This window comes from Coffea eugenioides, chromosome 8 (assembly GCF_003713205.1).
Source record: "Coffea eugenioides isolate CCC68of chromosome 8, Ceug_1.0, whole genome shotgun sequence".
Classification (NCBI taxonomy): Eukaryota; Viridiplantae; Streptophyta; class Magnoliopsida; order Gentianales; family Rubiaceae; genus Coffea; species Coffea eugenioides.
Window position 1 is genome coordinate 20,951,099 of NC_040042.1, and position 72,089 is coordinate 21,023,187.

At 37.4% G+C, this 72,089-nt stretch overlaps 4 protein-coding genes and 1 long non-coding RNA gene across 8 annotated transcripts; 3 read left to right on the top strand and 2 right to left on the bottom strand.

Annotated features, from left to right (window-relative positions):
* Nucleotides 1-16,075: 16,075 nt before the first annotated feature.
* LOC113780396 (protein FAR1-RELATED SEQUENCE 5-like) lies at nt 16,076-17,575 on the bottom strand. The gene has a single exon (XM_027326201.1). It carries the CDS (start codon nt 17,573-17,575, stop codon nt 16,076-16,078), a length of 1,500 nt encoding a protein of 499 aa, XP_027182002.1.
* A 71-nt stretch (nt 17,576-17,646) lies between these two features.
* On the bottom strand, nt 17,647-18,822 carry LOC113780397 (protein FAR1-RELATED SEQUENCE 5-like). Its single transcript, XM_027326202.1, has one exon. The coding sequence runs from the start codon at nt 18,820-18,822 to the stop codon at nt 17,647-17,649; it is 1,176 nt and encodes a 391-aa protein (XP_027182003.1).
* Nucleotides 18,823-26,665: 7,843 nt separating this feature from the next.
* Nucleotides 26,666-32,204, top strand: LOC113781432. The gene is made up of 2 exons (XM_027327368.1): nt 26,666-28,078; nt 31,953-32,204. Exon 1 carries the CDS (start codon nt 26,755-26,757, stop codon nt 28,048-28,050), a length of 1,296 nt encoding a protein of 431 aa, XP_027183169.1. The 5' UTR covers nt 26,666-26,754; the 3' UTR covers nt 28,051-28,078; nt 31,953-32,204.
* Nucleotides 32,205-34,003: 1,799 nt separating this feature from the next.
* LOC113781208 (60S ribosomal protein L4-like) lies at nt 34,004-36,986 on the top strand. 3 transcript variants are annotated; one of them, XR_003469558.1, is made up of 2 exons: nt 34,004-34,766; nt 36,691-36,986. XR_003469558.1 is itself a non-coding variant. In XM_027327087.1 (2 exons), the coding sequence occupies exons 1-2, from the start codon at nt 34,022-34,024 to the stop codon at nt 36,702-36,704; spliced, it is 606 nt and encodes a 201-aa protein (XP_027182888.1). In that variant the 5' UTR covers nt 34,004-34,021; the 3' UTR covers nt 36,705-36,986. The 3 variants fall into 3 exon arrangements, 1 of the variants encoding a protein (XP_027182888.1); XM_027327087.1 differs by having other exon boundaries at nt 34,004-34,613; XR_003469559.1 differs by lacking the exon at nt 34,004-34,766 and adding an exon at nt 36,561-36,592.
* A 28,236-nt stretch (nt 36,987-65,222) lies between these two features.
* On the top strand, nt 65,223-67,970 carry LOC113781489. Of its 2 annotated transcripts, XR_003469622.1 has the most exons (4): nt 65,223-65,435; nt 65,658-65,704; nt 66,927-67,004; nt 67,735-67,970. It is a non-coding gene; the product is annotated as an uncharacterized LOC113781489 (long non-coding RNA). The 2 variants fall into 2 exon arrangements; XR_003469621.1 differs by lacking the exon at nt 65,658-65,704.
* Nucleotides 67,971-72,089: the final 4,119 nt, after the last annotated feature.

A 72,089-nucleotide genomic window follows, 5' to 3' on the forward strand; every position in this document is an offset into this window, starting at 1 on the left:
CATAATGCCCTTTAAAATGTGAATACGGGGCAGGAGCGGTCCTTCTGAGGACCGCTCCTGAACGGTCCCCTCACAGAAAGAAAGGTAAGGCCAGAAATAAACCACGTCAAAAGGCTTCAGTTTGGCCCAAAACGACGTCGTTTTATTAAGTGAGACAGTAAAAAAAATGGTTATGCTCTGCTGACCGTAACGGCAAGAAACGGAACGTTATGACCACTAGTAAGCAAAGTCCCGCCCAAACCGAAAGGTTGAAAATGAAAAGCCGCACTTAGACTCCCACCCAAACCAGACGAAGCAGTTGCATGCGAAAAGCCACGAAGGGAGAAATAAGAGGGGAAAATACGAGATTGGCAACACTCTCCGGCGTGACATTGCGAAAAGCTGTGGAAGTGCAACATTGGATACTGAAAAAATAGCAAGGAGAAGCAAGAAGTGGTGGAGTGGTGGATAAATTTCTGGTGATTCGGCTTTATTATAAGAAGAAGAAAGGTGAACCCAAGGTTGAAGAGCGGAAGATCGTAGGCCCCGGGGTAGTGAACGACCGAAAATCAGTCAGGTATTCAAATTTTTTTGAGGCCTACGATGATGCAGTAACATGTGTGATTTGACATGCTTGTTGAAGGACCTTACTTGTGGATGTTGTTGGCGTACAGTAGGATGATCGCTTAGAGGGATATCACGTGAGCACAATTTTGTGTATAGTAATGAGTAAGTGCAGCATGATAGGAGTATTATGAGTTAGTTTTTGAGCATGACAGAGTGAGAGTGGGAAAGAAGGGGGAAATCGTGCGGCACAACTGCTTGAGAAAATGTGTGCATGGGTTCGATAGTTAGTATTGAAAAAATGGATGCAGATTATAATTGAAAAAATGTTATCATGAAATTGGGATGGCGTTTTTGGGTCTTGAATGGTGTAAGTTTATTGTATTAGTTCGTGTGCACGAACACAGTGTTGGATAATTGTTACATGTTGTGGTTGAACAGGTACATAGAAATAATAGAGTTCAAATGTTTTGTACTGAGTTGTGCGTCTCATACTTGCTAATGAAAATGTTATTTTGAAATTGAGATGTCGTATTTGGGTCTTGAATGGTGTAAGTTTATTGTATTAGTTCGTGTGCAGGAACACAGTGTTGGATAATTGTTACATGTTGTGGTTGGATAGGTACATAGAAATAATAGAGTTCAAATGTTTTGTACTGAGTTGTGCGTCTCATACTTGCTAATGAAAATGTTATTTTGAAATTGAGATGTCGTATTTGTGTCTTGATTGGTGTAAGTTTATTGTATTAGGGCGTGTGCATTAACACACTGTTGGATAATTGTTACATGTTGTGGTTTAACAGGTACAGAGAAATAACAGAGTTTTAATGTTTTGTACTCAGTTGTGCTTCTCATATTTTCTTTTACATTGATGTTACAGGTTATTGGTTTACTTGCATAAAGAGAGACAAGTTTCTAGGTTGGAAGTGAATGAGTACGAGAGTAGGTTATAAGTTGGCAATGTGAGACAGACGGAATAACAAATCATGAGGTTTAGCATAGTTAGTGTGGAATAACGGTTAAGAATCTTACTAGTTATTGTAGGTGCACATCATGTTGGATAGTCATTACACGCAGTCATTTAATAGTGACACTAGGAGAAGTGCACTGTAAAATTGGATGAACAATGACGTAAAATTGTTTAACGGGTTTGTTGCTTCATTCATATTGTTGAAGAGGGTGATAAATAAAGGAGAATGTGATTGAATTGAACTTGATAGGCAGGGGAATAGATTATGAAATGACTAAATGAGGGATAATTAACCAGAAAATTTGGTATTGAGACAAACAAATTGTGAAAAGGAAGATTACTTGTACAATAATTGTTGTGGTTGGACATCATCTTTGATAGTTGTTACACGTAATAGATCAGAAGTTACAATAATAGAACTGGTCTATAGAATTTCATGAAGATACTATAAATTTGGATGGCCCCTTATTCTACTGCATTGGTATTGTACAGTAGCATAATAAATAGAAGAAGAAATTGATGGATGAAGTACAATCTGATAGGTAGAACAACAGATTATGTAGATTAGTGGCAGTTGGAATAAATAACAAACTGTGAAGAATGAGTTACTGAGTGTGAGAAAAAATGTTACAGGTTGTACTATAACTAGCGTGACTAATATTTGATGCTCATATATTATGTTTAGCAGTACTTCATGATATGTTATGACTGTGGTTGGAAAAAAAATTTTGGAACTGAAGTGCAATATGTTTGTTAAAAACATTAGTTTACAATGGCAAGAACGCGAGCAGGAAGCACACTTCAGGAAGCAGACAGAGAAGAACTCGCCGAAACAAGTGGTGGTACAGAACACGGTGCAGCACCCACTTCATCGAATAGGTAAGTGGCCAGTGCTTGCGTAAGGTCTTGGCAGGTTAGACTTGGCATCATTATTCAGCATTACAATGTTGACTGTTCAGGGGAAGGATGGGAAGGAAAAGAAGAAGTAAAAGGAATGATCGTTTAGGTGGGGAGGAAGAACTGATTACAGCGGGAACAAGCGAGGTCGCAGAACCAGTCCCACCATTGAATCCATGGATGAAGTTCAGGTAAGATTATTGAATGCGAGGGAAAAATAATGGTACTAAATAGCACATATAACTTTGGAGTTTTGAATGTGGACAGGAAAGAGTATCAACACACGGTTTCGGCGAAGGGTGTTAAGCTGACCGAGGTATGCTGTCCTAGCAAAATAAACTGAAGAATCATTGAACCGATGGGGTGCCTAAGGGAAAAATAGTGAAACGAGCAATTATTTTGTGTTTAGTCTAACGTGTTTTTTGATTTTATTTATTCAATGCAGTACAATGACATTGTCCGGGCAGCATATAATAAGTTGAGTGAGGAAGAAATGAGGAAGCGAAAGGAGGAATATTTGAAAGAGAAAGAAGAGTATGAGAAAGAAATGGAACGTCTAGGAAAGCCGATATTGCGAAAAACACGGGTTCAAATCAAGGTAAATACACGGCATGATTCATCAAACATTTAATGAAACTTATATTAGTCTAATGCATATATCTAAAAAATGGTGTAGAATCAGAAGTACACTATCCGATGCTCGCCAAAGCAGATGTCAAGTTTAGTTTCACGAATCGATGAAACTAAGAAGCAGCAGATTAGAGACATAGGATTTGGAGGACTGCTAGACATACAGTGTCACTAGTTTCCTAGTGGCATAGTTACCTGGCTTGTTGACAACTTTAATCCGACATTGAGCAGTTTAAATGTTGGTGGAGATGGTGTGCTACCTTTAACGTCAAAGGATATCAGTTTAATCCTGGGGATCCCGAACGAAGGTCCCGTTCCAGTTGAAGACACCGATACAACCGAGGTTGGGGGAAGTGGACCAAGTCGTAGGACATACAAATGGAATGAGCTCCCAAATGAGTTGGTAGCCATGAATGCAGGGGAAGAATTCTTAAGACTATTCGTGGCATTTTCTTGTGGATGTCTACTGGCTCCAACCACTAGAGCCGAGCACAAAATAAAGGTTTGGAACTGTACGCAATTGGTTGATAGGGTAGCCAGATTGAACTGGGCTGAGTATGTGAGGATCGTACTATGCAATAAGGTGCTAGAGGTGCAAAAGAAAAGTGAAAAGCAGCACCAATACGTTGGCGGTTGTATCTTTGTTCTGCTGGTAAGATTAGATAGTTGTAGTCATTATGAAAATATGCTCTAATTGTTACACAGTGCACCAGAGAGTCAATTAGTTTTGCGTGCCTTCATAACTACTGTCTGTATTTCCACATTTTATCAAATTCAGTGCGATGGATTGATTAGATTATGCTCAAATGAATGCGTCTACGATGATGTTTTAACAGTGTGGTCAAGTTTATCTACAGTTGAATTAATTACTGTATTGTATTGCAGATTCATTATCTTGATCGGGTACAAATACTGAAGCATAAAGTGTCGAGGACTACTCCGCGAGCTAAGGCATGGACAGATGCTCTGATCTCTGAAAGGGATGCACTTGAGATTAAAAATCTTGGAGCTTATGGAAAAGGAAAACTGGTAAAATGTTATATATTATTGATCTCATTTCATATAAAAGGTAGTGGTCTATGTATTGCGTGGCTTTTCTATTGAAATGGTTGGTTTAATTTGTTGTTAAAGATTGGACAACATGATCCGGAAGATAATGAATATGATGGGCAGAGTACTGAACTACCCCCTGATTTGGTAGGAATGCTGATGAACAGCGGGCACGCCGATATCGGTGTAAGTGGGTCTGTTCCATGATTTAATGAAATTTGTTGTTTGATTAGACGTAATTACTGCATATTGTAAGCAACGTTATTGGTTATTGATAGGCCTATCAACTTCATTCATGTTGTAGTATCATGTTAATATGTGATACCAATCCCAATATTACATCCCTGTCTAGAGAGTTATTAAAAATTAAGTCACATGAATGGAAATACAGAAATATAGTGATCTCTTGGCCAATCATGTTATAAATGTATGAAGTTTCAATGATCCCGGGTGACCATTTTATTTTTTAGTATATAAGTTACAGTTATAGAACCTATGGCCGCAATTCAAATGTTAAATTAAGAACCTTTGCGTAAATGTACTATTGTATATGCCTGTATTGTATGAAATTGTTGAGAGCATGTGGCTCATTTATGGATTGATAATTTCATCATCTAACTGCAGGCTGAGCTAAATGAGCTGTATAATATTGCTGTTAGTAGCCAACGAAGGATATTGAAGATTGCAGAAATCCTCTCCTCTCAGCCGAGAGCAAAAGCTTCCACTTCTGGGACTGAAGCATTGGACAAAGGAAAAAAACCTGTACAGGAGGACTATACAATGCACAAGAGTCCTGATACCGAAGAAGAGCCGGAATTTCAATCTGCCGAAGAAGGGGCAGACGACGAGGATGATGATGCTGAAGAAATTGATGCAGAAGGGTCTGATGAAGACGAGCATAATGCAGCGCAGGCCGAGAAAGACGATGCCAATACGAGGACAAATATTGAAGGTATCCAAGATCCAGAGCTGAATGAAGATGTAATGGACGTGGAGAATCCAATTCCTACCTCATCAGTCGTACCCGATAACAGCAGTCGCGGATCGGAACAAGGGACCACCATGACAACAACTGCGCAAGGAAGCATTATACAGCTTCAAGAGCAAGAGCAGGAGCAATACAGGTCAAACGTCATAGAACCTGCCGAAGAGGGTCAATGTACGGTGCAACCACCTTTGCACGCCAGTGCATCGACGTCACACATGCTTGAGCAAGAAATGCCACGAAAGTTGCGATCATATGGTCGAAAGCGGAAAGGTTGGTATACTGTTATTATTCATAAGGTTGTAATTCATGTACTATGACTGTAACATCTATTATCATATACGGTAACTGTGTTTATACCATCATGATGCTACGTACACGGGTCTGAACTCTGGCTTGTCATCATCGAAAACTTGTTAAGCATACTGTCATACCCTGTCCGATATGAAACACATATGAAGTTGATGTAACAAACGTAATTAGGCATATTATGAAAGTATGACTTTATTGATGTTAAGAAGTTAGTGTGTTTCGAAAAATGTTAGTTACATTGCAGTGTAAAAATGTTACAAAATTGTTATTGAAAAGTTACAGTGTGTTTAAAAATTGTTACTAAAAAATGTGGAAACTTATAGATTTAAAATTAGTATGTTTGAAGAATGTTTACAGTGTGCTTGAAGTTTGTCACGAAATAGTAACCTGAAAGTTACAGTTTGCTCTATTGAATACACAACTCCATATTCGCGGATCGTTAGCCACGGAATTTATTTTGAAAATTTATCACAACTGTTTGAAAAGTGTTAGTTACAGTGTGTTTGAAGAGTTGTACAAATAGTTCTTAGGACAGTTACATTGCATTTGAAAAATAATCGATTGGTGTTTGATGACTGCTAATTGCATTGTGTCTGAAGAATGAAGCAAAATACCTTATAATTTGTTAGACGACAACAAATGAATATCATATGAAATGCATGTTATTTGTCTTTTGTAGGAGGCCTTGACGTTGAGGTGAAGCACAAGTCTACACGTGCAACAAAGAAGAGCACTGTTCTGCGGTCAGCAGAGTTCATTCTACCAGCACCTGTGACAGTTAGCCTATACGAAAAAAATGTGGCTGCATATGCATGGGATCCGGACCAAAATCCCAAGTAAGATTCTTGACAAAACTATTAATTCGATCTTGTGATCCATTCACTACAATAAGTACGCGTGTGGTTCATAATAAGATGGCATAGAAAAACAGATTGAATATGGATGAGATTCGAGTTCATATACATTAGTCAGATTTTCGTGTTTTGGAGTAGGAGTAATAATTATTAGTAAATCGTTTAATTGTGTCCTGGATGTGATAGGGACATACTTGTTCAAATGTATCAATTTTCGCTGACTCGGCTTGACTTGAAGACAATGGAAAATGGCATGCATGTGTCTAATCGGGTCAGTAATTCATTACTTTTAGTCAAAAAGTTTGATTATGTATCTATTGATAGGAATAGTCATACGTAAACTCACCCCAGCAACACTCAATTATATGTTTTGATCACCATTTGCCATTGATTAGGTGATTGATATGTTTGCCCGTCTCATGAATTGGGGTGGAAGAACTGCCAAAATTAGGAAACTTGAACGCTACATCGTAGAACCTGTTGCAGTTGTGAGTTTGAAATTTGGACTGCATCCTACAGTTGTGTTAAAGATGCTCATCATCATATCTGAATTGGTATTACGATCCAACGCACCATTATTAATGTCTTCTATGCACCTTTCACTCGGCTATGTTATTGGTTGCAGGAAGGAATTTTAAAAATGGGAAAATTCGACAAGCTCTCTGATGCCAGCTTATCTGCTAAGCTTCTAAAGCTCTTCAAGGTTCGCAATAACAATACGGGGGTTGATCCTGCAAATTGTGATTGGGTATGCAATTATCAGTTTTAATCCAAAACTTCTTATGTGACTGTTAAACATTCAAAACATAGTCATACTCGGTTATGTAGAATGACCTGTCTGACCTTTTTCATACCTCATTTGGCGCAGATACTTGTGCCAGTATGCATAGAGGGGTCTTGGTTTGTCTACAGCTTTGGTGTCTCAGAGAAAGAAGTGCACGTGCTAGACCCTGATAGCAGTCAAGCAAAGAGCAAAGACATTAGTGTACTGAATCGACTGGTATGTTGGACAAATTGCTAAATGCATTACACGACATGACAGTGACACATTAGTGGATTGTAATCAGTTTTACATAATCTTTGGTGATATAGAAACGTTCACTGGGTTTGGTCGTGGCGGCAAAGTTTGGCAAGGAAATTGACTTCTCCAGTTTCGGATTTTCTGTTGCCGATGTCCCTCATCACTCACCCAACAAAGTGTAAATAGTTTGACTTCTCCCGTCATTATTGTTAGAGCGTGTACTAAGTTTTTTGTCCAACATATATACCATAACTGACTAATGAGAAGACAACGTGACCAGGTGTGACAGTGGTGTTTTCGTTATGACATTCCTAGAGCATTGGAGCGGAAGGTTGGCTGTTCGGCTTACAGAGGTATTACAATTGATATCCCTTTTCTCCCTACAATCCATCTGAAATTGATTTAATGCTTGTTACCTCGGCACTCAACTATGCTAATTCCTACCTCTTGTGCTGATAGGAAAATGTTGGCAAGTATCGAGTGCTGTACACAGCTCGATTGTGTAACTCAGCGGAGAACTCAAAGTTTCCGGACAGCTTCGCAAACCTGCAAGTACCTAAACGGGCGCAGTTGAATGTTGGTAATGCCTGATTTATAAGTATTCATGACTGGGAGAGAAAGAAATTCACAAAATTGTATTTGACGTGCTTTTGTATATTATTACATGTGTATTACAGCTTTTGGATTACTGTAACTAATTTTATTATGGAGTCTACTCAGAAGGACCTTTCTTTTGAGACAGTAGTTTTGTTTTTCTGGAGACATTAGCATCAATACTGATTAGCAATTTTTATCGTGGTGCTGTTTATTTATCATTTGTGGCCATAAATTCTGAATTTGATTCAGATTTTCTATTGACACTAGAATAATGTCAGTAATAACATTAACGGAGCATTAATTGGTTCAATTGTGTCGTGAATCTATGGTTCAAAGATGCTCATCGTGACTCTGTGCCAACTATACTAGAACCTACATTGAACAATGTGTAACTATAGAACAAGCGCCCAATTAGTTTGTTGCAAAATTAGTTATTGAAAAGTTACAGTTTGAAAATTAATACAAAACTTCATATATAACTGCTGGTAGTTACAAAGTGTTTGTAGGTTGTTAGCACAAGAATTATTGGGAAGTTACAGTGTTTTGTATGACTGTAACAAAATAGTTATTTGGGAAGTTACAGTTTGAAAATTAATACAAAACTTCATATTTGAAAACTGTTAGTTACGATGTGTTTGTACGTTGTTACAAAATAGTTTTGGGAAAGTTATAGTGTGTTCGTAGAATGTTACAGAATAGTTAGTTGGGAAGTTGCAGTTTGAAAATTAATATAAAACTCCATATTTGAAAACTGTTAATTAAAAAGTGTTTGTAGGTTGTTACAAAATAGTTTTTTAAAAGTTACAGTGTGCTCGCTAACTATTACAAAATAGTTAGTTGGAAAGTTGCAGTTTGAAAATTAATACAAAAGTCCATATTTGAAGTCTGTTGGTTACGAAGTGTTTGTAAATTGTTACAAAATAGTTATTGGGAAGTTACAGTATGTTCGAAAATCGTTACAAAACAGTTACTCGCAAGGGGATAGTTTGAAAATTTTTACAAAACTCCATATTTGAAAATTGTTAGTTACGAAGTATTTGTAGGTTGTTACAAAATAGTTATTGGGAAGTTGAATGTTATTAAAGACTATTACAAAATGCTTCAATGGGAAGTTAGAGTGTGAAAATTAATACAAAACTCCATGTTTGATGATTGCATGCTACAGTGTGCTTATAGGTTGTTACAAAATACTTATTGTGACAAATGACGAATGGCATTCAAATAAAATAGTTTATTTGAAAACAGTTCGAAAATGGCATGCATGTGTCGAATCGGCTCAGTAGTTTATTACATTTATTCAAAAAGTTTGATTATCAATTTAGTTATTGGATTAGTGATACGTAAACCCAATTCTTACAGTCAATTACATGTTTTGGGTTTTGTGTATGTCTTCAAAAAACATGTTACTTATTCTATACTTACTAATTCTCCAGAATTTAGTTACTAGCTTATATCGTTTCTTGCCACATATTAACTCCCACCTATGTGTACGTCCGTGTTAGCTCATGATCGACACACAATCATTAATTCAACAGAAGGTTAAAACACTAAAGCTTATGTGACCCAAAAGGAGTTTTAGATCATTCAAATGTCTTCATCGAGCAATTTTGGTGGCGGATCTACTGAGTTAAGGTACCAATATCGGTACTGCCACTGCGGAAAAAGGGCTAGGCTGAAGATCGTGGAGTCACAGAAACCAACGAAGGGGTTGCTGTACTTCTATTGTGAAGGAAAAACTTGTGCTTTTTTCGCTTGGTGTCATCCAATAGGGAGGAATCATGAGCAAGTTCAGGCTAACTACTGCCCTCCCTCACCGAATCGACAAGCAATAAGTAGAGAAAGCTCCTTCGACAGTCCCGGAACAGTGCAAAATGAACCAAACTCTTTCCCGTATCATGTGCATCGAATCGAACAAGATATTCGACAAATGAAAACCTTCATGATGATATCGGTAGCGGTCGCCTTTCTGTTGATCGTAATAGCAATTTTTCACTGACAGCACTTTCAATTTTTCGCCCCATATGATATAAACTTCGCCTGTAGTTTGTCGGAGATGTATCCTTCATAGGCAAAGTTACACTGACATCCTAGTACTGTTGACTTTCCATTTTGGCAGGTGATCTAGAAGATAGAGTAAACAGTAGATCCAGTCGTATAGTTGTATGAAACTGGTGAAGTCACACTATTAGTTTTTTGTGGAGTTATATGATTGCTCTTTTATCTGAAATCACCTGTGTTGTTCAATTGTTTTGTGTTAATGACTCCAACTAATTAATTGTATAATGATGCACAAATGGTTACCTTAATTGTAAATTGTTACAATTCGTACGTTCTTACTTACAGCTTTGTTCGTCCTAAGTTACAACATTCAGTGAATTAGTTGTAAAATTGAAAATCTTTAATAAAGCATCAGGAGCAGAAGGAGGTGCTTATTCAGGTGCTTATTCAGGTACTATCACATTGTGGGTCATTGAATGACCAAGGCCATTCAGTTTTACACATCTGACTCTGGGCCAAAAAATTGACATTCATTGTGAGATTTTATGCACAATGTTTTACGTATTACTGTGTATGCACATTGTCGAAATTAAGGTCACTGATGTGTAACTATGTATTCACATCGGTAGCCTTAATGTTGCAATACAGGTCTTACCATGATAAAAACTGTAAAATTTATTTTATTTTCTGATGCTGATTAGTAACACGACGTAACACTTATTAAGAGTATCGATACTAAAAATATAGTTCAACATTTTGTCCATACGATTGACAAACTGTTCATATATTGTTACAATTCGTAAGTTCTTATTTACCTCTTTGTTTGTTCTGAGTTACAACATATATAAAATTTGTAGTCGAATTTGAAATCCCCTATAGAGCATTGGAGCAGAAGGAGGTACGAACCGCTCATAGAGGTAGTAAATTTGGATCATACACTGACCAAGGCCATAGAGTGTTACACATCTGACTCTTGGCTAAGAAACTGTTGTTTTGGGCTGTCATACCTCCCTGTGACAGTGTAACTGTGTATGCACACAGTGAAACGTACATGAATCTAATGTGTAACTCTGTATATAGGTGCTCTCTTAAAAGTTGGTGTACAGGACCAAAACATGATAAAAGCTGCAAACATGTGTTGAAGTCTGTAAACGATTAGCAACAGCACGTAACACGTATATTCACTGTCGGTACTACAAATCTGGCGCTTTGTACGTAACTAAACTTATTCGACATGGTTCAGGCACTGCATGTGGGTCTACAGTCTCTTCTCCCGTGATGTACTAGTTGCCCTCATATGCGTTCGGGAAGATCTCACTATTTTAATGAGATGTTCGAGAAGGTCTCGCTACGCAATATTTTGGGGTTCGAAACGATCATCGTAACTATTCTCAATAGATACTTAATAAAGTGTCTAAGAAATTTAATGTGTCAGTGGGAGGAATTATCGTTTCTACCAAGGGCAATAGCACAAACAAGAGAAGAGGAAAGGTTCATCGAATATTAACTAGTTGTATTATCACTAGTTGTAATATCGGGGAATATCTAGTTGGAATATTATTCAGTTTTAAATAGAGCAGACGAAAAGCTGCTGATAGCAAATTCATTAGTTATAATAAATTGTAACATACAGCTAATTGGATGTAACGCAATCCGTACATAGTGAAACGTACAGGTCACTGATGTGTAACTGTTTATCCACATGACCCTTAATATTGGTGTACAGGTCATTTCATGACAAAAGCTGCATAATTTGTTTTATTGTGCGAACAGATTTGACACAATTCAATGGCATGCATCGAACTCTACAGCTTCCACTGCAACGACAAAATTGTTTGGCCTGGAATGCGTTGTCCAGTGATAGTTTACCACATTGTGAGGGTCCTGCGGACTATAAAAGGGGGCGGTTGCAGAAGTATATCCCTCAACAACAAAATTTTTCTGTCCACCTTTCATTACTACACAAACATTTTCCATTTTCAATAACTTCACACTTCCCATTTCTTTCTACTGAAGGGTGGCAATGAACCCGTGCATGAAATTTATTATTAGTATTCTTCAACCCTCCTCTAACCTCAATTGCAGTGTCATCAATAGAGGGTTCACACAGAAATCAAGCTCTTGGGTGCCAAATAGCAGCTAGTAGGTTGCATGATGTTCGAGAAGATCTCGCTAATTTAATGAGATATTCGAGAAGGCCTCGCTACATCAATTGTTTTGAGGTTCGAATCGACCATCTCTATGTTCTCAATAGACACTTACTAAAGGGTCTAAAAAATTATATGCAGAGAAGAGGAAAAGTTCATCGGATATTAACTTGTTGTAGTATCACTAGTTGTAATATCAGGGAATTTCTAGTTGTAATATCAGTAGTTTTAACTAGATAAGACGAAAAACTGCCGTTTGCATATTCGTTAGTTGTAATGAATTGTAACATATACATAACTGGTTGTAACTCAACATGTACATGGCGTAATCAAAATTTGTTGCATTTTAAATATTAGTTACCCTACTTTCAAATTACTTGTCCCAACGAAGTATCATGTTCTTCTGCGAAACTGTTACTTATTATGTGGTCATGTGGAACCAAACCAAGCCGCCAATCGTAAGTTCATTTCTATATTGAAAGAGTAATACCTATTGAAGTGCCTGTAATACTATCTGTAATACTTATCGTTAATATAATTGTAAACAAATTGTCTAAATTTTAACATATAGGCAAATGACAAGGTGCCTGTACAAGCACATCAATAAGCGGTAACAGCTTATTAACGTCCTGTAACGTACATATGCTAGTGGCAACTTCTTGTTACACTTGAAAAGTAAGGTGACTGACGAATAATTGGGAATTCACCTGACCCAATTGTTGTTGGAGTACAGGTTATGACCCAATCAAATTAAACCATTATTTCATCAACACACTATACATTTGACTAAACGTTGAGTCTATTCTCTCGTTAATAGGTGGTTGTCATGCCTTCATCTAATCACCCAGGAGTACTATCCCGTGGAGAACAACATGAAATGACATAGCAAGCAGTTGGTCAAGTTGCCAGAAGAAACCATTTACTATGTATGGTCTCAAATAGGTGCTCTGTTAAAAATTTCTACCTCTTTTTTTCTCCCACCTAATTCTTTATCAGTAGATACTTGTAACATCCAACCAAAAAGCAGTAGGTATTAGCATAGTCATGCAATCCACAAACGAAGGATCTCATACAAGCTCACCATCAAATGTTCGGCAAAAAAGATGAAAAGTATCGTTGGATCCAACAAATGCCATAAGCAAGTACGAAACACCAGATGGGAGGATTTTATATGGTACCAAACGCGAGTTCAGGAACGCTCCACTTAACACCAACAACTCTCTGGGACTAGCTGGTCACATTTTTAAAAATACCGTCAACGATCATCTACCGTCTGGCTATTTCGTTATGGACCATGAACCCATATGGGAGCCTGTTCGTGAGCGAAAAATGGAATTAGAGGTATTTTGTCGCTGGCATGGCATCCGCGTCCCGAGAACAAGGTCAGCGGATCTTGTTATAGGACCACAAGCCAATGATGCAAGCGTATTACATAGACTACAGCGAGAAGTTATGCAGATGGAGCGTAGGCTTCACAGGTTCCACGAGATCCAGGCCGCAAAAAGACATGGTATTGGAAAACATTTTGATGTTCAACACATTTTAGTAGATCCTAGGCTTATATCGGACCCGGACCTATCTGACTTTACTAAATCAAGCGACGATGACTTTCAAAGGTACATACCCCATTGTCTAATGCATGACGGCGTTCCCAGGTGTTGTATGGGATACAACTGATAACAAGGGATGTAGTTCAATGTTTGTTAGGGTAGCGGTAAAACTATACTCATTATAATCTCTACTCAAATAAATTGCTTACCATATTTGGATATTAATCATGCCTGTTACTCAGTCGTAACTAGTTGTAACGTAACAGTAACAGATCCCTAACTGGTTGTAACCCATTGTGTACTGTTCGTTATTCCTTTTTGTTGCATTGTAAAACTTCATTTTAACGTTACAAATTAGTTCTCCAAGGAATCATTTTCTTATGCGCACCTATTACCTAGACGTGGTCGTGACCTGGTTTGATCATAATTTAATTAACCTAAAAACTTGTAATACCAATTGATGTGCCTGTGATATATCATGTCAATGGTGCACTAAATTCGTCAAGCGATGCAAAACAAATGGCCTAAATGATAATGTTTTATAAAAATAGCCCAATAATAATTCGAATTTATCATCATAACAAAATCAAGACAATTTAGACTTTAGATTGTGTTATCTTATACATCGTACCTTTGACGGTGCGATCTATGCCAATAAATATGTTATTAAGCTATGCAATTGAACGTAGTAGAATGATATACATATCACGACAACCATTCAACTGTTATGGTCGATTTAGTGAAAAATATCCGATCACAAAAAACACGTTCAATTCTATTGTAAAATTGTTACTTCAATTTTCTACCAACTTTATAATTTTCTAACAATTTTATACAACCCAATACAAACTATTGATGACTACTAACACTAGATGCGATTACAATTGTAATCCACTTGTCTAAATTTGAAAAGAGTGAAACATCAATGGTGCCTGTATAACCTCGTCAATAAGTTGTAACAACTTATTAACTGCTTGTAATGTACATATGCAACATTCTCAGGTTGGGACAACCACTTAATGTCTCGTTGAAAATATATAGTTACACATCATTCATCAACCTCATTCTGGGGGGAGGCGACGTCAACGCGTAGTTGCAATCCCTGTGTGTTATTTCTTCCCTGAAATGGGTAACGATGGCAAATCAACAAATATTATTAATAAAACATACGATTAATGATATACGATGTCCAAGTCTCCAATTAATAACATTACATAAATATGTGCTGTAACGATAAAAGTTTATCACCTGAGGTGATGGTGCAAATACATGATATGCATCAACATCACAGTGTGTTGAAATTGCCCAACGCTCCTCCTACATTATATAGTATAAGTAATCGACTGTCAACAAATCATTACCAGTGCCTATATTGCTCACTTATAAAGTTAAATTGGACTAGACATTATAACAAAAATGATATATCAGACCATTAAGACATCTCTGATGGAGTTATGCTTGGAAAAAATAGGAAATCTGGGATGCATCCATTCTGTAGGGACACTTGCAGGAGGCCCCTGATTAGCCAAACGGTGGATCTTGAAATAATAAAAAATAATACGTTATTAAAGCGAGCATACGTTAACTACATAATTTGCATGATTTGACAGCCTTCGGGAGCCCACCGTTACAATTAAAGAAAAAAATGTAGCTCTACTACATGAACAAGAAGGTTTTATTTTAACTACTAAATGTATGCATACCGTTTGACTTTCATCGATATCGGGAGCAACAACATTTGGAGGACCATTCACTGTCTGACTCATTGAATGCGTCTACAAGTTTCGTATGGGCCAAATCATTGTATAAGACAAACAAAATACGTATATCAGGAGGGATGACGGCCGTAACAACATTATCACACAATGTAACATCAATGTAACTATTTATGCTATTAGAAACATCCAAATAAAAGTAAGAGTCATGTCCATTTTATACTAACCGAAACAGAGTCAGTAGATGAACGGCATCCCATAAACATGTATTCCTCAAATGAAACCGATGTCGGCTCCGATTCTGAGACCTACAGTATTGACACGGCAATAATATTATTTCATAATGAATGTTACCTAAACTTTAGTTAATAGTATAACAATAACTTAGTTTTAGCATAAATGTTCCCCAAGTACCAAAATTTGATCCATACCGTAGTCTGTGTAGTTCTTGATAATCTAGATTTTCTTTTTACTCTGTCAAATTTATCGACCCAACTTCGCATCACTCTACTTTTCTTCCCACCGCCTCGTTTTTTAATGCCTCTTGCGACTACTGCCTCCCCCATTTCATTTACAATTTCAATTTTATCTCGTTCCTCCATATTCAGATTTTTTTGATTTTGCAAAGGTTGCTCTTCGCTTTCTGAGAGGAGGAGCTCAACTCTCTTTGACAAATCGGATATGACAGTGATTGCTACTTTGCTGGTGTCCTCCGACATTGCTGCTCGAGTTGCGACCTTAATCATGGCTGGAGCGAGCTCCCGATAACGAGTTGAAATCATTACTTTAGAATCAGCCACAACTTCCTATCCTCGCCGATCAAAACAGTCTCCAGCCCGAGCTCTTTTTGTCCATCGCCTCTTAATGTATTCAGGAGGAATTATTTTTATGCCCACGGTATCAAACACCTTCAACGCGTGCCCACATAAAATGCCTTCATTCTCGTATTTTTTGCAACTGCAACGTACACTTAGATCATTCCGATTGAATACTACTGTTCTTTCAGGTCCTCCATCATACCTCATGACCGCAAACTCCACAAACATCGCTGCATCTTGTTGTCTCAATATAACCATAGCTGTTGACTCGCCATATTCATTTTGGAATGCAACAAATACGGTTGGTGAATACGTCTCTGATGCATGCACAAGCATAGGTGTTTGCCTTAACCCTACCATGGGGAGCTTTTGCCTCATTTCATATTCTGCGATCAGTTCATTATGTCTCTTTTCATCAACCACCCGATTGAAATGTCTAAAGAACTGCACAAGGTCATGATCCAGTTTCAAATGATTTTTAATTGCTGCATTTAGGCTTTCGCTGAGTTGGGTGCTTCGCATTCCCGCGGTCCATCTTTCTTTCATCATGCACCTTGCCCATTTATCACGAATTCTATACAACCCGGAGAGCCATTCATTATTTTCAAGATTGTGTTTCTTCACCATCGCCTCCCACACCCTATTGAATTGTTCCACTTCTTCAAACTCATACATGCATGCACCAAACATGTATGGAAGATCACTATTTTCCTTGTAGTGATTGCCAAGATGTTTCATAAAATTACGCCTTATGTGAAACGTACATAGACCGTGAAATGTTTCAGGCATAACAACTGAAAGAGCGGCTGCCATGGCATGATCTTGGTCGGTTAGTATGGTACTTGGACGCTTTCCGCACATTGCTTCTAGAAATGTACCAAACACCCATTTGAAAGAATCTATAGTCTCATCATACATAAGGGCAGCACCGAATATCACAATTTGCCTATGTTGGTTAAAACCCACAAACACTCCAAGTGGCCGGTATTCTTTATTTGTTTTGTAGGTTGTGTCGAATGTGACTACGTCTCCAAAAAATTTGTAGTCAATTAACATTCCTGCATCAGCCCAAAAGATATTCGTTATCTGCTCTTCACAGTCCAGCTGTACGGCATGAAAAAACGATGGATTCTCGAGTGTTTGCTCTTGAAAATAATTCAGCATGCTACCTGCTTCTCCATATTTCAAACCTGCTTCTCCATATTTCAAACTCCTTTCCCGTCGAGTACGAAGATATCGTTTCAGGTCTTCCCGAGTATATCCCACATTTCCCATCCCACCTGCCTCCTTTCCCATAAGCTCATGACTCTGTTTCAATGAAAGCCCAGCGTCCTCGCTTATTTCAGCTTGGAATCCTTGAGTCTCGCTCACTTTTCTTTGTGATGGCATCATGTGCGCACATTGAGCAATGTGCAACTCATGGTTATGCTCTAAGACAAGGTCATGCACACGGTACTTCATTGTTCCTCTAAACAACACGATAACCATTTTAGCTCCACACCCTGTTTTCGTCGGCGCTCGTGTCCTCTTTGGCATCACATCACCTTCGTACTTGCGCTTTACACCTTCCTTGCAGCAACTATATCTCCGGAGAGCCATTCATTATTTTCAAGATTGTGTTTCTTCACCATCGCCTCCCACACCCTATTGAATTGTTCCACTTCTTCAAACTCATACATGCATGTACCAAACATGTATGGAAGATCACTATTTTCCTTGTAGTGATTGCCAAGATGTTTCATAAAATTACGCCTTATGTGAAACGTACATAGACCGTGAAATGTTTCAGGCATAACAACTGAAAGAGCGGCTGCCATGGCATGATCTTGGTCGGTTAGTATGGTACTTGGACGCTTTCCGCACATTGCTTCTAGAAATGTACCAAACACCCATTTGAAAGAATCTATAGTCTCATCATACATAAGGGCAGCACCGAATATCACAATTTGCCTATGTTGGTTAAAACCCACAAACACTCCAAGTGGCCGGTATTCTTTATTTGTTTTGTAGGTTGTATCGAATGTGACTACGTCTCCAAAAAATTTGTAGTCAATTAACATTCCTGCATCAGCCCAAAAGATATTCGTTATCTGCTCTTCACAGTCCAACTGTACGGCATGAAAAAATGATGGATTCTCGAGTGTTTGCTCTTGAAAATAATTCAGCATGCTACCTGCTTCTCCATATTTCAAACTCCTTTCCCGTCGAGTACGAAGATATCGTTTCAGGTCTTCCCGAGTATATCCCACATTTCCCATCCCACCTGCCTCCTTTCCCATAAGTTCATGACTCTGTTTCAATGAAAGCCCAGCGTCCTCGCTTATTTCAGCTTGGAATCCTTGAGCCTCGCTCACTTTTCTTTGTGATGGCATCATGTGCGCACATTGAACAATGTGCAACTCATGGTTATGCTCTAAGACAATGTCATGCACACGGTACTTCATTGTTCCTCTAAACAACACGATAACCATTTTAGCTCCACACCCTGTTTTCGTCGGCGCTCGTGTCCTCTTTGGCATCACATCACCTTCGTACTTGCGCTTTACACCTTCCTTGCAGCAACTATATCTCCTAGACGTGGTCACGCCGTCTTTGTCTTTATTCAGATAGTCTTTACGTACACTAAAACCCATTTTAAAGGCATATTTGTTGTAAAACTGGTACGCATCCTCTTCGCTGTTGAACTCCATTCCTAACTCAGGGGTCCCATCTTCTGCCAATTTGCTGCAATCCATTACTTCTGATCCTGCCAATTATGCATCAAACACCCTAATTTGCAACACTTCATGAATAGTATGTACATAAACGACAACATATATGTATATTACCATTCATAATGTGTTATGAATCATACATTACTCGTATACCAAATTCTATTATTACGCTATCAATATGATTAATGATTCACATCACCTTACTTTTACTCTAAGACAATCTGTGTACAAATACAACTCCATGTACACTAACTTATACGGATTGTAATGTATTGGTCACACGATGTAAGTCTATTTTAACTGTATGTACATCCACGCTGGTGATTATATTTTGATTCTAGATTCTTTAGCTCACTGGATCTTATGTCATTCGTTAATGACAACCGCATAAAATAGACTAAATAGTCTTTGTGTTTATTTAAATAGTCTTTGCGTACACTAAATCCCATTTTAAAGGCATATTTGTTGTAAAACTTGTACGCATCCTCTTCCATGTTGAACTCCATTCCTAACTCATGAGTCCCATCTTCTGCCAATTTCTCTACAATTATTACTTCTGCTCCTACCAATTATGCATCCAACACCATAATTTACAATAGTTCATGAATAGTATGTATGTAAACGACAACATAAGTGTGTATTACCGTTTATAATTTGTTATGTTACACATATTACTCGTATACCAAATTCTATTATTACTCCCATCGATATGATTAATGATTCACATCACTTTACTTTTACTCTAATACAATGGCATTATCTATGTACAAATATAACTCCATGTACACTAAGTTATACGGACTGTAATGTGTTTTTCACTCCATGTAAGTCTATTTTAACTATATGTACATCCACTCTGGTGATTATATTTAGGTTCTAGGTACTCTGTTTCATTGGACGTTATGTAATTCGTTACTGACAATCGCCTAAGCCAATTCCTGTGCATTTTCTACTATTTCTACATTTTCAGGGCCAAACAAGTATTTTTTACTCATTCTAATACATTTCTTACATAATGTAATTTACTTACAAAACCAGGTACATCTATTTATTATTCACATATATCTTTTCCTCTGCTTTTCCTAGGTCAAACCCCAGACCTCCATTTTATACACACTGCATACTCAACAGAGGGGCAAACTAAGATTGCGTGATGACCATGGACCAATACTAGTGGATGCACAAAGATTGTAATAGGGTGGTTATAACCTGTAACTTATCTACAGTAGCATGTACATTCATTCACTTGTTAAATAGTTCATCACTGCAAAACTGCACGCTCTCACACACACATACAGTACACATTGACTATTCTTCTATTATCTTCATATTATGTCTTTACTGAATCTAACATTCAGAAAAGTTGCTGGTATAAGATTCACAAAGTTGTTGATATGGTTGAATCACGTTACCTTGGCCCGTTGAGAGCTTTTTGTTTCACCGAATGCCCTTATGCACAGTTGCTTCTGCTATTAAGTTGCACAAAAAATGGTGGGCAACGTCAGATAATGAATTTCCTTTTTAATTCGCTTCTACCTTGCCGCCTGTCTTGCCCACATTGCTCATACAATTTCTGAAGAGATCGTTGGCCTTCTTTTACAGCATTCTAACTGTTTGCCTTCTTCCTTCTTCTTCTGATGCCATAACCCAACTCTCTCCAACTAATTTCACGTCAGCCAAGCAACAATGACATACCCAGCTTGCTTTCTTCTCTCGGTTTTGTTTTGTGCGGCTAATTCAAATTTTCAATTTCATTTTCAAAATTTCAATTCTTCCGTTTAGAGGAAACGGAGTCCGTCAATCTTTTTTTTTTTTCTTTCGTCAAACGGTGACGTTTTTTTCCTTCAACACAACCAGTTGACGTGGCTTATTTTGCTCCATTCCTTGGAGCTTGTGAGGGGACCGTTCAGGAGCGGTCCTTCTGAGGACCGCTCCTGCCCCGTATCCCCAAAATGTGGGTGTGATAGACTGTTGGAAACTTGTCGGGTAGTTTATCCGATTGCAAACTAAAGGAAACCTTGAGATAAGGAATTCCACTTCCGTAAAGGATGGGGCTGATTGAAATCAGTAATTGAGGCATGTTTGAGACGGTGTTAATGTGTGAGAGCTATTAAGTATTATTATCTTATTTCTATTTCCATAAAGTTGCTTTCAAAGTCATTTCAAAAGGTTGGTTTCTAAGATATTTCACGCTAATTAATTATGTAGGATTTGTTAAGACACCTTTTCTGCTTATTGATAAATCATAAATACTTTTCCTACAGTTACGAGTTACGACTACTGATTGCAGTTATTAAATTTGCATTAATCTTGTAACAACGTCATAGGTTATTAAATTTGTACTAATCTCATCCTGTCTCTCACATTTAGTTGTTTATACTCCTTCTCCGCTAGCTACCAATCCTTAATGCTTTGGATTTTGGTTTTTCTTTCAAACTACAAATAATAAGAAATAATCGTTCAAGTAATCTCGTATTTTTCTTTAATCCAAAAATGTCTGGTGTTGTCTCTGTTTCTTTTACATGTTGAAATTCTCCATATCTTCGGTTTGATATTTTTTCTCTCCCTTTTCACTGATTTTAATGCATGATTTGTTTGACATATTTACTTATTGATAGCAGGTAATGCCAGCATCTCAAAGGAATTGCAGTTGGAAAATTGGATTACTTGGTTTTAGCAATATGTATGAATCAAAACTAAATTGGCTCGGGATGATTTTTGTGCTCAAATTGACGCTCCTTCTCATCAAAGGTGAATTTCTAGTCCAAGGAAAGAAATAGTGAAAGAACAAACAAATATTAGTAATAAAAGCATTTTTTTTTCTATGATAATACTAATAGAGTTACTGGAAATTATTTTTCTGGTAGGAAGATTATATTTTATCTAGGTGTATTTGAGTATTGATATTGCAAAAGATCCTAGTAGGAAGATAATTGATGCTTTAGGGTTGGGTGGATTAAAAGCACTCTAAGATTAGTTTCACCAGTTCCAAGTCAATAAATACAATTAAAGGACAGAGAGTGTTGATCAACTAGTACTCGGAATCATTAGCAAATTAAAGGATGATGGTTTTTTTGTTGTTCTGAAGGTTGTAAATAAGAGCAATAGGGAATTGGTCTCTTTAGATTTATTGATAATACACAAATTCCTATTTATTACTACTCATGATGAGTGGATTATCTCCTTTAATTTTCTTTTGCTTTGTTGCACTTTCTTCTCAATTAAATGTTACAAATTGTTAAGTATTACTTCAATAGCTCTTTCACGGGTGGATTACCGCCTTGTATACTCTTTTGTTTCTTTTTTGTTTCGCTTTCTTCCACTTTCTTCTAAGAAATTTGTTAATTACTACGTCAATAACCCTTTCACCACATAGGTGCTAACCACACAAGTACTAACTCCTGCGCATCGCTCGGAATCTCTGTGACGCCCCGAAAAGTATGAGTGTGAGAACCCGAAAATTTTTTAATTTTCTATGGTTTATTTTATTTAATCGCCCGCCTTTTCTACATTTTCTTTATTAGAAAAATTCCCCAGATAAAGTTTATGAGCAAAGATAGTTTTAAAATGATTTTTCTAGTATCGGTTAGTTTTTGAGAAATTAAAAGCGTATTTTGGACGTGGGACCCGCTAGTGCGGTAAATGCATTATATTTTTGACAACTTGTTGGAATTTTGTATTAAGTGATATTATTTTACAAAGTGTTAAGATATTTGTATTGGAGAGACAAAAAGATAAGTTTTAAATCAAAAAGAGGACATGTGTCACCTTCTTATTCAAAGTTGGACTTTGACTAATTTGCATCACCTTTACTAAACCTCAAAAATTGACCAATTTCTCTCCATTTTAAGCTTGTCTTGGCCGAACCTCTTGGAGCAAAAATACAAGAAGAAAGCCTTCAACTCCAACTCCATTTCTTGCTCAATCTTGTGAATCAACCGTTAAACTTTCAAATTCCTCCACAAAAGTCACTTGTTTAGGAAGGTTGAAGGTAGTGGTGGAGTGATTAGAGAAGGCAAAGGACTAAGCTATCAACTTTCTTGATATTTCAAGGTTCATGTCTAGCAATCCTTTCTTTGTTCTTGATTATGCAAAATTAGTGACTTGTGATGGCTAAAGAGATGGTTTGATGGATTATATCTTGAGTTGTGGTTGACTTGATGAAGTTTTATAATTTTTGGGGATTTTTCTGTTTTAATATGAACATGATTGTGTGGCTATATATGATGATTGGAAATGGTATATAATGATTCTAGAAGGTGGAAAAAGTGGTGAATTGCAATCAGTTTCTGTTTTGGAAGAAATTTCAGAAAATTAGGTTTTGTGAAGGAACATTCTGCCCGAATTTTTAGCTCCTAGTTAGAGGCCGAATTGGCCTTAGATTAAAACATTAAAGTTGTAGGTAATGACATTTTAGAGGTGCCGACAAAATTTCAGGTCAATCGGAGTAGTGTAGAATGAGATAAGTCGAAATTACTATTGCTGTTGTGGTTTTACCCGAATGTAAGAATTGCGCCTGTAATTGGTTGTTTTGGCTGGAATTGCTTCCGAATTGGTTGTTGAGGCCTTCTGATTAACTTTAGCCCTGTTTCTTAGCTTGCAGCTGGTTTTGGAATTTCTTGATTTGGACTTGGAGAGCCTGAGTTATGATGTTTCCTCTAGAATGCGTTCTGTGAATCTGTTTTTGTGATTCTGGTATGGTATCTTGCATTTTTGACCTGGTTACACTCGAAACTGGGTTGAGTGACCTTCTGCAATATTGTAGCTCTATCTCTTAGCTTCGAAACGGTGTATCTTACACCTTCATCCGACAGTCGTAGTGCCTTTGGTGCCATACCGCAAAAGGATGTTAAAAGCTGTTTTTCTGGTTTTGAGCTTAACTTTCATTTCCGAACTTTTCCCTAGCTTGACTTGTACTAGTACTACTTGGAGCTTGCTGAATGGCTATTGGATGAACTTGTTGTTGTGTGTGTACCTTTGGGACTGGCTGAGGAAATAATGAAGCCATGATGGTTGGAAAAGTTAGCAAATTTAGGGGAAGTGCTGTCCGAACTTTTAAAGGACTTGTTTGCATTGAGTTTGTGATCTAAGACTTGGGTTTGAGCAAGGCAATGATACATGATTGATGGTTTCTGAGCCGTGGAGGTGAGTGACCCTAAACTATTTCCGAAGTACTTGTGAAATATTTCTTGCATTATTTATTCGATTGCATATCATGCGTGCTTGCATGTGGATTCATGACATGATTTGGCTTCAATGAGTTCTGGGAAAGTCTTGTGCTGGACACCAACGTCTCCACCTCTGTTCATGGTTCATGTTCATGTTTATCTGGAGCTCAAAAAGGGGCTCCCTCTCAATGTTAATGTTAAATGATCTATTTGAGCGTTGGGTGTTCAAGTGCAATGATTTCACTAGCTCACGAGAGCAATAAACGTACATTTGATCTCTGAATCATGACATCATCAAAATGATCGAAATGCAACATTGTGAAATATATTTGTTTAATGATTTTACTGGTTACTCGCTGAGCTTCTAGCTCACCCCAAAAATATTTTATTCCCCTCCACAGGGCTCAAGGCGAAGGAAGGACTTGTAGTACTTGTTCACGTATCTGGATGGCCTATATCTTGTACAGTTTGGATTTGGAATCAGTTTATGTGTAGTTTGGGGAATTATTTCCGCTTCGCTTTTGATATGTATTTATTGGAGAATTTGATGTAATATTTGAGTTTTATCTTGTAATCTGTTTGAGGAATATAGTGAACGACTGAGTCCCGGCGAGAGTTGGGCAGGCGGCCCGCCGAACCCTCTGGTTCGCCTTAGGGGGAGGTGGGGCTGTCACAATCTCCCCCTAGTATGGCAAAAATATATGTGTGCTATCAAAATTCTTCACTTTGACATGTTTGGTCATTGGCTTCTCTTTTGGTTGAGGTGAGCTCTTTTAGTCGTTTTAATTTCTAGCACTCTGTTTCTTTTTTTTTTTTTTTGGCATCTTTTATCACTTCATGTTTTGCCAATTTTATTTCTACATTTGTAAGAAAGGATCCGAATCCTTATACACCATTTTAGTTCTTCCTTCACTTTTGTTGGATTTTGTAATTGAGAACTACCTGCCCGCTTTCGTTGTATGTCATGCTTTGCCACAGGTATCACTCTTTTGATTTTTCGAAGAATTTCCCTATTTTTTCCTTTTTGACATATTTTTTAATTTAATTCAACAAAAGTTCTTGTGATCATGAATTTGATGTCTCCTAACTTACTTAGATGATCAATATGTTCAACTTATTTTTTTGTTGTTTTTCTTTAGCAATAATGTTTTGCTTTTGCACATTCGTTTGTTATTATGTTTTTCCCAGATATGTTTCTGACTTTAGTTTTTTCTAATCTTCTAAACTTCCTTTCCTAGTTTTTGTGCTGCTTTAATTGTTTGACAGTTTGTTACTTGATTTGAGTTATCCTCAATTTCATTGCAAGATAACATAGCAAACTAAATTGCAAAGTGATACCAACTGAGAATGTCAATTGGTCCAACAAACTGACTGATATCATTGGTATGATATAATTATAGTTCTTTTAACGGTGTTGTAACCTCTACTGTACTTATCAACCACTTGAGTTTTTTTTCTGCAGTCTTTAATCCTTAGATTAGATGCAATCTTGTAAGGACTGATTGGCCTCAACTGATTTCATATCTCATTTGCCATACCAAGACTTCCAAATGCAAGAATATGGAGTAATTTCACATCTATCATATCACAACCCAAAACTGCCAGCCGATGATTTTCTTAGTAATCTTCAATCTCCACAAGAATAGAAAGCCAAAACGGCCGTGAGAATAATTGATGAGACCCATACCAAACAATCAATCTCAAACTTGACCTGGTTTGTAGTAGCATCATCGAGCAAATCTAGTCACTCCCCTTCTTCAACCAAAAGCAAACAAACTTTTTAATTAAAGCAACCTATGACATTATCCAAACCAATCAAACCAATTAGAAAAACCAGAGTAAAAACACACACACTGAACTGATGGCAGTATGGCACCAATTGGTTAGCTTTTTCCAATTGGAAGTTTGTGGTTGATTGTTTGGTATGAGTCTCAGCAATTATTCTCATGGCAATTTTGGCTTGTTATTCTTGTGGAAATTGAAGATTACTAAGATAACTATTGGCTGGCAGTTTGGGTTGCGATATGATAAATGTGAATTGCTTCATATACTTGCATTTGGAAGTTTTGGTTTGGCAAATGAGATATGAACTCAGTTGAGACCAATCAGTCCTTACAAGTTGCATCTAATCTAAGGATTAAAGACTGCAGAAGAGTGTTTCGAAAAAAAAAAGACTGCAGAATAAAACTCAAGTAGGTGGTTGATAAGTACAGCAGAGGTTGCAACACCAAAAAGAACTACGATTATATCATGCAAATGATGTAGGTCTTAACACCCCCCCCCCCACCCCTCTCCTTCCACACACACACACACGAAAAACTGGTATTAATAACATAAATACTTGGCTAGAATGAAGACTACGTACAGTTATCTATTTGTATATGTTCTGGGATAATCTCATTTTTTTCCCATATCAATCTTATTGCAATATGCACTTAAAGATTACTGTATTCTGATATTTTTCTTACCTAAATAAAAATTGTTATTTTCCTAATCTTGGTGTATTTTCATATATAAGCTAGGTTCAAAAATTACTTTAAAAAAATTAATCATGTTCTAGTTCTCACTCCTTGTGCGGACATTCACCCTAGCATAAAGAATATAAAGCAACCCAACACTCAACTTATCTGTAGACAATAGATTGATTCTAGACGTTTAATAAATTATGTGATTAGTTCAATTAGTGGTGGCTAGGAAGATGTATCACTTAACATATGTATCACTTCTTCCCTCTTCCTCTCTTCCTCTTCCATTCAGTTGCCAGCACCAGTGAACGTAAGGGTTCATGGCAGCCCTTCAGCCGTTGGCTGCGGGGCAAGAACTATCTCCTACAACAAAAAAATCTTTCTCTCAGCTCTTCTCACAGCCGGCGAAATCTCCAATCCAGATTCGGCAGGCATCTGTTTACAAGGGTGAAGCTGCGGTTGTTTTTTCCAGAGTAGATGCGGACAGACTTGCGGCGCCATTTAGATGGACTTTGGTTGGTAAATTTTCTCACGAACGACCTTCTTTGGAAGATACTCGAAAGTTTTTTGCTTCTTTAAACCTGAAAGACCAAGTCTCCATTGGATTGTTGGATTATAGGCATGCTCTCATTAAGTGCACCGCTGAAGTAGATTTTAACAGAATTTGGACAAGAGGAATTTGGCAATTGGGCAAATATCCAATGCGTGTGTTTCGACGGACCAGAGAATTTCATGTGCATACGTATAGGGAGTCATCTCTAGTACCGGTTTGGATAGTTCTTCCGTCTCTGCCTATTCATTATTCTGATAAACACTCTTTGTTTTCCATACTGTCTCCAGTAGGAAGACCATTGTTCCTAGATTCGGCAACGGCTGCTGGGACGCGTCCTAGTGTGGCCAGGGAGTGCGTGGAGATTGATGTAGCGAAGCTTGTCGTGCCAAGGGTCTGGGTTGCTGTCAAAGATGAATCTGGTTTCTGGCAACGTATTGTGCCAGAGAACATCCCTCCGTATTGTTCATTTTGCTCGCGATTAGGACATTCTCATGAGGAGTGCAAGAAGAATTTGAATAAGGTTGGGTCTCGGCATCAGCTTAAACAACCCATGAAGATGCAGCAAGGTCCACAGTTAGATGGAAATCCGGTGGTTAATCTTCAACCTGCAAGTAACCCAGCTGCTAACGCGAACGAAACAGCGGTGACTGTGGCTGCTTCTCACAAAGCGCGAATTACTGCTACGGTGGACGAAGGAGAAAATCTACCAGGTGTAACGGAGAAAGTCGCTGGGTCTGCTTTGCAAGTCGAGGAAGGGGAGATAATTGTTCAGCAAGATTGCGTTATTGATGATGATCACGCTGCTGTAGTGGGAGAAGTAACCCAAACTAAAACCTCTGATGTAAATGGATACATGGATACTAGTAATGGGAAGGATGCGGCATTGCATGGGGAACATGGAGTAATGGGAAACCAGCTGGAGGAGCACCATGGTCTTCAAAGTGAAGGGACCCAGCTTCTAATGGAGAAGTCTTTGAGCACCGAACATGAGCAGCTGGCCGACATCAATGCTTTAAGCATTGAACATGAGAATCTGGCCGACAACAATGCTAGCGTTGCATGAGCAGCTGGCCGACAACAATGCTTTGGAGCAGTGACGGAGCCAGGATTTTTTCTTTGGGGGGGCCAAAATTTTTTCGAACAAAATTATTTTAATATGTTATGTTCAAAATAATTTTCATCTATTTAAATATATGGCATCTTAAAATATCAAATATTAACTTTAATTATAAAGATATGTCTATTTCATAAATATGTAGCATAGTCATAACTAAAATTAAGACAACAAATAACATTTGATTAAATATCTTATAACATCACAAACCACCTAAGTTGCACATTATGAGAAGATGCTCCAATATGTCACTTGTGCAAAAACAAAAATATAACTATGCAATATAAATATAACTATTTTCAATTAAAAAGAGATAAAAATTATGTTAACATGTCTTGAAATTTCATCCTCTTTTATTAAACATAAATTGAGCTTTACGTTCTTTCATAGAACTAAATTCATCTATAATTGAATCAATGGTAAATTTTCGAACAACTTCCTTTTTTTATGTACATTGTTAGACAATCATTCAAGAAATTATCTTTTATCTTGTTTTGGAATTTTGTTTTGATTATCTTCATAATTGAAAATGTCCATTCTATAGACTATAGAACGAATTAAGGATTTTTTCCTTGGGAGGGGGGCCAAAATTTTTTTGAACAAAATTATCTTAATATGTTATATTCAAAATAATTTTCATTGATTTAAATATATGACATCTTAAAATATCAAATATTAAATTTAATTATAAAGGTATGTCTATTTCATAAATATGCAGCATAGTCATAACAAAAATTAGAACAAGAAATAACCTTTGATTAAATATCTTATAACATTACAAACTATCCAAATTGTACATTATGAGAAAATGATCCAATACGTCACTTGTGCAAAAACAAAAATATAACTATGCAATATAAATATAACTATTTTCAATTAAAAGAAAGATAAAAGTTATGTTCGCACACCTTGCATTTGTTCATATCTTTCTCATCAGTACGTGACATCACATTGAAAACAATTAATGAGTAAAGGCCAACTAAGCATTGTCCCTTCACCGTTCAGTGAACTGAATGGGGCAGTCCAAATTCACTAACTCCGGCTTAACACAACAGCAGCAGCAAACCAAGCATCTCCTCTCAAGATATTAATGTAATAATCACATGGATAATGTTACAAACACATGGTATGCCCACGGCGCAACTATGATAAAAAGCTCAATCACAAACGTACGGTTCTAACCAGTATATTAAGGAAGACAAGAAATGAGTAGGGGGCAAAAAAAAAAACTTACCTTTGAAGAAGATACCCACCTAGCACACGGGTCCAACCAGTACACTAAGGAAGACAAGATGTGACGCCCCGAAAAAATTGAGTTTGAGAACCCGGAAAATTTTCTAATTTTCTAGGGTTTATTTTATTTAATCGCCCGCCTTTTCTACATTTTCTTGATTAGAAAAATTCCCCAGATAAAGTTTATGAGAAAAAATAGTTTTAAAATGATTTTTCTAGTATCGGTTAGTTTTTGAGAAATTAAAAGCGTATTTTGGACGTGGGACCCGCTAGTGCGGTAAACGCAATATAATTTTGACAACTTGTAGGAATTTTGTATTAAGTAATATTATTTTACAAGGTGTTAAGATATTTGTAATTGGAGAGACAAAAAGATAAGTTTTAAACCTAAAGGTGACAAGTGTCACCATTGTATTGGAAATAGCTTATGACTTACTATTCATTTTCTTGACTTTTTGACCAATTGCTTAAATATCTCAAAAATCACACAAAATTTATTCTTGTCTTCAACCTCTTGGCCGATTCTCTCTCTAGCAAAGAAGGAAGAAAAACCTCTTCAAAGTTTGGCAATTATCTAGCTCAAATCCTCCAAAACACTTGCTTGATCTAGTTTCTACTCCATAAAATCCCTCCATTTGGTGCTAGTGAGTGATTTGGTGAAGTTTTTTGGAAAAGCTAAGGTGTCCTACAACTCTCCCTCTCTTGTTTACTAGGTGAGTGGTATATGAACTTTCCCCTACACTTAATGAAGCTTGAGTTGTGCTTAGTGGAAGCTAAAGTGTTGAATTTTGTGATTTAATTCTTGTTTTTGGATGAAATGGTGAAGTTTACAATTTATTGGTGATTTTTCTGGTTTAATATGATCATGATGTTGTGGCCTTGTATGATGATTGGCAATGGCCTAGAATGACTCTAGTAAGTGTAAATGATTGGCAATTGCAATCAATTTCTGTTTTGGAAGAAATTCTGGAAATTAGGGTTCTTGGTTCTTCATTCTGTCCGAAATTTTAGGTCCTAGATAGGGGCCGAATTGGCCTTTTCTTAAAACATGAAAGTTGTAGGTATTGATGTTTTAAAGGTTCCTGTAAAATTTCAGGTCAATTGGAGTAGTGTAGAATGAGATAAGGCGAAATTACTATTGCTGTTCTGGGTTCATCAGGATGTTAGAACTGCGCTTGTAATCGGCTGTTTTGACTGGAATTTCTTTGGATTTGGTTGTTGAGGTCTTCTGATGAAATGTAGCTTGATGTCCTAGCTATCATATGCCTTTGGAATTTCTGCATTCGGACCTGTATAGACTGAGTTGTACTGATTACAGCATAGTGTGATTTGTAAACCTGCAATTACGGTTATGGTTTGGTATTCTGCATATTTGACCTAGTTGTGCTAGGATTTGGACTGAGTGGCCTTCTACATTGTTGTAGCCCTGTCTTTTAGCTTCGAAACGGTGGGTCTTGAACCTTCATCCGACAATCGTAGCGCCTTTGGTACCATTACCGTAAAATGACGTCAAAACTGTTTTTCTGGTTTTGAGCTAAACTTTCATTTCCGGACTTTTCCCTAGCTGGACCTGTACTAGTACTACTTGGAGCTTGCTGAATGGCTATTGGATGAACTTGTTGTTGTGTGTGTACCTTTGGGACTGGCTGAGGATATAATGAAGCCATGATGGCTGGAAAAGTAAGCAAATTCAGGGGAAGTGCTGTCCGAACTTTGAAGGAACTCGTTTGCATTGAGTTTGTGATTTAAGACTTGGATTTGAGCAAGGCAATGATATTTGATGGATGATTTCTGAGCCATGGAGGTGAGTGACCCTAAACTATTTCCAAAGTACTTGTGAAATGTTTCTTGCATTAATTATTCGATTGCATATCATGCGTGCTTGCATGTGAATTCATGACATGATTTGGCTTCAATGAGTTCTGGAAAAGTCTTGTGCTGGACACCAACGTCTCCACTCTGTTTATGGTTCATGTTCATGTTTATCTGGAGCTCAAAAGGGGCTCCCTTTCTGTTAATGTTAAATGAAATATTTGAGCGTTGGGTGTTCAAGTGCTATGATTTCCCTGGCTCACGAGAGCACTAAACGGACATTTGATCTCTGAATCATGACATCATCGAAATGATCGAAATGCAACATTGTGAAATATATTTGCTTAATGATTTTGCTGGTTACTCGCTGAGCTTCTAGCTCACCCCAAAAATATTTTATTCCCCTCCACAGGGCTCAAAGCGAAGGAAGGACTTGTTGTGCTTATTCATATGTCTGGATGGCTTAGTGGGAATTGTTTCCGCTGCATTTGTGACATGTAATTATTGGAGACTTGGATGTAATATTTGAGATTTATATTGTAATTCATTTGAGGATTGTAGTGAACGACTGAGTCCCGGCGAGAGCTGGGCAGGCGGCCCGCCGAACCCTCTGGTTCGCCTTAGGGGGAGGTGGGGTCGTGACACAAGAAATCAATAAAAAGCTATACTCATTACCAAGAACGTACGTGCTGCATTAGGGCTGGGCTGGCCGCCGGAATTCCCTATATATAGGGGGTTTTCCGGCGGCTTGGGGGGGGGGCTTAAGCCCCCACCAGCCCCCCCTTAAATCCGTGGCTGCTTTGGAGAATCTCTATGCTGAATTGCGTTGGGTTGAGGATGCAGCTTCCACACAACATGGGGTAGATGTATTTAACTTGCCTATTATTCACTACAAGAATTTTGGTCTGGTGTGACAACAGAAAAAGTTGTCACTGAAATGGGCCCTATAGTGACTACTTACAATGTTATCACAATGTGGTTACAGGTTCAAAGTTAGTGACAAAAATTAGCCATCACTGTCTAAAGTAATTGTTCCTAACTCACTTTTATTAATTCTACTATGCCACCCAAAATTTTTCAATATTGCCCTATATGTTGTAAATAAATTTTATTAATTCTATTATGGCACCCTATCTTTTATATTTTAGCCCCGTATGTGGTAAACTAATTTCATTAACTCTACTATGACACCTTATCTTTTGCGATTTAGCCTTATGTGTAATAAACCAATTTCATTAATTCTATTATGGCATCCTATCATTTACAATTTAGCCTATATTTTTCATTAGTAAAATGGGGAAGGTATTGTAATAAAAATGTATACATATTTTATAATTGTTCCAAACTTAGTTAGTAACTTGTTATGAAGGTAAAACAATATCATGGACTCCCTATCTAGTTCTTCTCTTAGCAACACATGAAAAATTAGTGATCGGGAAATTACTTGTGTGACGACCTAAGAAAATGTTGTCACTAAAATGGTCCATATAGTGACAACTTTCAACATCGTCACTGTCGCTCAACCGATTCAGAGGTAGTGACAACAATTAGTTGTCACTGTCTAAAGTACTTGTTCCCAGATCATTTTCATTAATTCTATTATGCCACCCTAACTTTTGCAATTTAGCCCCAAATGTAATAAAAAAATTTCATGAATTCTATTATGACACCATAACTTTTGTAATTTAGCCCCATATGCAGCACGCTAATTTCTTTAATTCTACTATTACACCCTAACTTTTGCAATTTTGCCCCATATGTAGTATACCAATTTCTTTAACTCTACCATTACACCATAACTTTTGCAATTAAGCCCTATATCTAATTCACCAATTTCATTAAATCAACTATGGCACTCTAACTTTTACAATTTAGCCCTATATGTAATACACAAATTTCATTATTTGTACTATGGCACCCTATGGTGTTGCAATTTAGTGATATTTTTTTATTAGCAAACTATATAAGGTATCTTAATAAACTATATATGTATGCATATTTTATAATTTTCCCAAAATTAGGTAATAATTTGTTATAAATGTAAAAAAAATTCATACATTCCCCATTTATCCAAATGACAACATGGTGGAAAATTAATAATTTGGATAATCTAAAAATAGAGGTTGTCAATAGTAGAATTTAACAATAAACTTAACACGAAATTAAGTCTAATCCTAACATTTGCATGATCAAAAGGTTGTTATTAATTATAGAAGCCATATTTATCATTTATGAATTGGTATATATACCAAATAAATAGATTTAGCATTTCGTACATGTATTTGCAAACTATTTTGATTGTTCAATCAACTAATTCAATTGTCAGGTCTTGTGAGACTGCAAGTCATACATAATTGATAACACCACAAAATGAGTACCAAAAAGATTTTAATTAAAAGAGTGCTTATTTTTTTTGAATTGTAAACATATTTCTAAAAACATTTTTATTTTTTGAACTATTTTATTGTATAATAAATTAGAAAAAGTCCTATATTAGTTAAAATTGGTAAAAAAAATCTGCCCAAACACACTAAATTGTCATATTCTATTATTTTAGCACAACCCGAGAGTAAAAAAATAATAAAACTCAAAACAATAGAAAAACTTAATTACATAATGATGAGAAAAAGAAAAAAGAGAGAGATTGGTGAAAGGACAAAGAAAGCGTGCACTTCTTGCATCTAAATAAGGAAAAGGGGTGCTTTTTATATGTACGGAACTAAGAGCGGCAAACTAAAAATTTCAAGTGGCATGGCTGGCTGAAGGGACTTTAGGGAAACGACACCGTTTGACTCTATGTACTAATAATTTAGCCAAAATTTAAGACATCTAAAATGCAGTATACCAATTCACAAACCTTTCACCCCCATCAGAAATGGCTTCCGCCGCTGCTCTTCCTGTAGTTACCGTTATCCCTCTTGAGAATGAAATGGAGGCCGACGCCAACTCCCTCCTTCTACCTGACGTCATGAAAGCCCCAATCCGGCCCGACATCCTCCAAGACGTTTATCGCGACATCTCCAAGAACTCTCGCCAACCCTACGCCGTCTCTAGGTCCGCTGGCCACCAGACCTTCGCCGAGTCATGGGGTACTGGTCATGCTGTTTCCCGTATCTCTGGTGTTCCTGGCGACGGCACTCACCGTGTCGGCAAGGGTGCCTATGGCAACATATGCCGCAGCGGCCGCATGTTTGCTCTGACCAAGATTTGGCGCCGTTGGCACCGCAAGGTCCCAGTCAACAAGAAACGGTATGCCGTGGTTTCTGCCATCGCCCTCTCTGCAGTGCCTTCCCTTGTCATGGCCCGTGACCACAGCATTGAGTCTGTCCTGCAAATCCCCTGTGTGATCTCCGATTCTGCTGAGGCCATGGAGAAAACCTCCAACGCTATCAGTCTTCTCAAGAAAATTGGGGCTTACCCTGATGCTGAGAAGGCTAAGGACAGCCAGGGTATCTGCCCAGGAAAGGGTAAGATGTGTAACTGCCGCTACATCTGCAGGAAAGGTCCTCTGGTTGTGTATGGTACTGAAGGGGCTAAGCTTTGTTAAACTGCCGATAGCTTTGTTAACCTAGCTTTGTTGCATTTTTTTCCAATTCGGCAGGAACTTCTCACCCATAGAGGTAACTTTCCTTTTCTTTTTAGATCCAGCACCTTACACTATCGGAGTGCAACTAGCAGATTTTGAAGTCTTTTAGTTATTAAGTTATTGTAGATTACATATTCTAATCGCTATAAGGTTTTTACAGTAGTAACTTTGAGATTTTGGGCAGAATTGCACTAAAACTGCATTTACACAAAGAGGCAACCATGTATAATCAGCTTTCATTAATTTCTTGGCTGGTATGATACCAAAGATAAATACATTTTAGTCCCCTGTTTTTATTTCGTAAATTTTGTTGGAGATTTGACATTCAATCATTTGTTCATTTGTTTTCAAGGACTAGAGACAATTTTGTGATGGTAATGGTGCTGAAAATTGGAAAATACTATAAAATAATTTTGACTTTTCAAAGTTTGTGTTCCTTTAATATATCTAGTCTTGCTTTCATTAGTTGGCCAACTTAGCCATTTTTTGTTTCCTTTTTGATGTTAAAAGCAGAGAATTAGTTGCTTGTTTATTGAACAAAGGAGAAGGAATTTGATGTCAAAGGAAAATTAGATTGTAATATCAATCTCACAAGTTCAATGAAATTTAGTCCATATGACAAAATAGGGGCCGTTGGGAACTTGTCTGGCATGAGTTAATGTTGGTAAGGAAAGCCACATGCAATGGCCTGCTGTATCTATGAGTACAGATTGTGATAGCTGAAACTATCTTCATAAGTTGTTGTTCGTTAGCAGACATTTATGACAAGCAACCTTCATTATTTAGATAGTCTGGATTGATTTGAGAAGTGCAAAATTCTAATTACACCCATGTAAGTACGGAATATCTATCAATGTACTCACCAAAGTTTGGAATTTTAATTTGGCCCTACAAATTTCAAACATACTGTGGCTTGATTTGAGAAATGACAAATCCAATTGAAGACATATAAGTATGAGATGTTTGTCCTTATCCTTATAAAAAAAAAGGAATTCGTAATTTGGCCCTGCAAAATACAGTATTGTGTCAGCATTGCCCTTCATACATTTATCTATGATTTCATACAGTTTTGTGTCATATATACTCATCATTTCAATTTTTCCCGCACTGCAGTGTTAAATTAGCGCATTATAATTAAATAGAAGAGCCTATATTGAACAATTCTGACATTGTCTTAATGAAGACAACGTTGAATCTAGATGGTTAGATCAGAAAATTTTGATCAAAACAATTTGCAAATTTTTGCAAAGTAATCTCAATCCATTGATAAACAATGTGAAAACCTTGACAAGAATGAGCTTTTTATCTGCAAAATGGACAGCCCTTTTATATTATATTTGCAGATTCTAAATGAATTCTAAAAATATGTAATCGTAACGGTTTGGCTTAATTAACTATTCTAGTTTCCTAATCCATCTTCTTGCAAAATGAGGCTCTGAATGGAGGTGGTACACTATTTGTGAACAAGCATCCAGACCTTGAAGTTAGAGTTGTTCATGGTAACACATTAACAGCGGCTGTGACTCTCAATGACATTTTCCAGTTTACTATGAGAACTTATAATTTGCCTGGATGCAATGAGTTTGGGGTGCGGATTCAATAGAAAATTTACTAAGTTGGTGGGGTCATTTTCTTATTTATAGAAGCCACTCTTTAAGCTTAATTTGTCAATTATATCAAGTTAATTTTGGTTGAAATAACCCTTAATAGTAGAATTGAAACAAACTTGACTTTATTGATCTCTAACAAGGTACTTTGGGCAGATTTTATCTATATTCTAATTCGTATGTTTTGGTTGAAACTCTTGTTTGACTGATTCTTTTATCTCTTATCATATTGACTTAATTGGATTTTTGTTCAGTATGACTATTCATTCAAATTCAATAGTGTATGCTTGTAATGGCATTTTTTTGACTGAAATCGATTCTAATGGGTATGATACTTTTCTTCCAATGCAGTACAATGCTATTAAATGCTCTTGAGGAGATGAAAAAGGTTGGCTTTTGGATATGCTCATGAAGATGACTTCAGTTTGACACAAATTGCTGCTTTAGTCTATGTTTTTGCTTGGAAAGAGTACTTTGTTTTCTTGGATGCGTAATGGCTGTTACTAGTTGAACTGATGTGGACTTAGTACTCTATTGTTTGGATGGATAATGGCTGTTAGTACTTGAACTAATGTGGGCTTTGGAACCCATTTTGGTTAATGTGTGTTTTGATGAATTTAGAGATGTTTATAACAATATATATATGAGGGTTCATTGTACATTAATTACTATCGTTTTTTGCATTAGTCGAGCCACAATTTTCTGCTATGGTTGTGGAAAATGCAACAGAAGTAGGCTTTTTATGGCAAATTTCAAACATTGTAAACAAAGTTCAGTGACTACATCAGGGAAGGTTGTCACTAGCTACAAGTTCAACCAATGACAACAATTCTTGTCACTAATAAACAGGATTATAAGTGACATGTAAAAGTCATCATTGTAGAGATGAAATTTGTGACGACTTTTACATTATCTATGACAAAAATACAGGTGAAGCAATGACAAGAAAAGTCGTCACAAAATAGTTTTAGTTAGTGACGAGTTTTTCTTTGTCATGGAATAATATGATTCTGTGACGACTTGTTTAAAGTTGTCACATGGACTCATTTGTGACATAGAATCTGTGACAACCACGTGACAACGGAAAAAGTTGTCTCTTATAATGACAACTTTTTGATTTTTAATGATGACATTTGGTTGTCACAAAAGCCTGATTTTCTTGTAGTGATTGTAGGAAATTTGTCTCCACGAATGGGCGTCCCACAAGAAAAGATGCTGGAATCATCAATGCACGCTCTAAACATTGATCAATTAGAGGTGACTGACAGTGATTTCCGACAAACGTGGAGGAAGGGTGTGCGGGCTTGTTTCCCATCTAACAGACAGTTACGGTCAGAGACATCATCCAAAAACTCATTCCAGGTTCTTTCTCATGATTAATGGAATATTTTGGAATATTAGAGGGGTAGCAAAAGCACCTAATCTAAGAAGATTGATTAAACTAGTACGGCTTCATCATGCTCATTTTGTTGTGATTTTGTGAGCCAAAACTAGACGTATCTAAAATTGAGTCCATTCGTTTACGTTTATTATTTGATTATGTGTTTGTTAATTGCTCGAGTGATATTTGGGTATTCTATAGTAGGCCTTTTGTTTGCTCGATCGTTGATAGTTCGGATCAGCATATTTCTCTAGATGTTCAAAGTCCATTGCTCCCTAGTCCAATTGTCACGTCCTTTGTTCATGCAAAGTGCTCAGTGGAGGAGCACAAAGAGTTATGGTGTTCCTTATTACATGATAAACCTAGATTACTTTCTTAGTGTATTGGGGGTGACTTTAACGTCATATTGGCACCTCATGAAAAACGGGAGGGGGGGGTCGTCCATTTGCTATAGCGGAAGGGGCGGATTTTATGTCTTTCATGGAGGAGGCTGGGGTTTTTGATGTAGGCTTTTCAGGAGCTAGCTTTACATCGTCTAATAATCGGCGGAGTAGAGCTAGGATTTCAAAAAGGTTGGACAGATTTTTAGTCAATGGGTCTTGTTTGGATCTCTCTAACGCCATTTCTGTGTTTCACTTGGTAAGACATCTCTCGGATCATGCACCATTGAAGATTTCGTTTTCGACTCGGTCAGATAATAAACCTCGGCCATTCCGCTTCTTGAATGTTTGGACTACCAAACTAGAATTCTTGGAGGTGATTCGCTAGGCTTGGAATCAAGATGTGAGTGGATCTCCGTTGCGCGTTTTGTGCTCTAAATTATTGGCAACGAGGAAGGCTATTCAATCATGGAACAAGCAACACTTTGGGAACGTTATCGATGCTGTACGTTTTGCGGAAATGGCGGTCCAACGAGTAGAGGAGGTTGTGGATCAAGATGATTCAGAAGAGTGTCAGATTGAGCTCAATAAGGCACAGGCAGAGCTGCGGCATGCACTGTCAGTTGAAGAGCAGTTTTGGACGCCAAAGGCCAGGGTCAAATGGCTTTGTCATGGAGATAGCAATTCAAGGTATTTTCTTGCGGTAGTAAGGCAGAGACGGGTTCAAGGAATGATACACTGCATCAAAAAGTCCAACTGTGAGAACCCGTAAATTTTTCTTAATTTATATTATTTTATTTTATTTCCTCGCATGCATTTTTCTTCACTATATCCTATTATTTTGATTTTTTTCAGAGATTTTATAAGTGAGTAGAGTTTTTAAATCATTTTCCTAGTATACGTTAGTTCCTATTAAATTTGAAGTGCGTTATGGACATGGGACCCGCTAGTGCGGTTAGTGTGATAAAAACTTTGACGATTAGTTGAAATTTTGCAAAGGAATATTATTTTACAAGGTGTTAGGAGATGATTAGAGGTTAGTTAGATAGATTAACCATTGGGAGAAAGAAGATAAGTTTAAACCCTAAAAGGAGCCAAGTGTCACTACACTATTGGAAGATGGACTTTGCCCAAGCTTATTTAACTTTCCTAAACTTCAATTTTGACCAAAATTCCTTCCCTTTCTTGTCTTCCTTGGCCAAATTCCTTGAGGAGAAAAACAAGAGGAAAACCTTCAACTCCAACTCCATTTTCTTGCTCAATCTTGAGTTTCAACCAACCAAATCACAAACTACTCCATAAAAGTTGTTTACTAAGGAGGATTAAAGCTTGTAGTGGAGTGAGTTTGGGAGGAAAGATACTAAGCTACCATTTTCTTGAGGTTCCAAGGTAATTTGCTAAGAAAATTCGTCTTTGCTTCTAATAATTGCAAATTAGTGGTTTAAAGTTGTAATTTTGATAGTTTTATGAGCATATTTCATAGTTGAAGTAGTATTATGGAAATTTCAATTTTTTTGGTGAATATTCTGCCCTCATATGAAGCTTAATGATTAGCCATGGTTTGCTAGTTTTGTTATGTGATAAACTAGTGCATTATGTGCTAGATGGACTTGCCTAAAGAAATTTCTAGCCTTAACTCCAATTTTCCAGCTTTAAGGATGAATCTGTTCTGACCTGTTTAATTTGTCCATGTTAGAGGCCGAATCAGGCTCAGGTCAAAACATGAAAGTTGTAGCAAATGGTGTTAATTAGCTGCCTGCAAAATTTCAGCTCAATCGGAGCACTGTAGCTTGTAAAATAATTGAAATACCCTTGACTGCCCACAAGTCTTGTTTCACGGACAGTTTTCTGTTCTCTCTGAGATTTCAATTTTTGACCATGAAAATGCATGATTTGTCTTTGGAGGTTTTCATAAGAAATGTAGATATATGTATTGGCTTCGAAACGCCACAAGATTCGTCTCAATCCGATAAGTGTAGCTTCAGTTGTGGTTATCATGCCGAAAGGTGTATTTTATAGCCTATGATTTGTATGTGCAAATGTGGTTGAATTGAGATGGTATTGGTGTTGTTTATAGGGTGGAAAGTAAAGGAATTTAGGGGGGTATGCTGTCCAATTTTTTTGGGGATATTGGATTCTTTTGAGTTTGGTTTGATTTGGGGTATAAATGAAGGGCTTTTGGGTCGTTCAAGCCCTAGGTCCTCACATTACCTTTTCGTTCCCAAAATCACGCTTTTACACCTTTGCATTCGTAGTTCATTTGGATAGGCATACGACTTGTAGTTGAGTTCCATTTGTGAATGTTGTTCCCATAGGAACCATAGTTGTTTTACTTTGATCGTTTATAGGACGTACCAGTGATCCAGGAAGTACTTCGAGAGAAAACGTTTGAATTTGTTTTACTTGAACTGGTGAGTGTACCACTCCCCTCATTTGTTGCTTAACTTGGTTTCTGCTCATGCAATCTGTGATTTGAATGACTATACTATCTGTTTATTCTGTTTGAGACGAGGGTGTACTTTATCACATTCGTTCTCTTGTCTGTATGCCTATTTACTGTGAAAATTTGAAATTGTTACCTGTGCTTAATCTGCTGTCGTTTGGACGTTGCACCCAACGACCTTTCTGTTACCTCTGAGCTCAAATCCTGTGGCTAGTTACTCGAGTCGAGCCGGCAAGGGCCTGGTCGATTAGATAACGAATTACGATAGTCTGTTTCTAGGAAATCTTTGAATATTGGAGACTCTGGATTTCCGGTATATTCGAGTATTACCACTTCTGTTTCTTTTGAGGTGTTCGGATCCGGTAAGGGGTATGTTTGGTGGACGAAATTTGGTGTAAAGTGGGGTCTATGGACATGTTTGTTCTATATACGTTGACGGAGAGTCAACGGGTTTGGATCAAGTACTGCAATGGAAATTTTGGCTCTTGTATCCTTTTCATTTGAGGTGTTTGTTCATTTCCTTAAATGTTGGGTATATATGTCTTGAAAGTGAAATGCTATGATTCGTGACTACTTGTATTTGGTACCTTATTGAGCGTAAACTCACCCTTTCCCGTTATCTTTATTTTTCCTTATAGAGAACAACATTTTTGAATCGTGATTTTGAAGAAAGGGTCGAGCTAGTGTAAACATTCTTTTGTAATCAAAACTTTAAATTGTCTTTTAATCAGGTATCACGCTTTGATTTGTAAAGTTTTCAATGCATGTATTTAAGTGTTTAATCATGTAGATTAAGTGTATTCGTTTGAGATGGTACCTTTGGATTTCTTGAGTTGCTACTTGTAACCATTGGATGATCGAACGAGCATGGCGTTTGAACAGGGAAAGAAATTTCTGGCGGGTACTGTTCACCGAATCCGGCCGTGTATTCGGCCAGTTCTTGGCCGGATTAGCACGGGTTTTTGAAAAATTTTGGGTTGCTCACTGCCTCGAATCTGGCCAGAAATCCGGCCGAAAATCCGGACATATCTTGGCCGGATTGTGATATGTCCGCTTCCGTTTGCATTTTCGTTTTCATTTTCAATCCTGTTGAGGTGTTTCTTCAAAGTACCCTTGTATCTTATGGTTTAGAAATCATGTTTTTCAACGTCATAGTCTTCGATTGATTGTTTTCTTGGGGTTCGATTGTGCGCTATGTAGGGTTTTGTGATTTGACTCTGTAGTCTTGGCGAGAGCTAGGCAGGCGGTCCGCCATACCCTTTGGTTCGCCTTAGGGGAAGGTGGGGCTGTTACAGGTGGTATCAGACCTGCTTCGCGTGGTCTCTGCGCGGAGTGAGCTTGGGCCAAGTGGTGTTATGGCCCTGGATTCGTGGATGAGTGAAAAAGGTTAAGTGCTCTTTTGAGCTTAAGGTATTAAGCGTGACATGTTATAGGTTTTAAACCTTTCTCATGGTACTTGGAGACTATAGATATGTACGTCGGGTAGGAATCTTTAATATGGATGATTTACTCTTGGGACCGGCTGGCTCGAGTTATGAATTATCTTATTGTGGATTCTTATACTTGAGTACCAAATAGTGGAGAGCGCTAGAATGAGGGTCTGTATCTTGATTGCACTTGAGGTGAGTTTTCATGGCAAAAGATACGGAAGATTCTAACATTTGACCTGGTAATTGGACTGATCGAGGGGATTGGATTTAAGAGTGTTATCATGGACGAATCTAGTCATAGTCTGACTAGGGTTTCTATAGAGGGTGCCTAGATTGTGGTGTACGTCGAGAAATTAGCATCAAAGATCTATTTTCTTTCTCCTATGAACGTGAGGACTTGATAAGTGTTTATTTGATTTGAGATGGTTTGACTGCAACGATATAGGTATTTCTACCTCGCCTTGGATATCTGATACCCGTAGCTTGGTTCTCGATGAACTACCCTTGCTTATACTTCCTTGATACCTATCCACTAATATCAACGTATGGACTTGGTTTGATTATTATTGTACCGAGATCAAGAGTTTAGGGATTAGGCAGAAAGATTTTTAAAACAAGGATGGGGCATAAGGTGTGAAACTTTTGATATACGAAGTATGCTTTAATGTTTCATTATGTACATAGATGATATGTGGCATAGTATCTTAAGATATTGCCCTAACTATGTTCTACTTTCCTGTCTATTTTATTTGAGAATATCTAAGTTTGATCTTCCGTAGTTGGATTGGGAGTAAAGGAACTTAACAGTTATATGGTTGGATTGCCACTTATACTTAGTTACTTATTATGATCCATTGATTTGCCTGGCAGGCTATCACTTGAATTCCAACGAATCTGTGAGATGGCACACTTGGTTGGTATGTATAAGGAAATCGAGATTCTTCGAAATGAAATAGAGGTTCAAAAGAGATTAGCTGAGTACTGGGAAGAGCGATGGAAACATGAATACTTGGAGAAAATTGAGCTATTGCACGAGAACATAAAACTGAAAAGGTTATGCGAAGGGAAAATTTTTATGGAAGTTCCGGAGAAAACCCAAAGGATAGAAATTTCAAGTGCACGGGTGAAGGCCTTCCATGCAAAGAAAAGGGGTGCACCTAGTGAAATTCAAAGGCAAGAACAAGGTGATCGAGGTAGATCACTCTTTAAGGTGGGTCGAGGAGCTAGTGGTGTGAGAATTTTAGGGTCACCTAAAAAAATACTCCGAGTGGGGCCCCAGTGGAGGAGGACAACTGAGAGGTGCCTCACAAGGAGATCAAACCACAATTCCTCACCTACCTTGTGGCTATTGTGGAAAAATCAACCATACTGAGGAGAATTGTTAGAAAAAAAGGGGAAAATGCCTGCGCTGTGGGGGCGATGATCACCGGATTGCTAACTGCCCAGTTCTTCTACGTGAAGGGAAAGGGATCTAGCAACCAATCAAGACTAACTCTGGACAGACAAAAGGGAAAGGGATTGGATCGAAAGTACCGGCTCGAGTGTATTCCCTAGAGCAATTTCAGGTCCCTGACCCGTCTGAGGTCGAAGAAGGTATGACTCCTGACTCGTTCGATAGATCCTGATGGTAGGAAATTTCGAGGACGAAATTTCTTTAAGGGAGAGAGAGCGTGAGAACTCGTAAATTTTTCTTATTTTATATTATTTTATTTTATTTCTTCGTATGCATTTTTCTTCACTATACCCTATTATTTTGATTTTTTCAGAAATTTTATAAGTGAGTAGAGTTTTTCAATCATTTTCCTAGTATAAATTAATCCATGTTAAATTTGAAGTGCGTTATGGACGTGGGACCCGCTAGTGCGGTCAGTGTGATAAAAACTTTGATGATTAGTTGAAATTTTGCAAAGGAATATTATTTTACAAGGTGTTAGGAGATGATTAGAGATTAGTTAGATAGATTAACCATTGGGAGAAAGAAGAAAAGCTTAAACCCTAAAAGGAGCCAAGTGTCACTACACTATTGGAAGATGGATTTTGACCAAGCTTATTTAACTTTCCTAAACTTCAATTTTGACCAAAATTCCTTCCCTTCCTTGTCTTCCTTGGCCGAATTCCTTGAGGAGAAAAACAAGAGGAAAACCTTCAACTCCAACTCCATTTTCTTGTTCAATCTTGAGTTTCAACCAACCAAATCACAAACTACTCCATAAAAGTTGTTTACTAAGGAGGATTAAAGCTTGTAGTGGAGTGAGTTTGGGAGGAAAGATACTAAGCTACCATTTTCTTGAGGTTCCAAGGTAATTTGCTAAGAAAATTCCTCTTTGCTTCTAATAGTTGCAAATTAGTGATTTAAATTTGTAGTTTTGGTAGTTTTATGAGCATATTTCATAGTTGAAGTAGTATTATGGAAATTTTAGTTTTTTTGGTGAATATTCTGCCCTCATATGAAGCTTAATGATTAGCCATGGTTTGCTGGCTTTGTTATGTGATAAACTAGTGTATTATGTGCTAGATGGACTTCTCTAAAGAAATTTCAAGCCTTAACTCCAATTTTCCAGCTTTAAGGATGAATCTGTTATGTTCTGACCTGTTTAATTCGTCCATGTTAGAGGCCGAATCAGGCTTAGCTCGAAACATAAAAGTTGTAGAAAATGGTGTTAACTAGCTGCCTTCAAAATTTTAGCTCAATCGGAGTAATGTAGCTCATGAAATGATCGAAATACCCTTGACTACCCACAAGCCTTGTTTCACGGACAGTTTTCTGTTCTCTCTGAGATTTCGATTTTGACCATGAAAATGCATGATTTGGGTTTGGAGGTCTTCATAAGAAATGTAGATATATGTATTGGCTTCAAAACGCCACAAGATTCGTCTCAATCCGATAAGTGTAGCTTCAGTTGTGGTTAACATGCTGAAAGGTGTATTTTATAGCCTATGATTTGTATGTGCAAATGTGGTTGAATTGAGATGGTATTGGTGTTGTTTATAGGGTGGAAAGTTAAGGAATTTAGGGGGTATGCTATCCAATTTTTTTTTGGGATATTGGATTCCTTCGAGTTTGGTTTGATTTGGGGTATAAATGAAGGGCTTTGGGGTCGTTCAAACCCTAGGAGGTCCTCCCATTACCTTTTCGTTCCCAAAATCACGCTTTTACACTTTTGCATTCGTAGTTCATTTGAATAGGCATACGACTCGTAGTTGAATTCCATTTGTGAATGTTGTTCCCATAGGAACCATAATTGTTTTACTTTAATCATTTATAGGACGTACCAGTGATTCAGGAAGTACTTCGAGAGGAAACGTTTGAATTTGTTTTACTTGAACTGGTGAGTGTACCACTTTCCTCATTTGTTGCTTAACTTGGTTTCTGTTCATGCAATCTGTGATTTGAATGACTGTACTATCTCTTTATTCTGTTTGAGATGAGGGTGTACTTTATCACACTCGTTCTCTTGTCTGTATGCCCATTTACTGTGAAAATTTGAATATGTTATCTGTGCTTAATCTGATGTCGTTTGGACGTTGCACCCAATGACCTTTCTGTTACCTCTGAGCTCAAATCCTGTGGCTAGTTATTCGAGTCGAACCGGCAATGGCCTGGTCGATTAGATAACGAACTACAGTAGTCTATTTCTAGGAAATCTTTGGGTATTGGAGACCCTGAATTTCTGGTATACTCGAGTATTACCACTTCTATTTCTGTTGAGATATTCGGGTCCGGTAAGGGGTATGTTTGGTGGACGGAATTTGGTGTAAAGTGGGGTCTACGGACATGTTTGTTCTATATACGTTGACGGAGAGTCAACGGGTTTGGATCAAGTACTGCAATGGGAATTTTGGCTCCTGAGAGCCACCTGTATCCTTTTCATTTGATGTGTTTGTTCATTTCCTTAAATGTTGGGTATATATGCCTTGAAAGTGAAATGCTATGATTCGTGACTACTTGTATTTGGTACCTCATTGAGCGTAAGCTCACTCCCTTCCCGTTATCTTTGTTTTTCCTTACAGGGAACAACACTTTTGAATCGTGATTTTGAAGAAAGGGTCGAGTTAGTGTAAACATTATTTTGTTAAGCTCTTTTGTAATCAAAACCCTAAATTGTATCAGGTATCACGCTTTGATTTGTAAAGTTTTCAATGTATGTATTTAAGTGTTTAATCATGTAGATTAAGTGTATTCGTTTGAGATGGTACCTTTGGATTTGTTGAGTTGCTACTTGTAACCATTGGATGATCGAACGAACGTGGCGTTGGAACAGGGAAAGAAATTTCTGGCGGGGACTGTTCACCGAATCCGGCCGTGTATCCGGCCAGTTCTTGGCCGGATTAGCAGGGATTTTTTAAAAATTTTGGGTTGCACACTGCCTCGAATCCGGCCAAATCTTGGCCGGATTGTGATGTGTCCGCTTCCTTTGCATTTTCGTTTTCATTTTCGATCTCGTTGAGGCATTTCTTCAAAGTACCCTTGTATCTTACGGTTTAGAAATCATGTTTTTCAACGTCGTAGTCTTCGATTGATTATTTTCTTGGGGTTCAATTGTGCGCTATGTAGGGTTTTGTGATTTGACTCCGTAATTTTGACGAGAGCTAGGCAGGCGGTCCGCCGAACCCTTTAGTTCACCTTAGGGGAAGGTGGGGCTGTCACACCAACGGTGTTTGGGTGGACACAGATGATGATATAGCAAGTGAGGCAATAACATATTTCAATGATCTCTTCACGGGTTCTTTGGTGTCATCTTCTGATATGCTACACCTAATTTTGCCGATGGTTTGTGAGAGGACAATGGGAAGCTGGAAGCAGTGCCTTCGCTCGACGAGGTGTATGGAATCGTGAAGTTAATGGATGGAGAAAGTGCTGCTGGCCCAGATGGGTTCACAGGTAAATTTTTTACATTTGCTTGGGAAGTGATCACCCAAGATGTCTACAATGCGGTACTCAATTTTTTCTGTGGGGCGGAGTTGCCTCGGTTCATCACCTCTACCTCAATTCTTCTAATTCCAAAGATGCCAAATCCTCAGGAATTTTCTCATTTTAGGCCCATTAGTCTATGTAATTTTTTCAATAAGTTGTTATCCCGGATCTTGGCGGATAAGGTGACTGGTTTACTGCCAAAAAATATTTCCTCCCAGCAGACAGGCTTTGTGAAGGGTCGCAATATAACGAAAATTTTTTTGCTAGCTCAAGAGGTGGTATCGAGTATAGGGAAAAAGAATAGAGGTGGCAATGTTTTAATGAAACTAGACATGTTCAAGGCATATGACCGGGTGTCATGGGGTCATATTATCAGTGTTCTGAGGAGATTTGGATTCGGGGAAATATTTATTGATCTAGTATGGCGGTTTCTTTCTAATGTCTGGTTCTCAATCATTATAAATGGCTCCTCGTACAGTTTCTTTAAGTCTTCAAGAGGGTTTCGTCAGGGTGACCCATTATTAGCTACATTATTCATTATAGGGGCTGAGGTGTTGTCTAGAGGATTGCATAACCTCATCATGCAATCGGGCTTCGTGGGATTCAAAGTTCCATATGGGTGTCCGTCTATAACTCACATGGTGTTTGCGGATGATGTTCTCATATTTGCAAATGGATCTTCCTTTTCTCTGAAGGCTATCATGTAGGTGTTAGAGACGTGTCAAAAGTGTTCGGGGCAGCTGATAAATGTGCAAAGAAGCTGTTACTTGGTCCATCCATCGATGCCACTGGCGAGACGAAGGCTAATTGAACGTATCACTAGGTTTGCCTGGCAGTCATTTTCGATACATTATTTAGGGTTCCCGCTCTACTTTGGAAGGTGTAAATCATTATACTTTGGAGGAGTGTATCAGTCTATTCTAGGGAGGATTTTGTCATGAAAATCAAGGTTGCTTTCCTTTGGAGGTAAAATAGTTCTAATCAAGCATGTGTTGGCATCAATGCCAATACATCTGATGTCAGCTGCTGTGCTCCCGGGTAAGGTGTTCAAAACTATAGAAAAGGCCTGCTCGGCCTTCCTGTAGGGGTCATCACCCGAGGAGTCAAAGTTCCACTGGATACGATGGTCTCATTTGTGCTATCCGGTTGAGGAGGGGGGAGTCGGGTTCCAGAGACTTTGAGACGTATACAAAGCTTTTTCCTGCAAGTTTTGGTAGAATTTTCGAACAGGATCATCATTGTGGACGACATTCATGAAATCAAAGTATTGCAGAAGCCTTCATCCTTGTCAGGTAGAACTCAGAACAACGGACTCGGCAGTTTGGCAGAGGATGGTCAACGTCAGTCGACAAGTGGAGCTCTCAATGTTATGGGATGGGGCGTGTCACTTTTGGTACGACAACTGGTTGGGAAATGGTGCGTTGTTCCTACAAGCACAAGTTATCCCAAATTTGACGTTCCGCAATTTCAACATCAATGGTCACTGGGATGTGAGTCTCTTATGTCTGACAATGCCAACGGAGAAAGTGTCCTCCATTTTGGAGCACCCGCTACCGGAAGAAGGGAGTGAAGTTGAAGTCATTTGGATGCCCACGACATCTGGTAAATTCTCTCTACAATCGGCTTTTGGGGACACCAGGCAGGCCCGCCACAAGTCGATGGTTTTTGCTTCAATTTGGCATCCTCGGATTCCTTGGAAAATCTCATTCTTCATGTTGTGACTGTTTCTTGGAAGGCTACTAGTACCGGATAGGTTATGTAAACTTGATTTTTATCTACCCTCAAAGTGCTTTTGCTGTTCTTCGGCATCTGCGGAGTCTATCGAGCATTTATTCTCCAATGGACAAATAGCGTCAGCAGTTTGGAACTATTTTGGAGGTTTATATGGATTCAACAGTCCAGGGTCTTCTTTGCGGCCTCGCATAGTAGGGTGGTGGTTGCGGTTACATGATTCTGAGATACGACGGCTTATTGATCGCATTCTACCTAGTGTAGTTTGCTGGCAAATTTGGAAGGCAAGGAATAAAGCAATGTTTGAGGGTGTCCAGATGCGGTCGACTGCTATTTGTCATGACATTTTCTCGGAAATACAGTCCATGATGGGGATTCATTTCAAGCAAGTGTTTCGACTGCAATCTTTTTGTCAGTTGTATGATCGGTCGAATTCGTCTGTCGGTAGGGTTGCATACAAATTTGTTCGCTGGGAGACAAAGGAGACAGGGTGGCTCATATTTAATACGGACGGATGTTCTAAGGGTAATCCGGGAGTGGGTGGAGGTGCTGGAGTTCTTCGGGATTCAACTGGTTTACCAGTGATTGCCTTTTCGGCCTATCTTGGAGAAACTACATCTCTTCGTGCAGAGGCTCGGGCCCTCCTTATTGGTCTTCAATCGTGTAAACATAGGGGATTTGAAAATATTAGTGTGCAATCAGATTCATTGCTCTTAGTTGGGATCATTCAACGTCGCATTCAATGTCCGTGGCAGATTCGAAGGGAGGTTAGGCAGATTTGGAAGTTCTTCGAGGATCCTGTTCATTTTTCACACTACTATCGAGAGGCTAATACAGTTGCTGATGCACTGTCTAATGTGGGTGTATCTCATCCACAGCAACAAGTCAAGGTATATGACAGCTTTTGTACGTTCCCAAGGGAAGCTCGTGGGGCAATTCGCCTTGACAGATTAGGGATGCCTTCATTTCAGAAAATTAGGCGTATGTAAGAAGAATGTTTTTGTATATCTTTTCCATTAATAAATAGTAGCAAAAATATAAGTTAAAAAATAAAAAAAAGTGGTGGCTAGGAAAAAGCTGTCGTAATGGATGTAGCATTTTATTTTCCCTAGGGAAGCATCTTATTTTGGAAGGACCCTAACTCTAGTCATTTGGACAGAATAACATGGAGTTGTATGGCAATGTAAATGCCCTAAACCTCATTGCATTTGGATTTATCCCACATCAATATGGTAAATAAGATATCTAGAAAAGGTAGATTGCAATTTAAATAAGGCCATTAATGTAGATTAAAATTTTGAGACGTAGCTAGATATAGTTATGTAGATATTTGTTTATGGATTTCTTTAACAAGAGCCAAATAAGCATTCGTTAATACACTTAAATTACACTTAACTTATCATAGGAATACATAGAATGACAATTGTTGCACCTCCTACATTTAGACAGTTTCCCAAAATTAACTACACTTTTTCTCAAAAAAAAAAAAAAACTGCTGAAAGTCCCTTTTAATGAATGCTACTTGGAAACATTTTGCCCGAATTGTTTGTTTATTTGTGGATCTAGTGGGTGTGAAATATTGCTCCTAATTCAAAGGTAAACATCACCATTTCAATTGATTACACACTAAAAATCCGGTTCTTTCTATTGACTTTGTTTGACATATTGCTCTTTAGATGTATCCTGGCTGACAAGGATAAAGCCATTGGGAAAATGATAAATTTAGCAGGGTTGCTAATTGTTTTTCTTCTTTCTTTTAATAGCCTTTTTTTGTCCAATTTTATTATAACAACATCGCAAAAGAATTGTGAATCATATAAACACATTAAAATGTTGCCCTCATTTGATTTCTAGATAGGCAGTGCGAATTATTTACATGTCCTAAAATAATATGTTATCAACAAATCAATGATTCCATTCTACTTCTCTTATTTGTAGATGCCATCGAAAATCTATTACGTATGTATAATGCTACTAGCTGCACTAAACTACAAAACAACCAACACTCTGAAATTGAGGAGCACAGATGGTGCATTATCTAATTGTCATTATTCATATGACTAAAACTGTAAAAAAATAAATAAGTAAATAAATAAATCCCTTCCGTTCAACAAGATTATTTGGTTTATCATCCAAGAGCATTTCAAACCGAGGAAATGAACATGTCTACTTGTCTAGTGCCCTTCAAATTAACTAAAAACACAGGATGGGATAGACAATTAACTTTTTGGATAATTGCAGAAACCTCCCTTGAAGTTTCTAATAATGCAGATACCTCATTTCAGGTTTGAGAAATTACACTAACCTCCCTTAGTATTATCAGAAGACCGTAACAACCTTACTATATTAAAATCTTTACCTAGCCGATAACCTTGATTTTTATCTTGTTTTATCATCTACTTTGTTTTAGAAATTAGATAGGGGCAATATGGAATATTTATTAGAATTTTTTATGCAGACACCATTTGTTACCAAACATACTTTTTGGGAGAGATTTCTATAATTTTTCAAACTTCAATGGTGGCGGTTGCAATTGTCAAAATTGTCATGAGAGGTACCTAAACTTGTCAAAAACTTTGACAAGTTTACATGCAGAGCTTAAGGCTATACTTTTTGGTGTGCGGCAGTGTGACAGTGCCACTTTCCCCAAAGGTGAACCAGAGGGGTCAGCGAACTGCCTGCCCAACTCTCGCCTGGACTCACTACAATCCATAATTCAAAAACTAGAAATACTTCAAATATTTTCGATATACATTTAAAGTACTCCAAAACATTAATACTTAAAATTAGCTAACATTCAAGTTTAAATACAACCCAAAAGAATATGTACTACAGTCATTGCTATAATACAAGTTGAAGTCTCCAAAAGAAAACAACTTAGTACTATTCGTGAGCACTCTCGGTCTTGAACCCTGTTAAGGAAAACAAAGGAGTGGAATGAGCTAAACAGCCCAGTGAGGTTCCAAAACACACAAGCAGTTCAAATAAATCAAGTAAATTACGCATAATGCACATATGGTTCAAGGTTTCACATTGGCACATTAAAATGAGACATTTATCATTTTACAGAAATAAACACACATTAAAAGGATACGGTGTTCATGTGGAATTATTTCGGTCAGTTTCACCTTATAACTCCAATAATTCCCCCAGTTTGTTTGGCCATCGCCTTATTCCTCTAGTGGTAATACTTGAGTATATCGAAACGGTGGCCCAGGGTTCCAACCTACCCGAACGAGTCCAGTCCTGACTCGAGCAGGTTAGCAACCAATGGCAGGGTCCAGTTCAGCTAAGAGCTTACAACATGCGCAAGTAATCAAATAAACCGGTAAACGATAGAAATTCACGGTTAAACGGTAGAAATTTGTTATTTTAGTAGGTCGAGTGTGATAAAGTACACACTCGCCTTAAAACGGTGGAAAATTACATAGGAGCAATTATAGGGAGCACTTAACACTTAAACACACAAGAAATATGAAGTAAACATGTAGCAAAACTATTCAAGTCACACACATGCAAGGAACACTCACTGTTACGTGCGATATGTCTCGGTTCCTGGATAACACCCTTGATTACCCTTGAGTTCTGAGGTAAGAATCAACAAGTTTATATGAAAGTGAAAAACAAAACCTTAGGGTTTTCGCACTTAAGAAGTGAAGAAACAGGAGGTTGGTATATAGTTCTCAAATGTATACTAAAGAATAAAATGAGTCGTTATAGCCTTGAATCAAACCTTTTCAAATTCAAAGTTCAAAAGTAAGAATGGAACCATAAGAAATCAAGTTCTAGGTCAAGAATTAAGCATAATAAAGAACATTAAGGTTTCTCATTTAAATCCAAGGAAACATCAAGTACAAGGGAAACTTGTATCCTCCATGAAATCGAGATTAAAATGAACCATCAGTCTCAAAAGGAAGTCGAATGTTCTTAAAAGTTCGTTTTCTTAAGAAATCAGAAAATTTCAGCTTTACGCGACAAAATTTGGAAAATCAGATCTTGAGTTTGGTAAGTCCAAAAATTGGAAAATTTACACCGTTGGAAACTAGATTCATAGTACTAAAACTTTCCAGAAGAAACTTTCCCAGATTCTAACTAGAAACCATTCAAATCTCAGCTCAAAGTTGCTGTTTCATGAAGACAGGACAGAACCAGTCTTGGTTTTTCAGCAATATTTGGAAATTTGGCAAAATTCACAAGAATTGAATCAGCCTCTGAAATTTGTAACACAGCAAGAGTTTCAAGCAAAGTTTAAAACACAATAAGCGGAACTAAATTTGGATTTTTGAACAACAAGATACAACAGTTTAAAGATTGCTGGATTTCACAGCCTATTCAACAATTTTCCAGTTTCCAGCTTTGACACAGTTTTGAAATCAGACCATATCTAACTCTACACAAGTCCAAATTGAGAATGGTTTATGGTGTTAGAAACTAGATTCAAAATGTTTCAAATCATCAGAAGACATCATTTCCAAACTCCTTTCACAAGTGAGACGAAATTGAGTCACAAGATACAGTTTCCTAGTTTTGAAGAGCAATCTTTGGGGCATCATTTGGGCATCGAAATGGTATTGAAATTATGCCAAATTTTGTACACTTAAACTTCCATATATGGAATACCTCTCTACTAAAATTTAGGCAAAACACACATGGAAAGGCAGTTAACAAAACAACCAAAGTTTGTGAAATTCTTCGAAGCAAATCTGCCAATCCTATCATTCTTTCTTTTCCAAAAGTTCTGTCCAACGAAATCAGCCCTAATTCGCCCCATTTTTAAACCAAGATTCCAGAAACATTTATTGAGTAATTGATGGTTAAATAACAGAACAATTTTTGAAATAAAACACCCCAAAACAGACTTGACCATTCGGTCAGCAGGGGAAAGGAAAATTTCCAGATTTTGGCCAATCTTTTCATGAAATTTTGAAGCACCAAATGAAAGAGTTTTTGGCTAGAAATTTGTCCACTTAAAGCTCAACATATCAGCTCTCAAATGGGGGAAGAAATTCATGAAAATATGGCATCAAAACAGAGTTACAAAAACTCAAATTTCGGCCAGCACTTCTTCCTCTCCTCTCGGTTTCTCTCTTTCTTTTTCCTCTTCTAGTTTCTACCCTTAAAACTTATCACAAACACATTAACACACACACATAAACATCATGGCAGCCCTTATATAACCAAGGTGGGAGTTCATAGAGCTCACTTCAACCAACCAAATTCGACCAACAACAACAAGAGGGAAGCTACAAGCTTCAAAGCCAAGAAATGAAACAAGAATGAAAGAGTTTTGGTGAGAGATGTTTATACCTTCCAAACGCAAGAGGAAACCCTAGATTTTTGGTGTGAGAAACTCCCTAAAACAGCCCCAAATAGCTGGCCCTCTTTTCTCTCCAAGATGTCCTCAAGTTCCAAGTTAAGCTAGCAAGGAGTTGCAAGTTCTGTTGATGATTTTGGATGGAAGAGTAAGAAGAACTTGGGGAGCAAGAATGAAGACAAAGCTGAAATTTTTGAGGGGAAATGAAGGAGGGGGGGTTCGGCCAAGGAGGAAGAGAAAAGGGAGGGTTTTGTGTTTTGATTCTTGTGGAGGAAGAATGAAGGAAAATTAACCATTAAGTTTTGTGCAAAAGTCAATTTTCAATAGTGTCATGCACTACCACTTTCTCTCTTGTTTGCTACACTTATACACTAATCCTCCAAGGTACTCCCTCTAACACTACAATTACTCATACTTACTAGTCTAGTACCAAATCCTCGAATCTCCAATTAGTCATACCAGCGCGACTTACGAGAAACTTTTGACGCGAACGCGATAAAGCGAAATTCAAGGAAAATTCATGGAAAAATAGTAAAATTAAATAACACTAGGGAAAATAATTATAAAATAAACTAAATTATGAATAAAAACATGAGTCCTCACAGGCAGTGTATGTTGCGGGGTTATCATGATTTGCATGTGGAGACGGACTCGCAGATTCTAGCTAACATGATTCAGGGGATTTGTGCATGTCCATGGGAGCTGCAAGGGGAGTTGGAGGAGTTGCTGAGGCTCAAGCATCTTGTTCGAGTTGAATCAAACTGCTTCAGAGAGGCTAATAAGCCAGCTGATAGACTTGCTAATACAGGGGTTGAGCTACAAGAGACCTGTATTTTTGATACTTTTGCGATGCTTCCTACGATGATGCGCGGTGAGGATAGACTCGTAGACTAAGGTACCCTAATTTTCACACAATAACTCATTAGATTTTGTATGTGCAAGGATTCATTTGTAATGTTATGACCATGAAATAAATTGGGGTTGGCATCCCCCCCTCGCGTATGAGGTTTGCCGTGAAAAAAAAAACACAAAGAGATACCTTATTCAAAATATAAAATGTAATATTCATTAGATTTGCAATAACATATTGGGCAAATATTAGAGTTATAAAAATTCAAACTTGTACATTGTAAGACTTGCCTCTTTTAGAGCTTGTTACTACCCACATGATTGACATCCTAATTAATTAATTAATATTTTGTCAATAATTGATTACTATCTCCTATTGATGATGGTTGATTAATATCTTCTGTTAATTGATATAAAATAATCAATCACATCAATCAATTAGTCAGATACATTATATTCAGTTATGAATTATGATAAGATTTTCTTGATGGAAGGAACCCTAGGAATTTTAGTATTTACTGGTAAAGGTCCCTAACATAACCTATAAATAGCCTGCGATACTCAATCTACAATACAGTCTCTCTAGTTTGGCATAGGCTAGAAGTTCCTTATTCTAAATTCTTCTTCTACATATTTTGTTTTGTTAGAATAGGCAAGAAGGAATCAATGAGACAAGGAGGCATTAACTTGTATTTGATGACAATGGTTGGAAGTAAATCTATTTACATTTTCGCTACGTAGTACATTCATATGTACATTATTAGTTTAACATGTGGTATCAGACCCAACCTTGAGTCATGTTTTTCAGCTTATAATTTCATGACTTATTGGCATTCTAATAAAAGGTTCAGAGATTCGTATCAATCTAATAATATAGAAATCGAATCCATTTTCTCAATAATTGAGAATTATTGACTAATCCCATACATATGTATCATTCATATGATACCTTATTTGGCTATACAATTCATCCAAATTTCCTTGAATAATCTGGTATGACTTGTAAGTTGGCGAAACATTTATATCATTTATATTTCTTATTCATTTTGCATGTCAAGTCATGTTCTGGTTGTATTGATATGTTGCATTAATGCATATGCAAATTAGATTTGCGACATAATATCAAGACTCTAACATGTTACAGTAATCAAACAATCATACATTTGAAAAAATTTGTAATCCACTAATGTCATTTAGCAATTAAAAGATTTTTATTATATTAATCTATATAAAATGTGTGACGACCCCACCTCCCCCTAAGGCGTACCAAAGGGTTCGGAGGACCGTCTGCCCAACTCTCGCCAGGACTCACTCACTCGTATCACGTGCATACATCCATAGACCATAAATAACGACACAATTCAAACTTATAATTTACATCGATGCACAATCAATATACAAAGTCTCTATATACCCAAACAGGTTCAAAGTGTATACAATCCAAGTACAATCATCCTAATCGAGTGATAGCGTGAGTACAAGTCAAAAGTCAAAACAACTAGGCTACGCTAGTCTTTACATATCTCACGCCTCGCTCGTACCCCTGTAAGGAAAACAAATGACGTGGAATGAGCTAAAAACCCAGTGAGGTTCCAAATAGCAAATTGACCATTATTTATAAGAACAAGTTTTCGATATAGCAAAGTAACGAGCATGAAGAGTTCATAAAAGTGAGCAATAACACTTCTAGTAGCAGTCTCAAAATGAGCGAGTATAAAAGTTTTCAGAAGAAACAATACTCTAATAAACAATAATCATTCCAAAGCATAAGGATACAGATGGCTCTCAGGAGCCAACTTCCCATTTCATCATCAGGAGCTTGATCACGTAATAGTTGACACTCCGTCAACTTTCAAGTAAAGGAACCAATCCAGCAGAACTAAATTCCAACTAATCGGCTAATTAACCGTACTACCTTCAAATGGTCATATCTCAAGCTACCAAAGTCCGTTTAAGACGTTCTTGGAGGCGTTAAAAAGCTAAGACAACTTACTAAAACTTTCATGTTTTGGCAAATGGCTAAATCAGCACGGATCATAGTGAATAGACACGGTCAAGTGGATGAACTGTCCAAAACGGATCACTGGATGCATCCTAGGGCAGTGAGGGTATTTTGGTCTTTTCATAGGATACGTTGCTCCGATTGGGCTGAAATTTTGTAGAAACAATAAAATATCATTCTATACAACTTTCATGTTTTGTGCTAAGCCTAGTTCGGCCTCTATGCCCGGACAGAACTGAAGCTAAGATTTCCAGAAATCTGGAATTTTTGTTATTTCAAGCTATAATTCATATTTTCACCTTGAAACTACCACTACTATTACCTTTACAAGATCATATACCACATATATGCATCATACAACACCTAACCCACAAGAAACCCTAACTCAAAGGTCATCCATCCAATCATCAAAACTCTTTGAAACAAGCATCACAAGCACTATACTAACATTAATACCCAACTTAATCATGATTAATGGAGAAGAAATGGTTGATCAGCCATCATACCTCAAGACAAGACCTTGCTAGGATGATCCTTCACCTCTCCTTGATATTCTTGGTTCCTTAGGCTTCCCAAGCTTCCAACTAGTGATTGATCGGTTTAGTTTTTCTTGGTTGCACTCAAATGGTGGAATTCAAGGTAGAAGATGGAAAACTCTCTTCACTCTCTTGCTCCTCTTGCTCTCGGCCAAAAACAGAAAGAAATGAGGGAAAATGAGCTCAATTAAGGGATAAGAAGGCAAGACAAGAGGTTGGTCAAGTGACCATAGGTGAGTGACACTTGTCACCACCAAAGCCATCCAAAATTTTTTTTTCTTTCCTTGCATTTTTTGCCATAATTTTCGGCCACATGGCTGAGGATGGGGGGGGATATTTTGCAAAAATATCAAGGATATGTGGTAGTAAGAAAGTGGTGGTCAAGTGGTGGGTTCAATCGGTAGTGATCGATACCCGTCGGTTCGAGCCGTTTTTTCTTAAATCACGTATACTAGGGTTTTTACCTTCTAATCACTAACTTATTATTATCACTTCAAATCATATAATATTTCCTCATCCAAAAGTCACTCGTACCTACCAAATTTGATCCTCACTCCGTACCGAAAAATCACCCTACGAAAAAACGTGAAAACCCTAACTTGCTCCAACTTGAAAACGAAAAGTGAAAACCTTTACTTTCATGTTCATTTGCACTTATTGTGGGGTGATTGGGTGGTAGGGCTATTATAAAATCATAATTTCCAATTAAAAGGGCATTTTTAAGAAAACGTGAGGGATTTTACAATTCCATAAATTGAATTTAGGGTTTCGGTTGAAATATGAGAAATTTGAGAAAACGGTCAGTCACAAATGAAACTAGGGTTTTGATTAGACTTTATTTCTAGAATTTAGGGTTTCTAGTCTGTAAAACAAAACAATAAAATAAAGAAACCGTAATATTCTCTTTGAGACTAAACAACAATAGTATCCTAAAAGTTGGGGTATCACAAAATGATTGGTTGACTATAAATGAATATATCTGCATGCATATTGAATCTCTATTGCCTTATTATGAGATAAATATCTCAAGGCATGATTTTACATTAGTTATGGATTGATTTCAATATCAATTTTACTTTTATGTTCCTGTTATTATTTTGAATTATGTAGTACATTTGTGCACTACACTTATATTCATTCATCTCATATTATGATTTAATTATACGGTGTCAACATTAGTATGATTGACTGAACTTGAATTTCATAGAATTTCCTTTATATTTGAGAGTTGCCACAACATCTTAGATATCGTTATATTACAATTTTGATCACATATAATTCAATGATTAAAATCAAGAATTTTTAGTCAACAAATTGACTAGTTAATTTCTGTGAATTTCCATTAGAAATTTTCTTGCATTGTGTATTTCGAAATAGTCACAGCATCTCAAATATACTATGTGAAGAACTTTAATCATATAAAATTAAGTGATTATATTAAATAAAGGAAAGAAAATTCAATGAAATTCAGTCAACATAAATTTTTTCTACTGCGACATGCCCTTACAATTGAGGAAGGTTTTTGGAGGCAGAAAGCACGAGTGAATTGGCTTCGGGATGGGGACAGAAACTCTAAATTCTTTCACTCATTGGTTGTAGGAAGGAGGCGGTGGGTAGTGATTCATCGGGTGAGGAAGACAGACGGGGAGTGGATCGAGGAGGAGTCACAGATAGGTGAGGCTGCCATAAGCTTTTTCCAGGAGCTTTTCACGGCAGATGGTGGATCACCGCCCCATGACATTTTGAAGATCATTTCGAAATTAGTCACGACCCGGGACAACTCGTTGTTGACAGAGATCCTGTCGATTGAAGAAGTTAAGGGCATAGTTTTTACACTCGATAAGGAGAGTGCAGCGAGCCCGGATGGATTCACAAGGATTTTCTTCACCTTCGCATGGGAGGTGATAGCCACAGAGGTGTACAGGGCGGTTGAGAGCTTTTTCTGAGGGGCGGAGCTCTCTAGGAGTATTACGGCTACCTCGATTGTGCTGTTGCCTAAGGTGGATAACCCTCAGGACTTCACTCAGTTTTGGCCTATCAGTCTCTGCAATTTCACTAACAAAATCATTTCAAAGTTGCTATCGGAGAGGTTGGCTAAGGTACTGCCCCGACTCATATCTCCATAGCAAAGTGGGTTTGTGAAAGGGAGTCAGATTGCGGATAACTTTTCGCTGGCTCAAGAGTTGTTAACTGGTATCAGGAAGTCTAATCGAGGTGGGAATGTGGTGATTAAATTAAACATAATGAAAGCATATGATCGAGCCTCATGGCCTTTTCTTTTGCAAGTGCTTCGCCACTTTGGGTTTTGCGAGACCTGGATAGACATGATATGGCGCCTCGTTTTTAATGTCTGGTTCTCGGTATTGGTGAATAGTGCTCCACAAGGCTTTTTCAAGTCGCCTCGGGGTCTCCGACAGGGGGATCCCATTTTGCCAACTTTATTCATTCTTGGAGCAGAGGTGTTATCCAAAGCGATGAATGCTTTGGTCACACAGCAGCGATTCACCCCTGTTAAAGTCCCTCCTCGGTGTCCTGTCATAACGCACCTGGCATACGCCGATGACATGATCATCTTCTCCAATGGAGGGAGATCCTCTCTAAATCGGATTAAAAGGGTCCTGGATGAGTACAGTGTGGCATCGGGACAGCGGATAAACTCCCAAAAAAGTTGTTTTTTGACTCACCCAAAGTTTCTGCCACAAAAGGCTGCAGCGATTGGTCAGATTCTTGGTTTCCAGAAGTGAGCTTTTCTGGTGCGGTATCTCAGATGTGCTTTGTATGTAGGAAGGAGGAAGAAGGTTTACTTTGTGGATCTATATAATGCAGCAGCGGCTCGTATTCTATCTTGGAAAAATCGGCTTTTATCTGTTGGAGGCAGAGTGGTGTTGATTAAAAGTGTGTTATCTTCAATGCCGATACATTTGCTCGCGGCTTCTTCTCCTCCACATGGGGTTCTCGTGGCCTTGGAGAAGTTATTTGCGGATTTCTTGTAGGGGTTATCAGACATTGGTACTCATTTCCACTGGATTCAGTGGGAGGATCTGTGTAGAACGCGAGAAGAGGGGGGTATTGGTCTGCGGGGTTTGAAGGGAGTTTATGCCTCGTTCTCGGTTAAGCTCTGGTGAAAATTTCGACAGCAGCAGTCGCTCTGGGTGGACTTCATGTCAAGGAAATAATGTGCGGGATTGCATCCGTGTCTGGCTGAGGAGAATCAGTGGAGTTCCCACACGTGGAGGAGGATGGTAGCAGTGCAGCAGGTAGGGGAGGACAACATCGGCTGGATTGTATGGCAGGGACTGATGAATTTTTGGCATGACAACTGGCTGGGGTCTGCAGCGCTAGGTAATAAGGTGGAGATCTTCTATGACCATTTGGTGGCTGATTTTGTAGGTGGGGGGCCTGGAATGTTGCCATGCTTAATCAACATTTGGACGCAAGGTTGGTTAGGCGCGTACTGGAAGCTGCTCCCCCATCCTTTCAGGGTTCGGATCGAATGGTTTGGGCTCTAACACCTTCTAACATTTTCTCCACGTCATCGGCATATTCCCTAGCTCGCCAGGTTAACAACAGATCTTGGTTCTCTGTCTCGGTCTGGCAACCAGGCCTTCCCATTAAAATCTCTTTCTTTATACTGAGGCTGCTGCAGGGCAGGCTCCCTAGCATGAACAAGCTAAGAAGATTTGGGCTTAGTAGCCCTTCTCGATGTTGGTGTTGCCAAGAGCCTCGGAAGGAGGATCTAGAACATGTATTTTGCTCAGGGGAAGGGGCAAGATTAGTTTGGCGTCACTTTGAGATTCAGGCTGGTGAACTGGAGGGGGTGCATACGGTGTGTCATCTGGTGTGGTTTTGGTGGTTGAGGGGAGGGAACAACATTTTTCTAAAGTTTCTGAATAGGACTCTCCCGTCGGTGATTTGCTGGGAATTATGGTAGGCAAGGAATAAGAGGTGTTTGAAGGACAGAGGATGCGGGTCAGGGAGTCTGTGAATCGAATCGTCGAATTGCTAACTAAAATCTTTCGGGCATGGTTCCCGAGGATGCTATGGTTAGAAGCTTCGTGGGAAGGGTTGCTTCGTGAGGTGGTTAGCCGCCAAGGGAAGATGCACATTCAACCGGTAAGATGGGTGTCGCCGCAGGGAGGGTGGAAGTTGAATTCAGATGGGTATTCTCGGGGGAACCCAGGTTTGAGTGGAGGGGGTGGGCTGGTGCAGGATTGTCATGGGAATTTTGTATTTGGTTATTCGGAACATTTGGGTACACTAACCAATCTTCAGGCTGAGTTGCGCGCGCTCTTGTTAGGCGTTCAATTGTGTATTGCCTGAGGGTTTATGGAGTTACACTTGGAGGCAGATTCGCTTACACTGATTCGGATTGTTTAAGGAGCTAGTGCTTGTCCTTGGCAATTGCAGAGGGAGGTAGATGATTTGCTTCAGTTTAAACAACATTTTCAAACGATTTCGTACTGTTACAGGGAGGCGAATTCGCCGGCGGATCGTCTGGCAAATTTTGGTGCCGACTTGACTGTAGGGCAGGTGTTTAATGGGTTTTCCGATCTTCTGCAGTTGGTCAGGGGGGATATTCGAATGGATAAGTTGGGGTTTCCATCATTTCGGAGAAGGGTGGTTGGGTATGTGTGACTATGATCCTTCTAGTGTACGCATGTTTTCTACTTAATAACATTGGCTTTTGATTAAAAAAAAATATTAGATGCAATGCTGAGAATTTGAATTTTACATTATATATTTGAAGGTGCCACGACATCTCAAATATTTGATGTGAAAAGCTTTTTGTTACATACAGTTTTGTTATTGGAATTATGAATTTTTAGTCAACATATCGACTAGTTGACATTTTTTTATAAGTTTTCTTATGAAGCCATATACTTAGAAGTAGCCATAGTATCTTAAGTGTATTGGTGTTTGAAGAAATTTTGTATTTTTTTCACATATTATGGAGTGATTAAAGAAATTAAAAAAATAGCATCTACATTAAGTTGTAATTAATTATTAAGATAGTTATCCGATCCCACAAGAAGGTAATAATTTTGGTGAGATTAATTGATATAAGATGGTAAATTAGATAGTAAATTAAGAGATATTTCTATATCCCTAGGTACAAATTATTTCTATAATTTATTGTTTTAGATTACTAGTCTTATGATTAAGGAAAGTAAATTCTACACATATTTTGCAACCTTTACTCACAGGAAGGTTTGAATTTACTATTCGAATTGACATACGATTAATGCAAAACCAAGGAACAAACTTTATATCATTTTTATGATATAATTATTAATTGTTAATTTATTTTTTCATTCCAATGCTTTTATGGTTCTTATTAACTTGTCTTTTAAGCTCATTTTTCTTTTGTTTTGGGTGCAAGTTTTAAATTAGCATTTTTATGAGATCAAATAAACCATTCTCATAATTTGAATACATTTGCTAATATAGAGATTGAGTATGAGAATTAGGAACAATTTAATATTTTGCTTATGTTGACTTATATTCAGATAAAGTAGGGTTCAAACCCTAATTATTTATAGTTAAACCATGCATAAAAGTCATAAAGACATTGTTGCAAGTTTAACTAGTACCATCAAAAGGCTTTCTTTTGTGACACCTAAATATTGAAGTGTATTTTAACTCATTTTTTAAAGATGAAAATTTTGTTGTATCATCAATTAAAGTCCTATTAAATTGAGATTGAGTTATTTCTGTAGCATTTCATTCTTGATTCTTTCATAAAGAATTTCTTAGCTATCCGAACTTTTTATAATACACATAAAGATATAAGGTTGATCACTTATTTTAACCATGTGTATTAGAAAGAATAAAGAGATTAGGAAATAAGAGAGACTTAACCTTCATGAAAGTAGGAATGCTAATAAAAGTAATCTTGTTCTTATTAGAAATGCAAATAATAGTAATCGTGTTCTCACAAAGTCAAACAACAATAAAGATCAATGTTGATTGTAAGTGAATGACATTTGCCTTAAAAAGAAAAGAATAACTCAAAAGAAAATCTCAATTGTTGAGTGTTATATATTATGATATATTTGGTGAATTGGTTAAAGTTCGTCGATTCATATTGCCAGTATAATAAGTTTCTGAAACATATGAAAAGTGAACAAAAGTTTCTTTATTGAAACTAAAAAATGTTCACACAATGCATTGGAATGAATAAATTCACCAAGAATTTTATGAAATTATATCACAGGCATCTATTGCTTGGTTTAAAATTTGTCAATATTGTATTTTAATCACTATAGATATTTGACTTGATTATGCACTTTCATATATACATGAAAGAGTAGGAGTCAAGATAGGCAAGGCAGTCAATAGTTGAAGATAATATTTAAAAAGCAAAAGGTAGCTATTGAGTATATAGTAAGGAGTTATTATTATTGATTAAACAAGAAAAAGTTGTCGGCGATGTTGTTAGTGATCAAATAATTCATGTGGGACTCACAAGCTCATTTAACATTTTGTTATTATTCTCAAATTATTGATGTTATTTTAGACACTCGAGATACTTGTGTTTATATGATTTTTTGCACATTGTTGTTCATGTATAAGGTAAGGATCATGTGGTCCATAAAGTTAGATCTTGAGTAACTTATATGAAGTTATTCAAAAAGTTATTGTGGTACTTGGTTAAAATGTACAGTCCATTATAATACATGGAAGTGTTCCATATGAGAGTATAACTGCCGTGATTCATGTATTATTATTTTCTAACTAAACAATTATTACATAACCGTTGAGCTTGTCGAGTGACACTAAAGACTTATAGCCATTTTAAATATCTAGTAACTCATAAGTTATTTAATTATTCCATATGCATCAAGTAGGAGAATGTAAGAATTGGTTCCTTTGATGCTATTGTGACCCACATGATTGATTGTGTAATAATTGATTAGTATCTCCTATTAATGATGATTCATTGATATCTTATGTTAATTGATATCAAATAATCAATCACATCAATTAATTAGTCAGATATATTATATTCAATCATGAGTTATCGTAAGATTTTCTTGATGGAAGAAAACCTTAGAATTTTTGGTATTTACCAGTAAGATGGAGAAATAGGAAAAGAGGCATACTTTAAAAATCCTCTAAACTAATACTATGATGACCCTGTCTCTGCCTAGAACGTACCCAAGGATTTGGTGGACTGCCTACCCAACTCTTGTCAGGACTCCCTACAAAACCCAAAACAGTAGCAAGAACCATAATAACAAAAGCAATAGTCACCTTTCAACTGAGATATATATACATTCATTGCCATCAAAGTCTCATACTACCTCACAAACACTAGAAGAGTACTAATGTGAGGACCCATAATTTAATTATTTCAAAATATTGTTAAATTGGTCATTTTAAAAATATTTCGTACTCGAGTTACCCAAAAAAAAAAAATACTAAAGTACATGAATTTCTCGAAATTAAATTTTACCGATTGGTTCTTTACGCGCATATTATTTTAATGCCCAAATTTATTCAAGATGAATTGCTTATCGTGATTTTTTTATTGTTATATATATATACTTGGATTATCATATTTTAGAGTTTTAGAATCGAATAAGTTGAATTTCCAAGTTCAAACGAGAAAACCCTTAAGTTTGACCTTTATACGCGCGCGTGCCTAAAAGGCCCCGACAGGCACATTAATTTGATTAATTGGAGATTTTAAGAACATGATATTAGACTACTAGTAATGTACTATTAATGTACTAGGGAAATTACCTCAGAGGTTTAGTGCACAAAAGTTGCAAACGAGCGCGAAAATTGGACACGCGAAGACCCTAAACGGACCTAGCATGAGTTGACACTTAGACTTAACCATTAAGTCACCAATTCTCTCCACTTTCATTACAAAATCTAATTTCACTCTCTCGCCTCTCTTCACTCTCTCTGTTTGGCCGAAAATAGGAAGAAGAAAAGGGAAGAAAAATCTAGCCAAAATCCTTACAAAATTACTTCAATCCACTTCCAAATTTCATCATCCATTAGAGGGCTTTGATCCTAGCTTGGAAGAGGGGGCTGTTCATCGGTTTTCTTGGAGGAATTTCGGTCAAGATTTCTGCCCTAAAGCTGTCCAACTAAGTTCTTGAGGTAACTCACTCACCCACACTTCAATCTTGCAAAATTATAGCTCAAATGGAGCAAAGGTAGCATGGGTTTGCAACCTATGGTAGAATTTGGGTTGATTGGTTGAGTAATTATGTTCTTGCAATTCCATGACATGCTCGAGGGTTTGAGGATGTTTATTGGTGGCTGATGTGATGAATTAACATGTTGTGGTTGCTGATATTGTGCTATGTTGCATGTATATAGAATGATTGATGGAATGAAGTTGGAAGAAAGTTAGAAATTTGGAAAAGGTACTGTCTGAAATTTCTGACTTGCTGCCCGACTTTCTTGTTTGTTGCTGCCCTGTAATTTCGAAAATTTTCTGGTGTTAATTGAGCTTCCAAATTGGTGTAGATATGTTGTGCTATGTGTATTGTGGTTGTCTACCAAAAATCAACCCAAATGGTTAGTTAAATTTTGAGTTACAAGTAAAGAAGCAAAACTGGAACAAGCTCCAGAATTTTCTGACCAGCAACATTTGTGTAGCTATAACGTTTTGCTCGTTGATGAAAATTGAGTGCCGTTTGTGGCATTTGAAAGTAGACACTTAAAGCTTTAAAACAGTACCAAGCTCATTTTCTAGTTCATCCCGAACGATTCGTGGCGAGTTTTGAAAGTTGGCTGTCTGTTTATTACTGTTCATCCGAGACTGTCCAGAAAATCCATTTTGTTGCTTGATTTTGAACCGCTTATGTCTGGATTTTGGAAATGATTTCTTCTACATAAATATATCCTTCTGAACCTAGTTTCTAACACCACCAACCGTTTTCAATATCACTGAGAATCGAGTAAGATACGGCCTAATTAGCGAAGTACATTAAATCTGGAAAATTTCTGGAAAGGCCAACAGTCCAGGAATTTTAGCGAACTTCAACTTTTTATTTCTTGAGCTAGGAACATCGGAATCGAGTTCCGTTTTTTTCATTTGAAACCTAGATTGGTACTTTACATGCATATCAAATTTCAAAGGCTGGTTTTGATTCCATGATTTTTAGCGAAATTCCAAAATTATTGGAAAAACTTGGACTGTTTTGACCTATCTTCAATGAATAGTAAACTTTCTTGGAGAAATTGACTTGTTTCTGATTTGATTCTTGGAAAGTGACCTTCTACAAAGTTGTTATGCTTCGAATGAAGTTTTTGACGGTGTAAAATTTGCCATTTTTAGACTTTCCGAACTTCCGGACTGATATTTCCAAGAATGACTCGAAAAGTGAAAATTTCCAATTTGGACCTAAATGTTCTTTTAAGGGCCTAGGTTACATTTTTAGAACTCTTAGAGCATTTCAAACCTATTTTCATGGTGAACTTGAGTTCACCTATCACTTGAGACCTCATTTGAAAGTCGGTTCCTTATGAACTGAAATACTTTGGAAACTTGAATTTTGGAGTCAAAATTGACTATTTCTTTTCTTTACACGAATACTGTATGGCCTGGAATTTGAGATACAATGCATTATTGCATACTTTCAGGATCTCAAGAGGACTTCGAGGGAACTCCCGGCGAAGCGTCTTAGAGCTAATTTCTCAAACTTTGACTTTTGATACTTGGTGAGTATCAAGTGCATGTGAAGTGTTTAAATGAAATGATTCTTGTACTTGCTAGTTAATGAGGCTAGGGCGTACTTTATCGCCCTTGTCCTCTCTTTCATGAAATTGCTTGCTTGATAAGTGATACGTGTTACATGTGAATGCAAATGAAAGTGTTTTTCGTGAGCATTGAGCGGCAGAATGTATCATGCCCTTTTAGGGTAGGAGGTACCGCTCATCCCGTCTCAATGCTGTGACCAAATCTTGTCGATTGGAACTTTGTCTCATCGACCTAAAAGTGAATGGGGGGGACGCCCCAACCCATTGGCTAGCCTTGTAACTCGAGCCGGCAAGGGCTTGGTCGAGAAACTTGGTGAACCTTGGGAAGTGTTATAGCTTGATCCAAATAAGGGGTCTTGCTAGGTATACTTGTTAAGTGATACCACCTACATGCTTGTTTGGTTACGGATCCAAGAGGGTGTCATGGTGGCTGGAGGTAGTAAGTGGAGTTCTACATGGATAACTGTGAAAGTTGACGGAGGGTCAACTACCTGAGCTTGGATCGCGCGTGGATTAGCTCCTGAGAGCTCCCGTATCCTTTTATTGTGATCAAATTCCCTACTTGCTTAATGTTTCGCAGTTACTTGTTACTTGAGTTATTGCTTTATATTGTGTCTTTGCTCGCATGCTTGCATGTTTTTCCCTTGGCCTCACTGAGTGTTAGCTCACCCCAATTTGTTTTCCTTAACAGGTTTGGAAGTGGAAGTTCTGAGGCTTAATTAGTGACCCCCAAAAATAATTTTTCCCCATAGGGCTCGAGGCCAAAGAAAGCGCTTGTATTGAGTTATTAGTGCCTGAAGGGATATCTCATATATAATTTGAATTCGATTCACTTGATAAGTATTTGATGTAATTATTTGAGAACTGAGGACTTTTGTCTTATTCGGGGAATGATACCCTTACTTGAGATTTGTAATGTATCTTATCTCGTTCTAAGTTTGAAAAATGTTATTTCATTTATTCTTGAGGTTGTACCCTATGTTATTGGATGTGAGTGATGTATTTTATTTGAGAACTGTAGTGAGTCCCGGCGAGAGTTGGGCAGGCGGTCCGCTGAACCCTTTGATTCGCCTTAGGGGGAGGTGGGGCTGTCACAACTAAGCCAAAAGTCAAGAGAATTAAGCAATATTTCAGCTTTTCCCCATTCATACACCCTCGATCTCGTCCCCTGTAAGGAAAACAAACTAATGGGGTGAGCTATTGTCCAATGAGGTTCCAAGACACCATGCAAACCAAGTAACAAGTTGGCAATTATATAGAACTCGAAATCTCAAATTAAAGGGAGTAAAAGTTCATCAGAGTAAGCATTAACACTTCAAGTAACAAGTCAATTAGGCAATCAACGCTTTCATGTATAAGGATACAGTTCGCTCTTGCGAGCTAATTTGGCAGCAACTTGTCAAAGTTCAGTTGACACTCCATCAACCCTAGAAGTATAGTAACAAGTCCAGTAGAGCACCACTTAAATCTAATCTCCGTTCACCAATCAACCCCCGACCGGGCCCGAACTCCATTGATATTAGTGGTGGTAATACTTGAATATATCGAATCCAGTGGACCACATCTGATGGATCATAGAATAAATAGTGGAGAAACAGTAAACAGTGGATAGTATCTATGGTATGCCAATCTCCTCGACCAAACCCTTGCCGACTCGATTAAACTAACTCACCAAGAGGGGTTTCGGATCCTAGGCCGTTATCAAGTCATAGACATATACATCAATCCATTTGTAAACAGTGTACAGTGCCTAATCAAGTTAGAGCAAGTATGATAAAGTACACCCTTGCCCAATCAGATAAATCAATTTCCATCCAATCACAATAAGAGAGCATTGTATTCAAACAGCAAGTTTGACTGCATAATTGGAGACACTCACCAATCAATTAAGGTCTAGAGATGTCAAGTTCAAGGTTTGCCTCCTGGCCACACTCAAAATCTATGATCAATGATCACATAACAAGAAACTATCAAGCTTTTAGGTTAGGGTTTTAAAAGTCTATAACTTTTTCTTGTGAAAATCAAAAGAAAATCATGTAAATGAAATTCAAAATCATGAATACAAGATAGGGTAGTATATGGTTTGCATAGGTATGACTTTTGTCAAAAAAAAGTGACAAAATCACGAGTTTAAAGCTGATCACACCTAACTACAAAACATGTGTGGAACAACCATTATTTTCCGTCTTTGAAATCATTTGATTTTGGCAAAAATCTAACGTATATATCACAATCAAAGTATTCTCAAATAATTCCAAGTAAAGTAGGTCGAAATAACTCTAACTTTACACCTCAACTCTCACTTTCACTTATTTGGCCAATAAGGGGAAAAATTCCAGCACCATAGCTCCTAAAGGCCTCAAGTTAACCCTCCCATCCAACTCTAGTTCCATGGCAAACCACAATCACTCCAAAGTAACATGTTATAGGGTAAATGTGGTGCATATTCTAGGTATAAAAAGTTATCAAAAGTTGACATATCTAGAGCCCAACCTAAACTATATCAAAACTTGAATTTGTACCATCAAAGCTATAAATCTCATATCAAAGTTAGAAAATCTCATATTAAAGTTGGAAATTCTATATCAAAGCTAGAAAATGGCATATCGAAGCTGGAAATTTTCCAAACCTTAGTAACAACTTCACCAAACCCTAGTAAAATCATAAAATTACCATAAATATGCTTCCTTTAGCTTCAATCACTACATATATAGGATAAACATCAAAATAAGTGAAGAAAAGAGAGATTCCCTAGCAAAATACCTCAAAACTCCAGGCTGATTTGAAATCAAGAGCTTTTCTTCCTCTAAAAATTTCATCACAAGCTCCCTTCCTTCTTGTCACGATGATCCACGGTTTAGATTAGGGTTTTATGTTAGATTTTCCTCAAAATAAAGCAAGAAATCAAGATGAAATTGGACTAGTTTTTCTCTCTTTTCTCTGTCTATGGTCCGGTCACAAGAAGAAAGAAATGTAGGAAATTTTGATTAAATCCAAGATAAAGATGAAAGACAAGTCGTGGTCAAATGATGGATTTGATCGTTGACAAGTGGCGAAATCCAATTTCAAGCCTATCTCTTTATTTCTCTTTTGTTTTCTAATCACTAGTCTATCTTATTCTCCTCTAATACATTTTTAACACTTCTAATCATACAATCTCTCTTGTCTAATACCCATTCACCAAATTTAGTACACATCTTACTAGTTGGTCACACCATTCTAATGCACTACGAGACTTAACATGTACCAAATTATAGAAGAAAAACAATAAAAATCTTGCCTCAACTATAAAAGTATCTAAAATATTAAAGCAAATAAATTAATATAAAAGAAAATATCAATTAACTTGAGAAAAATGAAGAGAAAATATAAAAAAATATTTCGGATCCTCACACTCTCTCTTCCTTAAAAGAATTTCGATCTCGAAATTTGTACATTTACTCACAAATAACTCGGGATATTTCTTTCGCATATCCTCTTCCAATTCCCAAGTTACTTCTTTCATAAAATCACAGCACCATAACTAGACAAATTCGTTTGTTCCTGAATTTTTTCACTTTTTGATCCAGGAGTTGAACAGGTCGCTCTTTATGGGTTAGGGACTCGTTAAGTTTAATATCCTCCAGTTGAAGTATATGGGTTGGATCAGGGTGATATTTCTTGAACAAAGACACGTGAAAAACATCATGAATTCGGAACAAATTTGTTGGTAGCTTCAATCGATATGCCACTTTTCTTATTCGTTTGAGAATGCCAAAAGAATCTATATATCTCGTTTTTAACTCTTTTCCTTTTCCTGCTTTGATACTTCCTTTCAATGGAGTGACCTCAAGAAATACATTATCTCCAACGTTAAATTCTAAATCTTTTCTCCGATTATTTGCATAGCTCTTTTGTTGATTTTGGGCCACTTGAAACTTCTGACGAATTGACTTCACTTTTTCATATGCTTCCTTGATCTATGGTATCATTATTAGATCCAAAACTTTTTTCTCTCGTATTTCATCCCAATGAATTGGAGATCGGTACTTTCGCCCATAAAGAGCCTCATATATGGTGCCATTTGGATAGAAGCGTGATAACAGTTGTTATAAGCAAAGTCAACCAATGTCATATGTTGGCCCCAACTCCCTTCAAATTTTGCAATACATGACCGCAACATATCCTCAATGGTGTAAATGGTTCTTTTTGATTGTCCATCTATTTGAGGATGATAGGCTGTACTAAAATCCAGCTTAGTCCCTAAAGTCTCTTGTAACTTTTGCTCGAATCAAAATACAAATCGAGAATCTCTATCGGACACTATTTTCACTGGTATCCCATGCAATCTCACAATCTCATCCATGTAAAGTTTAGCAAGTTTCTCCAAAAATTACTTCAAGTTAACTGGTAAAAAATGTTTCGACTTAGTCAATTGATCCACTATCACTCAAACTACATCATGACCTTTTTAAATTTGTGCCAATTCTAACACAAAATTTATAGTAATGTGCTCCCATTTCTATTCCAATATCTCTAGAGGCTATAGCAATCCTGAAGGTTTTTGATGTTCACTTTTAATTTGCTGGCAAGTAAGGCATGTTTGGACAAATTGAGCAATCTCTGTTTTCATGTTATCCCATCAATATAGTGCTTTTAAATCTTGATACATCTTCTTACTACCAGGATGCACCGTATACCTCAAACGGTGAGCCTCCTCTAAAATATATTTTTTTCAACCTTTCGTCTTTTGGCACAACGATGGGATTTTGAAACTTTAAAAGTCCATCGGGACCTAAATTAAAGTTGGATAACTCTTCCTTTTGCTTCCTCTCCAACCATCTTTGCACCATTGGTTCTTTCTTTTGAACCTCTTTAATATGATCCACTAATATTGACTTCACTGCAATGTTCCCAAAGATAACTTTTTGTTGCTCAAGATGTGGATTCCACTCATTAAAGTTCTCTAACAGGTTCCACTCTTTCATCATTAAACCTACTAATTGTGCTTTTCGATTTAGAGCATCTGCCACTACGTTGGCTTTTCCAGAATGGTAATTAATGATA

Coding starts and splice junctions, on each gene's coding strand:
- LOC113780396 (XM_027326201.1), bottom strand. CDS start 17,575: ATGGTTATCGTGTTGTTTAGAGGAACAATGAAGTACCGTGTGCATGAC.
- LOC113780397 (XM_027326202.1), bottom strand. CDS start 18,822: ATGGATTGCAGCAAATTGGCAGAAGATGGGACCCCTGAGTTAGGAATG.
- LOC113781432 (XM_027327368.1), top strand. CDS start 26,755: ATGGCAGCCCTTCAGCCGTTGGCTGCGGGGCAAGAACTATCTCCTACA.
- LOC113781208 (XM_027327087.1), top strand. CDS start 34,022: ATGGCTTCCGCCGCTGCTCTTCCTGTAGTTACCGTTATCCCTCTTGAG.